Source organism: Lytechinus variegatus, chromosome 3 (assembly GCF_018143015.1).
Source record: "Lytechinus variegatus isolate NC3 chromosome 3, Lvar_3.0, whole genome shotgun sequence".
NCBI lineage: Eukaryota > Metazoa > Echinodermata > Echinoidea > Temnopleuroida > Toxopneustidae > Lytechinus > Lytechinus variegatus.
Window position 1 is genome coordinate 73696592 of NC_054742.1, and position 56555 is coordinate 73753146.

At 36.7% G+C, this 56555-nt stretch overlaps 3 protein-coding genes across 3 annotated transcripts; 2 read left to right on the plus strand and 1 right to left on the minus strand.

Moving 5' to 3' along the window:
- Positions 1-1199: 1199 nt before the first annotated feature.
- Positions 1200-13410, minus strand: LOC121411902 (meiosis-specific nuclear structural protein 1-like). Its single transcript, XM_041604790.1, has 8 exons — positions 12988-13410; positions 11654-11875; positions 10507-10737; positions 9386-9615; positions 7798-8014; positions 6488-6718; positions 5023-5283; positions 1200-3893 (listed from the first exon to the last, which is right to left on the minus strand). The coding sequence occupies exons 1-8, from the start codon at positions 12988-12990 to the stop codon at positions 3789-3791; spliced, it is 1500 nt and encodes a 499-aa protein (XP_041460724.1). The 5' UTR covers positions 12991-13410; the 3' UTR covers positions 1200-3788.
- A 5476-nt stretch (positions 13411-18886) lies between these two features.
- LOC121411903 (proteasome subunit beta type-4-like) lies at positions 18887-31013 on the plus strand. The gene is made up of 7 exons (XM_041604791.1): positions 18887-19054; positions 21535-21741; positions 24187-24333; positions 24797-24878; positions 26219-26335; positions 27146-27234; positions 29282-31013. The coding sequence occupies exons 1-7, from the start codon at positions 18936-18938 to the stop codon at positions 29292-29294; spliced, it is 774 nt and encodes a 257-aa protein (XP_041460725.1). The 5' UTR covers positions 18887-18935; the 3' UTR covers positions 29295-31013.
- A 19059-nt stretch (positions 31014-50072) lies between these two features.
- LOC121412294 lies at positions 50073-55540 on the plus strand. The gene is made up of 4 exons (XM_041605189.1): positions 50073-50257; positions 52513-52673; positions 54263-54595; positions 55186-55540. Exons 1-4 carry the CDS (start codon positions 50212-50214, stop codon positions 55426-55428), a joined length of 783 nt encoding a protein of 260 aa, XP_041461123.1. The 5' UTR covers positions 50073-50211; the 3' UTR covers positions 55429-55540.
- The last annotated feature ends 1015 nt before the right edge of the window (positions 55541-56555 follow it).

Here is a 56555-nt window from a genome sequence, read left to right on the forward strand (position 1 = left end):
AAAGTGTGACCTAACTTCGCGCACCAAAGCTTTTGTGGAGATTTAAACAAAGAATCAAGTTCAAAAAGTGAAATATTTATATCAGATTGATGGCAAAATGCTATGGAATCGGTTAGTACCACATTTAACTCACATTTTTTATGATTTCTGCTTGTGAAATGGTGATATCGTGATGCTTGTTGCTTTCTTCAAAACGGGCGCTAACGGTGACAAGTTTGCCGATCTTTTGCCAATATTTTCATGAATACTGGACTAATCCTAAAGAAACTTTCAGCGAAGGGTAATTTTAGGTCGCTTTTCACATTGATGATGTCAGATTTTAAGGATATTGGCTAGTTTTGGAGATAATGACCGTCCGCGAAGTTTGGACACGCGCGAAGTTTGGACTCACTGCCATACTGACTCTATTATAGAAAGAGGAGAGGAGATATGATAATGGTCCACCAGATTATGCATGGATTGGTCAACATTTCTCCAGACCATTTCTTCTCCAAGTCTGGTAGTAACTCTACAAGAGGTCACTCCATGAAATTATTGAAATCCCATAGCAAACTGGATGTGAGAAATAAGTCTTTCAGTAGAAGAGTAATCAATGACTTGAATAGTCTTCCTAAAAACCTAATACAAATGCCAACAACAGACAAATTTAAAAGAAAGGAAATATGTATTGATATATTTTGGCAAAAAAAGCACTTTGAGCTTCCATGACTCCTCACGCAAGCTCATGAAGTAGTAGTTTTCAGTGACCAATCCTACAAGAAGCGACCGGGAGTTACAGGCTTGCGCCTTCATCCCATACCAGATGGTGATGATGAAGATGGATCCAATCAACTTTAGCTATATGGAAATCCATCTATACCATTTGCACAATGTCCTTTGTAAACAAAGAGAAGCACACTGAATTTTTAAGAAAACAACGAATGTATGAATATACATCATAGTTAGAAAAATATTTGAACGAACATGCATAATATATGATGATGATAGATTTTGACTGTGCTGGCTTTCCATAGTTGTGGTTGATTGGATCAATCGCAACTCTTTGTCAGACGGGACTCAGAGCTAAACCAGACTTCAGAATCCAGGCCCAAGAGTTTCTTTGGGACAGAATTTATGATTGCTTTCTTGACAAAAATAAACAGAGGACTGTAAATCATTTTCATGAAGAAAAAAATGAGAACAAAAGAAACTGAGGAATATACTTTATATCTTTTTCTTTAATGACATAAATTTACATAATGTACTTACTGCAATATTATTTACATATTTTTTCAAATTATTTGTATGCTTATTATAAGCATTAGAATATTCTTACACTAACATTTCACCAACAGTTGGACATACATGTACTGGTTTAATTTTCAGATACATGTGACTTCATCTGTCACTATTCCTTCATCATGATTAATGATTTATATTTTTCTAATATGTCTATAACTAGATATTTTGATAAGATTGTGTTAGCTCCAGGCTTTTCATGGCCTGAACATTCATTTAAGAATAATAAGCACAATGTTGAAGAGACACCAAAAATATTGCTGTTTACTATAATGGTAATTTGTACAGGGTTATAATTTTCACAGATTTCGCAAGTCAAACCTTGCAAATAATAACTTCAATCATATGTATATCTAATAATAAGAGAAGGCTGGGTTCGCCACTCCCCCTTATGATTTTTCTCAAAACAAGCAAAGGAAACACGATGAGATATAAGACTGCATCAGACCCCCCCCCCCTAAAAAAAATACTCGGAGCTACCCATGAATAAAAATAGAACATACATATCAGAAATTGCTAGATTTTTAAACTTTCATAAATTCCCCATCTATTACAAAATCATGGAAACATATAATATGTATGTAAAACATATAGCTCATAACGTATATTACACAGAATTATGAGCATGAAGTTTTTATAAGTAGTGTGGATTTGGATGATTAACGGCAGCTTAACTGGTTCAGAACTTTTTTCATCTTGTTTGCTCTGGTGACAATTGCTCAGCTGTCAAGTCCAAAAATTTATGGAATGACCAACATCACCCCTGGATTTAACACTTTTCCCTGGCCTTAACCTAACCAAAAACCTTTAAAATAAAACCATCTTGCAACCATAATCCTATATCTTAGACACAAATAAAGCCTGGAGAAATTGTCAACGTAGCAAATAACCTATTGTGCAACAATAATTTAGACATAAACATGCGAAGTGAAGAGTTAGTCAAAAAAAATTTCAAGATTTTGGTGTCTAGCCCAAACAGATTTAACTTAGTGCTAGCATTTACCATATGCCGACTACTGCAACACAAAGCTTAGCAATGATTGCAGAAGAAATTTTGATGATAGATTGCATTGACTACAATGCAATATCAATCATGAAAATCGAGCATATGATCAATTGCTAATCTTTGTGTTATGAGACCCTGAATAGGTACGCCCATTCCTTTCAGGCAGTTGGCAACTATTATCAAACATAAAGAAATATTTATTCAAGTCAAAGAAATTAATCCTTTTCAGATATCTTATTCAAATCAATCTGACGAAAACAAGATCCCTTTCTCTTATACTCAGAAACTATACGGGAATGTTGAGTATACATCAACACTACAAAGTTATAAAGAAAATGTAATACCACTTAATTTGAAAGTAATAAAGTCTTGATACAAAGATATACATACATATATTAACAAAATCCACAATCAATTAACCAATATCAAAATCTCATTCCCTTTCCAATACCATACAATATGTACATAACTATCTATATATTTGAGACTATATTATTGTTGAAAAATTAAACACATAAAAGGCACAAGACACCAGTGTTTTCTGGAGGGTAGAGTTTTTTATATATTCAAGGTAACCCCATTTCAGGCAATACGACGCATGAGCCATATATCCGTAGACTAGAAGTTCACCTCACTACTGGAAAATAAGCTCATTTAAGTATGGTGTCCTTACACCATCTTGATTTTTCAGTCCCAGCAAAATGGGGTTAGCAGTGACATATATGCCATGCAAACTGAAAAGTTGTTCAATCCACCATGAATTGACCCATGTCCCATCATAAATTTTTCGAGCATGTACCCTGCTATGGAAATCAAGTGGAGCGTGACTTTGACTTTTATCCAAAGCATCACTTTGAATCACTTATATTTTCATATTTGCTAGTGTTACCTCAAGCATTACTTATATGGAACTCAAGTGGTGCGCAACATATAACTTTTGTCTGTCATACCCCATGGACTATTCATATCATGTTCACATCTGCTCTTTTGAAATCGGCATGTGAGGGATTAATTCAGCTTACTTTGAATGTACTCAAAAGACAAACAAAGCCTCCCTATAAGTAAAAAAATCGGATGGAAAGAGCGTCCAAGATTGTACTTAAAGCATTCTCAGAATTAAGAAGTAGTCCTAATGTCAAGATATTAGAATGAGTTTGATATTTACGTTATTTCCATACCTGCTTAATTTTTTTAAACCTCTGCATGTGAGTGATTGATTCAACTCCCTTTCAATATATTCAAAAGACAAACAAAACTTTCCAAAGTTAACCAAGTTGGACGGAATGGGCGTCCATGATCGGACTGTTCCCAAATTAAATGCACCAACGTCGAGACGTAATATTGATTTTCTTTTATCACAGCTTGTCTGTTTCTGTTCTAATCACTGTTGACCACAAGGTGGAACATCGATCGTTCCATCCATCTAGGAGATTAGCAAAAGAAGTTTTAATCTCAAGTTCATTCATTTTTTTTTAGTACTCATTAACGTAAACTGATGTTTTATTTATTCCCAGCCATCTGCACTGTACATGTCCCTCTGTCGGCCACTGTAATTCCTCTTGAAATCGTCGTCAAACAGCTCCAAGTCATGCTCGTCTCTGATAACTCCCTAAAGGAAAACAGAGAAAAGACGTAGAACAATTACTTTCAAGGGTCAACAACTTTTTTTTTCGTCCCAAAACACAAAGTATTCCAAGATTTATTGGTATACGAATATAGGCATACAAAGAAATTATATAGGAAATATTATAATAAATATAAAAAACAAATAGAAAAATATACATAGACAAAATGAATAAATGTGTTTGAATTTGGATCTTTAATGGGAAAAGCCTGATTTCTCTGATTGTGCCCTTGTAGATTGCCCCCAAGCTTCTCTCATAATTGCGGTTGACTAGTAGCCACAAAATACCCCCCCCCTAGTAAAATGCATATGAAAGTTCAGAACCAGTCCAATTGTCTATGTTCCTATTCAATTTAGTCTTTTGACAATGCCTTGTATTAAAATGGAATTTATAATCCACATCGAGCAATCGCTGCTACCATGATAGTAGCCCTAATGGCAACTGTACCATAGCTGCAAATCTTGATTGAAACAGGCCCCAGTTGTAAATAATTTTCACAATATTATTGGAAATCATTTTTAACAAAGCTCTGTTGTAAATCCATTCTGAGGCCCCATCAACATCAAGACCTGGGCCCAATTCACACAAGATTTACAATTGTATCTTTGCCATGAATGTATCTACCATTGGAAACCTTGATTGTGATTGGCTGTTGAGCACTGTTACCATGGTAGTTGCTGTAATGACTAAGTTACAAGTCGTAACTCTTTATGAAACTAGCGCCTGAGCATCAGTTTGTTTTAAAAAAGGCAATGACGTACTCCTGGATAGTGTTTTATCCACATTTGTTGTATTTGATTTTTATTGGCTAAGAGGCACTATTATTATGGTAAATGCAAGACAAAACAGGACCTGTCAGAGAAAACTACTGACGAATCCTTTTTTATGAATAGCTCTCCAGGGTTTGTTTTACAAAGAGTTAAGTACGACTCAGAGTCATGTTTATACGCCAATGCACACATCATAAGTCAACATGTAGTATGATTGATGGATACGCGATAATGTGAATCCCATGTGTCATGTCCCATGTGACTTTCAAGTCACACTTGGATCTCTGTGAAACACCCCCTGGATGACATTGATGACTCCCTCAACATACAAGGTGGAGCTTACCTTTGGCAAGAATCCCAGGAGCTTGGATGCATGCTCCTTCAGGAGCCTCTGTCTCTCCTCCTCGATGATCTCCATGCGGAGCTTCTCCAGGTTCTCCGCCTCTTCGCGCTCCGCCCTCTCACGCTCCTTGTCTGCCGCAAACTGAGCACGGCGGTCTCTGAGGAGCTCTTCCACCCGGCGCTTGTGCTCCTGCTGTTTCATGCGACGACGCTGAGCGTTCATCTGCTCGATGCGGTCATCTTCCTCAAACTTAGCCAGCATCTGAACAAAAAACATAGTTTATAAGGTGTGATAGGTACAAAGAGATGCAGGATGTCAATGTTATTTCAACTTATACTTATCTTCTGTGAAAGCAATAGAGTAAACATTATTGTCTTGATTAATAGATTTAATAAATGATTGTGTACAGATGACAACATGGATTAATTGTCTAAAATGGAATCCTTTAGAATGAGAATTTGACAAATAACTGGCAAAAATTTGAAGTCTGTGGCATGTATTTTTCTGGTGGTGAACAAAAGCATAGACAATGAATGATACGAAATAAATAATGTTATTATCAAGTTATCTATAATTGAATACCACCGATTATGAAACATCACCAGGGCATGCATTGCATGACATTACGCCTGGGAATAAACTCGAACAAAGGATCCTTTAGATCAGTTTACCAACAATTGGCAACTGAATACTACTTTTTACACAAATCAAACGTTTACCAGATTTTGATTACCGACTTGAGGCATTCAATTATCAAGAAGTACATAGCTCTATAATCTTTGATATTCATGCAGAAATCTAATGAGTCCCAAACATTGTAACTCTTTCAAGATACGACAATGGTGGCCGCACTAGCGACTGTGCATTTTCCAACTGCGCTAATAATGCCATAGTCACTTCCAGGGCTTTATTTCAATGGGATTTGCCGATAGCATGAACTGTCATGCAGCTCAGTTTTACATTTTCAAAAACTCAAGCGGAAGATGGTACTTGGAGTCATGCCATGATTTATTGAAAGAAATAAAAGAATATAAAAATGCATATTCAATTTCTATTTCAAGTCAATAGTTTGAAAAGTTTCCAAAAACTCAAAGAGAGAGAAGGCATACAAACTCATGCCAACATTCACCATCCCCCCAACCAAAAATTAATACATGTATATGCTTGGTGATGACTTTTTTTTACCAATTGCTAGAAAAAGCATGAATGATCGAAAGCAAGCAAGCAACCAGAGGACCAAAGGCTTAAGATCTTCTCCGATCAACCTGGTAATGAGGATAATTGGCTTACTTAAATGGCTAATCAAGTGGGAGTCATTCCCAGGTCCATTGAATCAAGGTCCCTGATATACCAACTGAGCTATTACCACCGAGTTATACACGCCTCTGTGTATTCAAGAACATGGATGTTTGAAAACTTGATGCTAAGAAACTTGAATCGCGCAAGAGAGTAACTTTGACATTACCTGTCGCTTGAACTCCTCCTCCTCTTCCAGCTCGGCCTGCCTCCGCATCCTCTTGAGCCGGAGCTGTTCCTGGTAGGTCTTCTGGAGCTCCAGCCTCTGGCGGATCTGCCTCTCGATCTCCGCCAGCTCCTTCTGACGCACTGCTTCCTCCTGCTCCTCGTGGTAGAGCTCATCCCGGACCCGCTGCATCTCCTCCTCCATGGCACGCTTCCTGGCAATCTCCTCGCTCAACTGCATGACGGAAGGAGAAGATCAATGTGAAATACATGACAAATGGTCATTGTGTGACATCTTTGGCCCCCTCAGTTGCCTATATCACTGTACTGTGCATATAACATTTGTGATAAAATATGTGAAATGCCACATACTTTCTTATTCTACAGCAGACTTTGATAAAATTGAGTGCTATGCCTACATGTATGCAATTTATCTTTTAAACAATAGCAACATTTTGCTGAGATGGACAGACTTTACCTTGAAACATTAATTCAATGCCACCCAATATTGCACACCACTAAAAGGAGCTGATAAAACTTAAACCAGTTCATACATTGGCCCATATTCTATATTGATGTTTCAAATGAACCCTGGCTTAAAGTTGAGGTTTAAATATAGATAGCCAACTGGGGCACAAATCCCTAACAGTACACATCCAATTTATTAATTTATTTGACACTAAAATTTTTAATAATTGTCTGGGATAACTGAAAGTATTTTTAAATATTTTTCTTTGTTATGAAGGCAAAAACAAACAAAACAGTAAACATAAGAAATATACAATATAAACAGTATTTTAGCACATGACACTGGCACTGGTCCGATGGTCCTAGATCAGTAAAAATTGCTGTCGGGCCAGTAACTTTTCAGAAATAGCCAGATTTACTGGTCCGACATGACCAGTGAAAAATATATCAAACTGATACAAATGATATTTTCTCCTCTTTTGTGAATAAAAAAAATAGCTCTGTTATCTTAAAGAATGGCTCTCCAAAATTGAGAAATGGCGCTTGTGAAATATATTGTGTGAGTGTACTATTTTTTGCATGTTTTATTTATTTATTTTTTTTTTTTGGGGGGGACTATACAATTAAGACAGCAAAATGAACTCAAAGTCTTTTTTATGTTTTTCTTTCTCTTGGGGGCCAGTATATTTTAGGTTTGGACCAGTAAAAATGGAAAAACTGGGTATCTACTGGTCCGACATGAACTGGTTGGACCAGTAGAAAAAAAGGGTTAGTGTGGAGCCTTGCTTACAAACAGCTTTATGAAATGCCCCCCCCCCCCAGGTGTTAATGGATGAACAGACTTACATTCTTTTGAACGGATGCCTTGGCCTCCTCCTGCAATCTCTTGTTCTCCATTCTGTCCTCTTCCCTTTGCTGCTGGAGTGTGGCAAACGCCAGGATCTCCATGTTCTCTCGCTCCATCTTCTGCTTCTCTATGTCCTTCCACTTCTGTCGGGCGACGGCATCCTCCTCGATGTAGCGCTTGGTGGCATGCTGCTTCTCAAGGTAGATTTCCCTCTCTCTGTATCGGTTAAGGTTAGCAGAATGTCAGTGCTCATACGCCCCATAGCTCGTAAATATGGAACCAGGGGTCCGTAACACAAATCTTAGCAATGATCGTAGAACATGTTTCTACGATTGATTCCATTGACTACACTGTACAATCAATCGTGAAAATCAAGCGTACGATCAATCGCTAACTTTTGTGTTACGGAACCCAGGTGGGTGTTTCATAAAACTGTTTGTAACTTACGAGCGACGTTACAAACGACTGGTGACCCTTTCGTAGAAATTTAAAACAACATGAAGGAAAATCTGGTGGACATCATCAAACACAAGAAAGGATCGCCGGTCAGTCATAAAGTCAATCGTAAGTAACAAACACATTTATGAAACCCATATCAGGGGAATGAAGAGGAAGGCACTCTCTGTAGGGGGTCTGGTAATGTGGACTAATGAATAAATCATGAAGTCTACGGTTTCCAAAACCATGACAGTGCTGAAACAAAAAGGATCTGACTCCTCCTTGATTAGAAATTTGAACTGGTTCAGCCCATCCCCCCCTTAAAAAAATAGCACAAATAAATAAATTAATCTTCGGCGAGAATCATGAAAAGGCTAGTAGGAGATAGCTATAGGTACGTGTCCCCTGTAATGAAAGTTACATTATTATTCACATTTTCCTTGTTTACTCATTACATCTGCCATTCCAAAAAAAAGTAGATTAATGCCAGCATCAGAAATACACAAGGGCTATGGGCAAATTCACCTCAAAAAAATAAAACAGTCCTTATTGCCCTTAAAATTCCCCAAATCGCATACTCTTCAGAAATACCCCCTAAATCTGTCCCAAACAATATTAAGGAATATTAAAAACATTAGTATTCTACAAAAGGCAAAATAGTGGCTTGCCTTCTTTTTTTATTACTCTTAACTGTTAAATCTTCAACTTTTTAAGGAGAAAGTTTTTTGTTTATGTGTATTCTGACTCTAATACACACTTGAACTCAATAACGAGGCATGTCTGCTTGGCTTGGAGTTACATTCACAACTGACTTTATTCTCTATACTAAACTACAATATATAGTTCAATGTACATAGTTACATAATATTCGGAGGAAGGCATATTGATAAGGAAAGTATAAACAGATGGAGTTGAACAAGGGGTTGTTCATGGTGGGGGTAATACAGCATGGTCAATATTTACACAACTGGTCTGGGGGATGGAAATATGATGAAGGTGAGCTTGTGAACGGAGATGGAAACAGTAGTTGAGATAATGAGGCATGAATGCATGAATAAATAATAATGATACTAGTAGAATGACAGAATGAAAGGATGGCTTGATGAAGAATGAAATGTGTGTATGAACACAATAAAAGTGAACAAGTACCTTTCATCCTCCTCGTGGATCTTCCTGACGATCTCATCTATCATGAGCTTCTCCTTTAAGAACTCCTCATAGGCCTCCTGTTTCTTCTTCTCCTGCTCCTCCAGCTGTTTCTCCAGCTCCTGCTGGTAACGCACGCTCTCCTGGTACTTCTCCACCAGCTTGCGTTGATCCTCGGCCTCGGCACGGGCTGACTCCTCCTTCATCAGACGAGCGATGTCCGCGTCTCTTGCCTAGTGATTTAAAAGGTAAAGTGATAACATATGTACAGATTAACGATATCGGAGTTCTGCAACGATTGTACATTTGAATCTGATGACAAAGTGTAGTGATATATCTGAAGAGGGCTAATAGAGACACACTTCCAGTCTGTATAAAGCACTATGTAAAAGCATTAATATACAGTTTAGCAATAAGGTGTTGCAATCATTGACAACTTGCGCCTTCCGAATCTCATGGGGAGGTAATAATAAAGAATACCTGTGGAGTGCTTACAGACATCATTGTAATATATCAAGCGCAACACGATACAATCATCACTGATCATAACAAACAATTTGAACTTACAGGGTAAATCGGCACGTAATTGTAAGTTCCTAATCAATGACAAGTTCTTTGCACAGATCTGTATGTCAGATTCTCCCTGTATACATAATAGGGGAGACCGGGGTTAGTTGGAACATGGGGTAAGTTGAAACATTGTAATTTTCTTTAAAGCCTGTGAAATAAATTAATGCAATACTGCCCTCAATTTATTGCTATTAATAATACAACAGTGTTGAATCATTATTGCAATAAATTGAGGGCAGTATTGCATAAATTTATTTTACAGGCATTAAAGAAAAGTACAATATTTCAACTTACCCCATGTTCCAACTAACCCTGGTCTCCCCTAGTGTGTATTTTTGTTAAACAGACCATACATGTACCATATGGGAGATTATGAGGAAAGCATTCTAATTATTCATTTCCCGAGCTGTACATGTACCACAATCAGTTTGGCTATTCAATGAAATTCAATGAAATTTTGAACCACTATTACACACATTTCAAATTAATTTTATAATGCACTCTATTAGCTGCTCAAAGTTTACAGCCAGACACACCTATTAGATTTTACTCACCGTCTTGTCATATTTGCTTGCCTCCTTCTCCGCAATCTGTGCTGCCCTTTCCCGGTTCATGTAACCTGCCCTCAGCTTCTGCTCCAGCTCCCTGATCTCCAGACTGTTCTCCCTGATCTGCTGGCGAACCTTCTCCTTGCGTTGGCTGTCCACCTTCAGCTGCTGGAGCTTGTTGGCTAAACGCTCCTCCTGCTCCATCTGTTGCTCCCTCTGGATCCTCTCTTGCTGAGACTGAGAGGGGAAGATAAGAACTTGATTTACAGGTTTATTGCTATCAGGGTTCTAGGGTAAATCATTAAGCCCTTCAACAAGATACATGTACGTCACAGGAGATTTGGTATGGTATCATATTTCACAAAGTGCCTTTGCCTTGGTTGATGTTAATGCAAAACTACTCAATGAGTGATTTCAAGTTCAGTGTTGACCTTTTGGTGTTGGTGCTAGGTCAATTCTAACACAAGCATAACACCAAACATAAAATGAAGATGGTCCTGAAAAGTCACTTACTAGTTGTTGAGATGTCAAAAGTGTGATCTGGATCAGTTTTACAAACTCAGAATAGGTTTTGGAGCAAGGGGTAGCAATCCAAAGTCCAAAACCAACACCAACACCAGACTTGAAATCATCCACTGTGTTGGACTACTTACCCTTAATACCAAATTTCTCTGATATCTTTCAGATTATACATTTTTAAAAATATTGCTAGCAAATCTTCTTCAAACTTGATCATCATAGAAAATCCTTAGATCTTGTGCCTCTTTATCTGCTAGACTGATACTTATACTATAAGAATTTTTTTTGAGTAATCACAGACAATCAATAGAAAGAGTTGTTAATTTTAAATTGTCTTTATCTCTCTAATGATTTTTATATACAACTTGTATACCCTAACTATATTTTTCTCCCTACCCCTAGCCTATTGTCATCTCACCATGAAACCAGTTTTCAGTTTTTAAGCTCCAAATAATGAAATTTTGAGCATTAGATCTAGGTCCTGTTTCACAAAGACTTGATATAATTATAAGTACACAATACCAAATTTACTATCAACCAATCAGATTAAAGATTTCAGTAGCTTTTGTCTGTTATTGTAAATTTGTTATCATAACGAGTTTTATGAAATGGACCCCTAGATGTTCGTTCTTACCTTTTGAATAGATTCTGCCATGTTCCTTTCCATGTCTTCCTGTTGGAGCCTCCTGATATATCTCTTGTTCTCCACCTTCTCCTCACTGGCCATGTTTGCTTCTAATATTTTTTCTTTGGCTAGTCTTTTCAGGTGGTCCTCCCTGGCATCTTCCTTCTGTCTGGCCTGCACCATCATGCGCTCTTGAGTTGCATGCGTCAAATTCTGTCTCCTGACAGTCGTCTGCAGAGGTGAACATGGGAATTAGTGCATTAAAGTAGACTAGGTCTAGTTCCTATCAAATTGTTTCAGGGGTTTATTAATTTTCTTTTGTTAATATTCTAATACTACTAGAATCTAGGCCTAGATCTTGAAATTTTTTGTTTTTTTAGATTGTCTCCCGAGCTTTCTTCTCTTCTTCTCATCTCCCTTTCTCTTTTGCTTTTTCATTTAATTTTCATCAGTCTAATAATTTATCAAATTAAAGGACAAGTCCACCCCAACTAAAAGTTTATGTAGATAAAAAGAGAAAAATTCACCAAACGTAACACTGAAAACTTCATCAAAATCGAATGTGTTATTCACAAATTGTGTATTCACATCCTTGTCAGTAAGCAAATGAGGAGACTGATGACATCACTCACTCAGTACTTCTTTTGTATTTTATTACATGAAATATTCAAATTTTCTCCGTTGTCCTGTGAATCAACGATTAATTCCTCCCTGACAATGTAGAATTAGAATGGTTTAATACTATATGGTTCAATCATGTTAGTCCTTATCATCAAATCTGTAAAAAATATTGTACAATTCAAACAATAGAAAAAAAAGAAAAAGTGAGTGAGGTCCATCATCAACTGACTCGTTTGCATGTCACTGAGTTGTGCATATCACTGTTTTGTGAAAAATAAACGAAACTTTTAAATGTCATAATTTTTTTTTTACATCCGACTTTTAATGAAATTTTCGGTGTTGTTATGCTTGTTTCATTTTTCTCTATTTATTCAAATCAACATTTTTCTGGGGTTGACTTGACTTTTCAACAAAGGGCTGTAAGTTAGACTCCCCGTACACAATTCACATGGGAGTCCCATACACCTTGCCGCTGATTCTCCAGCCCCCCTATGTTAATCACCCAATTTCACATTTTGAAGAATATTCCATGAACCAAAACAATTTTTGTCTTTCTCTTCTGGCTGCTCTCCCACCTAAACTAAGTGCACATGGGTTTTCACTAATCAAATGTCCAGACGTCAGTCCCCCAGAATGAACCCCCTGTTTATGTTCACTGGCACTGCCATGGGTCCACAAGTCAGTAGACCTAGACCTAAAAAATTAACCTTAGCGAGTCTCACCATGTTGACGACCTCTTGACTGTCTTCTGTAAGTGTAAGTCTAAGTGTTAGGAGTAAATTAGATTGTTAGCTGTCCTGGCTTGAGGCTTGGATCTTGGTAGAGTTTTTACCGGGTTTTCCTTTCCTGATGACTGACGACACTGTCAGTGTCACTGACACTGTTGACAAATGAGAGTCTGGTCTGGAGTCACACAAATTTCACAATCCTTCTTCAAATTAATTCAAACCTTTCTTCTTATCTTTCTTTTGCTGCTTCCAGTCATCAGTTTTTTTTTTCAATTTGGATAGGTCTTGTCTTGTGATGTTACAGATATCTCTTGCACCTCCAATAAGAATAAAAGAGTTCATTTCTTTCTGGAAATTGGCTGCAAAAACTGATCAGCATGAACAACACAAGCACAGTCTCCTCTCATGTCATTGCCATTGGAGTTTGAATGCGAATTACGAATGCATTGAAATTGCACGTACAGCTCAGCTAGCTAGCTCGCGCTCGCGATCGCGAAAAACCTGTTGTGTGTCGTCAAGACAGCGGCTGATCTCGCGAACGCCGAGATACTAAACTGTCAGTGAAAATTTGAAGTCCAGCGCCATCTCGTGTTAATAGCGAGCACAGGTTTTCTGTCGGAAGTCCTTGGCATCGAAGTTTCGCCTGACCTAATTCTCGCCTGTTAACTCAATATCTTATCGTCGCAGAAGCAGCAGAAGAAGAAGAAGAAAGAGAAGGAGAAGGGACCCCGGAAAGGGACCAACCTTAATGGAACATCTGATCAGTTTATTTATTGCTATAATCATCGGAGATTTGTTATCACCGAACTTGACCAAAGCAAGAAAAAATTAACATTTGATATAAACTGAGAATAATGAAAATTGCTCACTTCTTTATCTACTGCCATATAATATATATATATATATGATCAAGTATTTTAAAGCGGTCCTATGGCTGTACAAAAAAATAAAGGACAAATAAAAATTAAAAATGTAAGAATTAAACTGGCCACTCTACATGAGTATCATCAGTCATATTCAGAGGCGATTACTATAAATGTACATGACAGGGAAGGGCGTGTACCCTATTCTGTGATACCCTGACACACTCAAAATATACTGTCCACTGTGTTGGGTAATGTATGTTGGGAAAATTCTGGGCAATTATTATCCAATTGAGCAAATTTATTACCCAATTATCAGTTTTTATTACCCAAATTAGACAGATTTTAACCAATATTTGTGGACAGTATGTTGCCCAGGGTTGGTTAACGTAAGTTGGGCATTTTTTACCCAACTGTTTAAAGAGTTTACTTTTATAGCAGGATAAGCAATAACCTTGTGTATATTGTAAGGGAAAGTGGTAGTGAGAAAAAAACAGACCCGAACACGGCATCATAAATTTTGAATTGTACTGTTTTTATCGTTATCTAAAAAATATTGGGTGAAAGAGCTCCATGAGGGTAATAATGCCTATTGTATTGATATCATACCCGGTATGAGTTCAGATCATTCTGCAATTATACTTATTATCGAATTTTCACAAAAGAAACGACCTTTGTCAATCAACTGGAAATTTAATAATAGTCTTTTAGATGATGAACAGTTTCGTGTAAAAATGTCTGAAAATATAGACAATTGGATAACCGAATCAGTTCAATTTGAAGACATACGTATGAGATGGGAATTTCTGAAATATAACATCCGTTTATTCTCTAGGAAATATAGTATGAATAGAGCTAAAATTTTAAGAGAGCAGAAAAGGGAGTTAGAAGTGAAATTAAAACATCTTCAGATTTTGGTGGATAAAGATGGTGAAAAATATGTTGACGAATATGAAAAGGCTAAGCTAGATTATGAAGTGCACATGGACCGTATAACTCATGGTATAATAGTCCGGTCCCGCGCAATCTGGGTAGAATATGGAGAAAAAAAACAGCAAATTCTTTTTAAACTTGGAAAAGGCCAACAAGGCAAGTTCAACAATAAAAAGACTAAAAGTAGGGGATGAAATTTTAACCGATACTTTGAAAGTGAATACTCACATTAAGAATTTCTATGCAAACTTATATAAAACAGAAGACCCCAAATTGTTTAATAACTGTAAGTTTTTGGAGTCAAATTGTATACCCAAGTTATCGCCAAACCAGCGTGACTTATGCGAGAAAGAATTAACTCTTTCGGAATGTACTTAATTCTTTTTTATTTGCCATGGCTAAGAACAAATCACCCGGTAACGACGGAATAACCGTCGAATTTTTTTGTCATTTTTGGAGCAAACTTGGACCGTTGGTCGTAGATACTCTTAATTACAGTTTTGAACGAGGAATGATGTCTACGTCACAGAGGCAAGGCATAATTACACTTAAAACACATAAATGTTTATTGAAAATTATAGGCCCATAACTCTCTTAAATGTTGATATCAAGATCGGCTCCAAAGCCTTAGCACAGAGACTGAAAAATATTTTACCATCTATCATTCATCCTGATCAAGTAGCTTTTGTTAAAAATAGATACATAGGTGAAGCCGTGAGAACAGTACTTGAGACAATGTTCTATACTAGGCTTAAGCGTTTGGGCGGTATTTTATTAAGCCTCGATTTTAAAAAAGCATTTGACTCATTGGACCACCAATTTTTGATAGAAGTTTTGAATTGTTTTAACTTTGGAAATAATTTTTGCAATTTTGTCAATGTTCTTTACAAAAATATTGAAAGCTGTGTGATGAACAATAACGTCTCAACTGGATATTTTACGGTAGGAAAAGGAATACGACAGGGGGATCCTTTATCTCCATATCTTTTTATATTAGCTATAGAAACGCTAGCCATAAACATAAGAAAAAATGAAAACATTCAAGGAATAAGATTAAAAAATACTCATGAAATTAAGTTGTCTCTGTACGCCGATGACATAACGGTTTATTTGTCAAACTTTGAGTCGTATCATCACCTCACGGAAGCTCTAAATGATTTTCAATTATGTTCATCACTCTCACTGAATTACGATAAGACGAAAGCAATGTTTATAGGACAATTCAGTTTGCAAAAGCCATCTATACCAATAGATATAAAGTTTTTTAACGTTTTGACAATTCTTGGAATCGACATCTCTTACTCTTTTGAGGATAGAATGGCGCAATTACAAAGAATTTTATCCAACATTAAATCTCAACTAAATTTATGGAAAGCCAGGAATTTATCATTATACGGGAAAATCCAAATTGTAAAAACTTTTGCTACCTCTCAGCTGCATGCAGCCAGCATATTATCTATACCTTATTCATTTATTCATAAGGTGAACACATTGCTGTATGAATTCATTTGGGGTGGTCCTGATAGAGTAAAACGTGAAGTTTTGGTTAAAGAATACGATGAAGGGGGGGGGGGGGTTAAAGATGACTTGCCTCAAATCGATTATTCAAGCTCAGAAAATGAAATGGGTTTCGAGACTTTTCTCTTCAACTTCGAAGGGCTGGAAAGGTATATGTTTAGAATTGTTGTCACCTGTCGGTGGAGAATACATTTTTTATTGTAATTTTGATATGAAATATTTGAATATTGAAGTGTCAAATTGGTTGATGGACATTTTACAAACATGGTGTTTATTGGAAAGGAAAATAGATATTACCAATGAGTTTATATGGAACAATCAATATATCACATTTAAAGGAAAATCTATCTATAGACCAAACATAAAAGAAAAGGGATTCACCAAAATTACTGATATGTTAGATGAATTTGGACGCCCACTACGCTGGAGGGAAGCGAAGGAAAGGGGGTTAAAGTTTACTGAGTATTTTGAATTGTTAGATTGCTATAAAATAATGCCAGGGAAATGGAAAGTTTTCTTTTTACAAGACTACCATCATCTTGTAAAAGAACCTGAGGATTTCCCTTCTCTTTTCTGTGAATCTGCATTTAGACAAATTCAGAATATATCGACAAAGCAATTTTATCGCACTTTTTTAAACATTAATAACTCTGAAACCTCCAAGGTGTTTACTCACTTTAATCAACTTTACAACATCGATAGGCAACAGACTTCCAAATTGTTCACTCTTCCATTACGAATCGCTATTGAGACCAGACTTCGAATCACACACTATAAAATTTTAAATAACTTAATACCTACAAATGAATGGCTCACAAAAATAGGAAAGAAAACCAATGCATTATGTTCTTTTTGTAATGCGACACCCGAGACATTGGATCATTTGTTTTTTGTATGCCCTAAAATAGCATCCTTTTGGAATGCGTTGCGTACGAGAGTGACTGACTTTAGTCCTATTTTCCTTTCACGAGAAACTGTTTTATTTGGATTACTAGAACCACTTACTCCGTCCACCTTAGCATTTAATTTTCTAATTTTACTTGGTAAACGATTCATTTTGCGATGTAAATACCAAGAGACTCTCCCTAGTTTAAAACAATTTAATCATTATCTTTTATCTTATAAAGTTACCGAAGAAATTATTGCAAAAAAGAAAACAAACTCAATAAACACAATGTAAAATGGCAAAACATAAACAAGTATTTTATATTGCATAAATTGTAACCACTGTAGATTCATATTTTGTGTTATCCTTTTTTGTGACTTTGTTTTATCTTCTGTTCATGTTGTAGTGGTGCTTCCAGTCATGTTAATACATGAAAATGTCATAATTTTTTTTTTTTTGGTTGCGCTATACCCCGGCGATGCCGCCAGGTCGACTCTGGACCGTTAGGTATGGCCGTACCCTCCTTTTTTTCGATTAATGGATCGTCCTGTCGGCAGCGCTGGGGTACAATTTTCTTGTAAATTAAGATTATGTTGTATGTAATTATACAATGTTCTCTTTTTATTGAAGTGCAACGATATGTTTTGTATATTTTGATTATTTTTTTATGACGAATAAAAACTGCAAAGATAAAAAAAAAATAATGCCTATTGTGTCTAACTACTATTGGGCATTTCTTTGGCATTTTTATTTATTCATTGTGATGAAAATTTTGCCCATTCTAAAGTAATTGATGCTTATTTCTAAGTTCTAACCATACTGGACAATATGCTTCCCGCATACAAATTGTTTGGACACAACTGAAATACCCTCGTGCATGGTGTTAATTTTTTTTTACCCAAGTCAAGGCGGAATACTAATACTAGTCATCATAAAAAAATTACTCTTTAAGTACTTGATTACCAAGTAGCCAGATGATAGGTCTTTTTATTTATATATCTATTTGGGGGGGAGTGACTATTATTATTTTGAACTGTGTGATTTGATTAACCTCATAAGTTTTTAACGCCAGACGCATTATCACTGATTCACAATTTAGAACCCCTATGATGTTTAAATATGAATAGTCTAATATTGTTAAAACAATTGCTAGCTGTACCGACTATTTTGTAGCCTTTTCTCCTTTTTTCTTTTCCCCTTTTTTTTTTGTAATTTCCCCGGTGAAATCAGCCAGGGGCAGCTTTCCATCCCCTGCCCCCCCCCCGCCTATTAAGCCACTGGATATTCCGGGAAGTTTTTACTGTTTTCCAAGATCATTTTGGGAACTGAGAAATTCCGGGAAGTTTTCCAGGAAGTCATCATTTCTAGGAATGATATTATTTTCTGAATATTTATGTCAAAATCTATCTCAAAATTGGATCTATGTAATGAAAATGTAAAAAAAAAATTGCTCGCTCGCAACTCTTCTACACAATGTTTGGTTCATTACGGCACTGGGCCCTATATTTCATCTATTTTGTGTATAGAAGAGAAGTATAAAATCTTATGAAAGACAGATAATTCCGAGATATTTTGTAAAATTCCAGGAACTTTCAGAGTAAATTCCAGGTTTCGTTTTGAAAAGTGGAAGCACTGACTGAGTAACGTTGGGTGGGTAGAACCACGGCTATTGTCTCTTTTTGTCTTTTCGCTTCAAAGACACCACCATCGTATTTTCTTGTTGAAATCAAGCAGGAGCAAAAATGGACATTTCCAACGAAAATCAAACGAGTTTTTGGACCCATGGGCCTCGACCAGGGGCTTTCTATGACCCTCCCGGTGGCATGAAAACCACAAGTAGTATTCCGGCTAAGCACACTTTGTAAGTATTTAAGAAAAACTTGGATATTGTGTATTTTTATCTCTTTATATAGTGTTACGACCCCAGTGGTCGTCATTCCATTTTGATTTGATGAGATGACTGTGCAAATGTGTGTACCGGTATCATGTGTATGTAGCATAGGGTTGGATGGGGGGGGCCACTTCCATTCACGAGTGGATACCATGCGCGACCATGGGGTCTCGAAAAGCACCCTAAACACGTAATTTCCATATTCTGAAAATGCACCCCTTAACAAGTATTGGCTTGTGAAATCCTACCCTTAACAAGTATTGGAAACAAAACGATACTCTTGGCAAATATTCCCTGAAATGAACCCCTTAACAAGTACAGGAATGTTTTATTGTTACGGTTCCTTCGGTCGTTGGCTTTACCTTATTTTGTTTAGTGCGACCCCACCTTCTACACCTCGCGCAAATAGGACTCTAAACACGTAGTGTTGGGGCAAAAAGGACATCCTTTATAAAACATTTTAATTTTGTTTTATCATCCCCGCAAATTCGACCCTAAATACGTAATTTTCCTAGCGAAATCGATACCCTTTTTTCATTATTTTTGTGTTTTTGACACCCTTATCACGTTACGTACGTAACGTGCCCTATCGTGAAAAGGACATCCTTTTTACGTGTTTTTTTGGTCGCGCATGGTATCCACTCGTCAATGTAAGTGGCCCCCCCGGGTTGGGGGGTCGGGTGTCCGGACCCTTTATCTTTTTGAAGCCTTCTTTTTTGTCTGTGGATTACACTAAAAATGTGAATTCATTGCTTGTAATTATTAGCTATTTTTTGTTCTTTATATTATTTCCTAACATTTTGTACTAAAAATTGATGAAACTTCGCTTGTAAATTTTTCCAAATGACATTCTAAAATTGATCGTCCGGACACACAACCCGTCCGGATACACAACAACTGGGTATACGTGAGTCGCAGTACGCGAGAAATCCACTGCCAAACGCGGTTCTTTGTGCGAGGTTTTTACTAATACTAACCTTTCACTAGTGTGAGTAGGGGTGACCATAATTTGCAAATATTTTAAAAATGATCATGAAGTTAATTTTCAATAAAAAAATTCAAAATCATTAAATACCGGTACTACTAGCCTGGAGTGGAGGCGTCTGGGGAGTAAAAAACATTTACTTCTTAGGCTTACTCCCCAATGACGCCTAGAATTGGATCCCAATACCATAAGACTCCATGCAGGAACTAGGAATGAGATTCCCACGATCCAAGTCAGGCTAAATCAACACTTATCCATTAGGTTTGGAGCCCAAATTTCCCTTTAAATGGGCCCAAACCATATCAACCCCTGTTTAAGTAAATAGTACTAAATTTGAAAAAAAACATAAGAGCCCGAGCGTAACTTACCCAGTCTGTTTATGTCGCCATTTTAGAATCTTTTGTTATCGATACCAAGATACCACAGACGTGTAGAGCTGCCAACTTAGATTTTTTTTAAATACTTGAATCGGCCGATAAATATGAATCGTAAAATGCTTTTTTCGGTTAAAAAATATCATAACATGTGGTCAATGATATTTTTTGACTGAAACAAATATTTTACGATTCGTAATATTTATTAGCAGATGCAAGTATTTTTTAAATCTTAGACTGCAGCTCTACACGCGTGTGGTATCTTGGTATCGATAACAAAAGATTCTAAAATGGCGACGTAAACAGACTGGGTAAGTTACGCTCGTGCTCTTATGTTTTTTTCAAATTTAGTACTATTTATTTAATAAACAATCAAATTTAGTATTAACGGGGGGTTAATATGGTTTGGGCCCATTTACGTGAATTTGGGCTCCAAACCTAACGGATAAGTGTTGATTTAGCCTGACTTGGATCATGGGAATCTCATTCCTACACAGAGTCTTATGGGATCCAATTCCAGGCGTCACTGGGGAGTAAGCCCACAAAGTAAATGTTTTTTACTCCCCAGACGCCTCCAGGCTAGGTACCACTACCAGATAAATATGGAAGGCAGACAAAATCATGTTGACGGAATTATATAGTATGTCAAAGGTCTCGCTGGTATCGCAATCTCAAGAAATAGTGAGTGAGGGACATCAACAATCCTCTCATTTGCATGTGACTAAATTGTGCATATAAATATTTTGTGAAAAATAAGCAAAACTTTGAAATATCATAACTTTTTTATTTTACATCTGATATTCATGAAATTTTCAGCATTATGCTTGTCTGATTTTTCTCTATTTATTTAAATCAACATTTTTCTGAGGTGGTTTTGACCTCTTATATGGAAATATTACCATTATTTATGGCAACAACCATTTTAATATGGCTCATGAGCTAATCACAATCAAGGATTCCAGGGAATGTCCGATTATTGCAAAGTTACAATAGTTGACAGTCTTTATGAAACAGCCCCAGATGATTTGCAATATAAAATGGAATGTTAGTCGATATGTTTATTAATACTGGATTATTTTTTTTTAATGTAGAAACCCTATGGTCACTGGAACCTCTACACTAGGTCTCAAGTTCAATGGTGGTGTCATACTCGCAGCAGACATGTTGGGTTCATATGGATCCCTTGCTAGGTTCAGGAACATATCCCGTGTGTCAAAGGTCAACGACAGCACGGTGCTGACAGGAGCAGGAGATTACGCAGACTTCCAGTTTGTCAAAGAAGTACTTGAGCAGAAAATGTAAGTATTAATGAAGGGCTGGGAACGCTTTAGAGACAGTGGCCCTTACTGGTGATATAGAAGGAAAGAGGCGTCAGTGTTTAATATTCCTCTTTTGGCTTAGTGAAGTTACTGGCATGCAGTCCTTTGACATCATACGTCAGTGCCAAGAAAGAGGACACATTTTGATGGGCAACGTCAGATTCTGACATGCCACTTTAATAGATGGATGGGAATTGGCCTTGTATTTTGATCAATGATTCAAATCAATTTAAGCTATGGGAAGTTCGTCATGTCAGAATATGTCATTTAGAATGCCTTAAATTTATTTGACTTTAAAGAATCTGAGCTGCGAGGTCCAACTTTTCACAAGTGTCTGTGATGAAAATGAAGCCCAGAAAAATTGCATCCGATAATCAAAAATTTAATGCTTGATAAAAATATGGAAGTGTGAATTATAAAATGACCAGGTACACCGTACACCATCTTAATAAGCCAGTTCGTAGTTCCTTTCTGCGCATGATCAGAAGAAGGTCATTTGTACTAAAGTGACATGGTGCTTTAAAATCTAATGAGATAAGCACCAACTTTGATGCCTTGATTATTCATATATTCTTTTGAATTGTCGTTTTCATTTACATCCACAAAAAACAACAATGCTTCCACGAACGACTGGTATTTCACAGTTTGTCAAGTACATTGTGCAACATGCTATGATATATGCATTCAAAGTAGGAATGCAACAAATACCTTCATTAAGTGTTCATTGGTGTGCTATTCTAGTCACCTGGGGTCTGTTGCAGAAAGAGTTGCGTTTAAACGCAAGTAAAAAAAACAATCGCAAGTCCCAAATGCGGGCTGTTCATTGGTTGAAATACAAGTTGCGCATGATTTTTAGAGTAGCGATTGATTGCAATGCTTTCTGCAATGGGCCCCAGGTCTATTCAATTTCTTCATCCTGCTATGTAAGGCAAGCTTACGTAATATCTTGCTTTGAAATCTGCCTATCATGATGAAAGAAATGAAAGATCATTTGACCAAAATTGCCCATGAAGTAACTACGAACTGGTCTATTCTATCACATACACTATATGTGTCTATTAAAGACTCAAAGATACAACAAAATTGTAGAATGATGCTTTGCATTCTCAATAATGGTTATCAGGGGCTTTTATTTATAGTTCTAGCACGTACTCATTCACATTTTTCATCTTGGTTTGAGAATTAAATTTGTTTTCGTTGCTGTTCGCAAAGCTAGCCAATGGCTGCCTTTGATATTGGATGAAGTGGATAAAGTGATATTACATGATGATGACGGGGATACTAATCAAATTATAGGTTGCTTGTGAATACATAACCAGGCATTTAATTTGCTTGAAATACTAAATTGGTTTTCACCAGTGATGAGTGGTCATAACTCATAAGTAAAGTATAAAGACTGATCATGGTTTTTGAGATGAGGATGATTCATCAAGTAAACAGGGATATACTTTTTCATAGGTGGACTATATTTGTACTATAGCTTGAAATACCTTCCTCTCTAATAGTCTGAAGGAAAACACAATTTGCTTCACTCCCTTGCTCATTGATTCTGAACATTTGAATGCTCCCTTTGGCATGAGCTTATCTCAAATCAAGGAGTGGCTGGTTAAAAACAAAGGGTTTCACAAGGTCTAGTATGATTTCTCTGAATTTCAGCTATTACATTTAATAATAATAGGACCATGTTACTTGTAGGTTTTGTGAAACATGCAACATTTTGAAGGGGTTTGCTATCGATGGTTCACACATTCTGTGTACAATCATCAATTATTACCTGAATTTCATTATAGCAACCTAAAATGCCATTTGGCAACCTAAAAATTGGTATAGGTTGCCCGGCTGGCAACCAAAGAAAAAAGTTAAGTGGGAGCCCTGATACATTCATATCATGTATAATACTCTTGGTTTAATAAAGTAATAACTTCACTGGCATGTATGAATTTACGGAGCTAAGTTAGTCCAACTATTAGGTCACTATTAAAGCCATGACTCATCACTCTTGGATATTTTTGTGCCCTTTAAAGAATATTTTCATTTTTATTGAAATCTCCTTTGCCCTAAAAAATATGGAAATAGCAGGCCTTTATTTAAGCTTGTCTTCCAGCATGCCTTGTTGCCCTTGTTGATATCTGCATTTTATTATGACTGTTCCCCTATTCTAACGTTCTCTAAGCATGTGACTGTTAAGTTTTGATTATGATTCAGTGGGGGCTTGAACCCCTTTTTCATAAGGCTGGTAGAATATTTAATGGTTCCCTTCCTCCATATGAAATTCATCATAAATTATCCTTATTTTGAAAGCATATGAATGAAATCCTATCATGATGCATCTATATCTTATTGTTTGCAATAATTAAATTCCTTACAATACAAACAGAAGTGTCCTGACATGCATGACAATTTTATTATTTTTTGTGCTCGCAGTATCAACGATGAATGCCTGAATGATGGACACAGCTTCACACCCAAAGCACTATTCTCCTGGCTAACGAGGATCATGTACAACAGGAGGTCAAAGTTCAACCCTCTTTGGAACGTCATGATCCTCGGTGGATTCCAGAATGGAGAAAGGTAATGAAGGGGCAGGGAAAACTTGGGGAAAATTATTATTTTTTTTTTTTGGGGGGAGGGGGCTATTTTTGAACTTGCCAGCCAAATTTGCTACATTGTAAATTGTATTACAGTTGACATTGAACCCAACTTGTATTTCATGCTCTTTTCTTTAGCATTCCAGGTGAGTGTTTCTGGCAGGAATTTAATCTTTGAAACGCTTCCGCGCTGTAAAAGGCTGCGGGACTGAAGCCAGGGTAATAATATCTAAATCCTTTGGAAATGCATAGGGATGTGATATCATAATATGATAAGTGCTGTACAAGAACTGTGTTATTTTTATTATCATTTTGCAATAAAGATTGTTTCATTGTTGTTTTTGGTATGCACCACATTGGATAATTAAATAGGCAACAAGATTATTGGCACCTCATAAATGCATTATTGTTATCATTATTATCATTAACTATTTTTTTCCATGCAGCTTCCTTGGTTATGTAGATAAGATCGGTGTTGCCTATGAGTCTCCTCATGTAGCCTGTGGTTATGGCGCCTACATCGCTCTGGTGAGTGAATTTCCTTATTTGAAAGGGAGAACGATTTGTGTGTGGTCTTTCATTAACTGTGTTTTTAAATAGCTAGTCTTAAAATGTACCTTTCCGAAAACTATTGATAATTCAGTGAATTAATTAGCATATGTATAATTTCATTTGTGCAGAGAAATTGCAATTTTCTCTACAGTAAATTTGTTTGTTTATAGCTTCTTGGTAATATAGTTATTGCATCATGAATGTAATAAGTATTGAATTAGTGTCGTACCATTCAAGTGGGTTTATATTACAAGACTACACTTCTGAGAATGGTGCATTGTGGGTGAGGAACCTGGCCAAATGTGAGTAGCAGAGGACTTGAGATGGCCCCTGGTGGGTGTTTCATAATGTTGTTTTTAAGAGCGACTTTATGAACAACTGTTATCCTTTCTTGTGGTAAGTGGTATGAACCAAAATGTTCATTGACAATGGTTTAGCACTTAAGAAAGGTTCACCAGTTGTTCTTAAAGTCGCTCTTAACTTATGAACAGCTTTATGAAACGGCACCCAGCTTCATGTTTGCTTTATAAGTCAGATGGGAATCAACTTTCATGGGGTGTGGAATGTATTATTTGCCAACCCCAGACTTTGTGAAAGGGGTTAGAAATACCTGTAACAGAGACATCTTGGAGGGAGGGAAGCAAACTCTGTGTATGAGCAAGAAATTCTTCAGTCAAGCCTGCTTTGCCTTGGGGAACTGTCAGGCCATTAAAAAGTGAGACAATGATTTTTGCCATGAGGCGATTTCCTTCAAACTTTATAATGCATCGATTCCTTAAAGATGCAATTAAAATCGCATTGGAGAGCTAAGAGGCTTTTGTCGAAGGTTGGTAGACTGGGACAGCAGATCATCTGAAGATTTGCACCGGACGAACAATCGCAAATATGTTGTTGTCCAGAGTCAAGAGATTCCGATGCTGTCCCGGTCAACCAACTTTTCACAAAAGCCTCTCAGCTCTCCATTGTGATTTGAATTGCATTATCACAGGAATTGGTGCTTTGTAGAGAGTTTATCTGTAGTAAATGCAAAATCTCCCTATTAATCACGCAGAGTTGAACAAGATTTACAACCAGCATGCATTATGTAATGCCACTGGAAATTGCCTCATGACAAAAATCATTGTCTCACTTTTCCCTGGCCTTTTTCCCCGTGGTAAATTCAAAAAGTCTGGAATATCCAAATGGGGGATGGAGGCGGAGGATTGGGGGCATTATTGATACAAGTTTTTTTTTTCTGGTTCAGATGAATTTTCTTGTTGCTGCCGCTACTGGACATGCGCTTTAATTATTGAATTGAACATTTATCTGTTTCTCAGCCAATGATGCGTGATGCTTATGAGAAGAACAGCAACATGACAGAACAGGAAGCCAGAGCTGTTATTGAACGATGTCTCAAGGTTCTCTTCTACAGAGATGCTAGATCATTCAATAAGGTAAGTTCTTACTTTATTAACCCTAACCTCGTTGGGTGTTTTTTTAATGTTAGCTGGTCGGGGGGGGGGGTTGAATCAACCCTGCTTGAGAAATTGGCTGCTGATCGTGCGAGTGCTGCAGCATTTTCCACAAGTGATTTGTGCGAATTTATCATCAAGACTATGATTAATTTTTCTGAAATGAAAGGATTTATTTTTATTTGAATTAATTATGCTAATTTTGGCATGAATCATACGTTTTGTTCAAATTCACTATAAAATAAAGCTTCTAGAGTGCTTATTTTGGGTGAAAATATTCCTTGACTGTGACAATTGTGTTTGAAAGTAAAGTTTGGTTTGAACATCAATTTATTTGTTTAGTTTTATGTATTTGTTATGTATTTCTTTGTTTCTTGACCCTTTGTTTTTCTTGGATTTTTCATGAAATTTATTTCAGAAGCTTTTTGAATCACAATTTTGTTAATATCACTGAAGTTCAGCTGATGAGAGTAAAAATAATCTTAATTTTACGAAAAAGCATAGCAAGTTTATCATAAGCCATATCATTAATGCTGACTCTCATGGTAAATCTACATATATGTATGTATGCTCATGTTGCCTGTCTAGGTTTTAATAGATAACATTCTAATTTCCCCTTAAGCTATATTTTCCCCTCAGTGCTGCATGCTTTGGGTAAAATATAATTCCTTGGGGAAAAATATAACTCTGTTGAGGAAATGAAGTCTTATATTCAGACTCTTGGTAGGCAATATCTGTAATTCTGTATAATATTTCGTTATTGCATACATTTTTTTATTATTTTGTTTTCAGTATGAGATTGCAGTTGTGACAGACAAAGGTGTTACCATTGACCCTCCTGCATCGTCACAAACCAACTGGGATATAGCACCTATGGTAGAGTAAGTATCTTTCATTGACTATCCTTGAGGAGAACATCAAATATATTGCTAGCAAAAGAATCATATTGGCCCGAGTCTTTAGATGAAGGCAATATAGTTTGTGTAAGGGCAATATATTTTGTGTTCCCCGAAAGAAGAGCCAATCAATATTTTTATCATCCAAAGCAGATATCTAGAGCAAAAATTATGAAAATTTAGATATTTCTTTTAAGAATAGATTTCTATTATTTGTGTCATGTATATTTTACAGTCTAGGCTCTGCACGTTACCATTATGACGTACTTGTAAGTGCCCAGATCCAGCATTGTCTTTATTGTGACATATATTGTTGGTGCGCGGATCATTATGAAGCATATCTCTTTAACACGCATCCTCAATTCCCGGATGTGAGACCAGGGAAAATACAAAGGTATATCTTGAGTAGTCTCTGCATGCAAAGTCAATACGCGCATAGAGACCAAGCAAAATACAAACAATATACCTATCCTTCATGATATTCAGAAAATCTAGGGCAGTACAATTCTGTAATGACCAGCTCAGATGTCTGATATTGGTGATACTGACTTTCAATACATCCATGAATATTATGATTCATCCACTAATCTCAAAATATTAGTCAGGTATGAATCTTTTACTAGAAATGGCGAATGCTTAGTCACTTGGAAAGAGATGCCTGGTGTACATTCAGCTGATGTACCGAACGTGGGTTAGTGAAACGTCGCAACCACAGAGAATTGGAAGTTTCTACTCTGAAATTACCACCAATTTTCTCGTAAAAGATTCGTAACTGACCAATATTACTTTTAATGCCTGTAAAACATTTAGTTGTTGACCCCCCCCCCCCGTAGTTCCTGAACCAGTAGTGTTATTACTGGATAGGGATTTAGAGATATAGGCCCGAATTCACAAAGATATATAAATTATGCTTAATTTAGCACGTATCGGGCGCGTGTATCAAAATGTCCAATGCTGATGCGCGCTTTTGTCACATTGCGCCAAATTGATGCCTGTTACCATGGTTAGATACACTATTTTATTCATGAGTCCACTGTTTGAAGAGTGGACTCATGGATAAAAACAATGGACTCATGAATAAAATAGCATGGATAATCACGGCAACAGCCATCAATTGATGCGCGCTAAATTAAGCGTAATTTATATAGGAATTCCGCGTAAACCATGGTCTCAACCGTGGATTTTCAAAACCACCTTTGTGAATTTGGGCCTTAATGTTTTGGGTGATGTACAGGTAATGCAGAGGATTTTATTCCTCAGTGGTCATATATTATCTGAACTTGTAGAAAGTAGGAGGACTTTACTTTAGACGGGGGGAGAGAGATACAATTAAATTCAGTTCATTTATTTTCCACAATTCAAAATAAAATGACATCAAAATTGCACAATAATAATATATATCATTCTGTTAATCTTTTTCAATTCAATTCGATTTGCATTTATTTCATTCTCGATAAAAACAATTATAAAGCAAGGTATGAGAAACAATATATTTAAAAAAAAGAGTAAAAATGAAATGGGGAACTGCATAAATAAAGCCAAGTGGCCTTGTGTAAGCACAGTTCCCAAAACATGTACAGTACCTCATCATTACCTGGTATTATATTTTAATTTTGGAGACAGAATGGTTTGCAAAATTAGTGGCTTATAAGGATTTTGGACATGCTTCTCCTACCTTCTTACTCCAAATAGTTGGTCATGTTTGCGAGTACAGTTGGAATATTCAGGGCTCTGTAAAATGAATTATTTGTCAGTTATAAAGCTGTGTAACATCAAATTCTCTAATATTAAAATGGCTGGGCCAGATATTCATTGTTTTAGCTTAAAGGGAAAAGCTGAAATCATAAATATAATTTTCATGCCCTTTTGCTTATCCAGTCAAATGCTTTTAAAATGTATTATGTAGAATGTTCATGCTGTATGAGAATGATAATTATCTGTTCGTAAAACAACTTATTCTTATACAAATGACTACAGTAACAATGTGTTGAAATGGAAATTATCAAATATCTTTATTTTTTTTCCGTTGCAGGGGATATGAATGACTTCGCTTAAGCAGAGGATCCATCGGATATGTAAATTAAAAAGTCTTTGTTATTATATGATGTACTGTATAATAAACCTTTTGTTGTAGTTTCCTAGTTACTGGTAAGAAAATTTTCTTTACGTTGAACCATTCAGAAGATGTAAATTTCCTAGTCGACATTTCATAAATGCATATGTAAGAGTGAATATGCATGATAAATACACGATTGAATTATTAGCAAGACATTGTAAGTTTCTTTCTGGGTCCCGTCTTACAAAGAGCACTGATTGATCTGATCAACCACAACTATGGACAGCCGGCAACGTCAACATCTTAAATGCAAATTTTTGTTCGAAATATTTTCTAGATTATATGATGCATATTCATCATTATCTTCAAGATTCAGTGCGATTCTCTTTGTTTTCTAAGGAGATTGAGCAAATTGCCTGTAGAAAAAAATTATGGTATGGATGGATTTCCATACAGTTGAGATTGATTGGATTAATTAATTGTAACTCTTTGTGAGACTGGGTCCTGATGTCCCAAATTTAAGTTGTTTGAAAACACACAAGGGTATGAAACAAATAATTTTTGATTAACAATTGGTTCACCTTATTTCTGAGGCATAAATATTTACATTTTCATATATGTGTTTCCGTTGCAGATTCTTGTATATTTGGTACATGAAAGGCATCAAGCATTTCAGAATGATTTCTGTTCTGCTTGCATTCCACCAACGTTCAAATGAAGAAACACATTGGTATCTTTGATTTATTATTTGCAATCAATGGGAGGATGTCAATGGGCCTGCTATCACAAAGCCTTGCAATCAATTTCAGGATGACAATGGGCCTGGTATGACAAAGCTTTGCAACCAATTTCATAAGATTGATTTGGCAATGGGCCTGGTAACAATGCTTTACATTGAATTTCATAATGGCAGTGGGCCCTGTGACACAGTACTTTGCAATCAATTCTAGGTAGCAGTGGGCCTGTGACACAGAGGCCTTTATTCTGAAGTCAGGTTTAACTTAGACCACAGTCTAACTCTGTACTAAAATTATGGGAAGCCAAGAAATTAAAAATTAAGTTTATATTTTATATTACTTATGTGTAGTATTTTGTTTTGTTTTGCTTTCATAATGAAGAAAATACTTCAGTAATCATTCCCAGACAATTATGAACAAATTGGGTGTTATATGAGTTAATAAACTGAATGTTTACTGTTAGGGATTTATGCTCTAATTGGCTTTCCATACTTAAACCACAACTTTAAACCAGAGTTTAATTTAAACCCGACTTCAGAATATGGGCCAAAGCCTTGCAATGAATGAATCTTCACAAGTGTTTAAAGTGTAATACCAAGTATGGTATATATTACAGTAACTTGACGAAGAAGAAGAATATATAATGGGTTTCATGGTATACCATATATCTTTCATAGGAAATTGTTGGTGCTGAAAAGGACAATTCAAACTCGACGTTTGGACAAGTGTGTTCTTGTCGTCCTGAAAGTGACAAGTACACACATGTTGAAACGTTGAGTTTGGATGGTCTTTTGAGGACCAACTATGCCCACAAAAGATACATGGTGTACCATTGAACCCACTTCATATATTAAAGTAATTTTAAGAGCTGAAAAAAATGCACAATTACAAAATACTCAAATACTCGAATTCAAATCTGAAGATGTGTACATGTGGTTTAGTTGTAAGCTAAATGAATAATAAAAATGTTTCATCATAGAAATTTTATGTGTCGATTGTTCATTTCTTTGTCTTTGTGTTAATATATTGAACAAATTTGGCATGGCAATAGCACTATTTTTTAAATAGACTTGTTATTATTTGTTATTGTGTTCAATTCTGCCACGTGTTAGATATTTAATTATGAAGACGGGTGATAAATATTACAGGGGTGTTAGAGTTCTGATTTTTAGCTGATTTCAGATTTTTTTGTTTTAATTTTCAGCTTAATTTCAGCTTATTTTTTGCTTTCCTCTTTACAAAAAGTATGGGAGCTCTTTTTTTTATAGACTTTTTCAGCACTCTTCAGCCTTTTTTTTCAGATCTTTTTTTAAATTTTGTGACCACTCACACCCCTGATATTACATTCAATAAGTTGTTTCTCTGGGCTCGCCGAACATAGTAGCATAAAATAGTGTATTTGTGGTGGGATTCACTGACTATCGAGCACAGCTGTAAAGGGCATGATAACATAATAGTATGTTCTATGGTTTTGAAAACTTGAGTGGGCTTGGCCTTTAAAAACCAAGGGAGCAAGGCAACCAAGCTGAGCTAAACCTTTTTTTTATTGTTAATGTTATTGTTATGTTTAGTAATAATATCATTATTATCTCATCATCATCATTATTGTTATCATTATTATTATTTGCTCTTTGAAATTGAAATCAGATTTTGCTACACACTTCTCATTGATTTCTTCTTTCATTGGACTATTTTAAATAGTATGTTCATAGGATATTTGGGCGAGGGGAGGGGGGGGGGGCAGTTGGTTGAATTCACTTGGTCTGTTAGCAGATGGTCTAATTCTCAGATTATCTACACCATTAGTACCCACTTAGACTATTTTTTTTTTTGCACTTAGTCGATGAAATTTTAGTTCAGTAAACAGTTGCTATAACCGTATAGACTAAGTTTTAATGACCAAGTGCATTTAGGCAAAATGAGCATAGCCAAAAAATGGTACATATGGGCTTAGCGTCAACAAGACCGGAATTGTTAATGAGCAAACTGGTGGGCACCACGCCCACTCGGGGCCCTGGGAAGTATTATAGGGGGTGCTGGTTTTGTCCAAAATTAAGGGGATTTATGGCAAAAAAATTGGACAAGCAAAACAAAAGAAGAAAAAATAGGGGTCAAATCTCGGGATTTTAGCGTGCCAATCGAATTTTCAGGCGGCGCTATCCTTGTAAATAACACAAAGGGGAGCTCACCCTTTCAAAAAGTTTTTTTTTAACTAAACAAAATAAATTCTACCAAAGGCTTTAGAAAATCTATCATAGAATCAAACTTTTTTTAGAATTTCAATTATTTGATTTGTGACGTCATATGCGAGCAGCTTTCTTACATAGCGAATGATAAAAATGAATGAAATGTCATTTTCTCAGAAAATTGAAAATGGTTTTTACTGTACCTTTTGTATATCAATATACAAATCAGTTCACATCCGATCGTGAATAGAAAACAAAAATGTCATCAGGAACCTTAAAAAAAGAGGATTCTTGCATTTCATTAGAAAATCACATAATATTTGGGGCAGCTGCTCGTTTATGACTTCACAAATTCGAATAACCTTCTTAATCTTCAATGGATTCTCCTCAAACCTTCGCCAATATCTTTTAAACCATTTTCCTGCTATTTTTACAACAAACTTTCCTTCAGGGTGAACTCCCCCTTTAATCAGAACCAATTAACGCATAACCATCAATATCTGCCGCTCCACCTGTACTGAATTGACTGTCGAGTACGTGGAAACAATGCTCCGATTTCCCGGGTCCGGTGTTTCATTTTATTTGTCCTTCGTAGTCTCATTCGTTTCGCTCATTAAACTGAGTGCTGAATGAATGGTTGGATGGATATGTCATCTCGTAATTCATTGATTATGTTATAGTAGGATATATCAACCTATCGTCAAGACAACTCCCTCGACAACAAAGATGTCCCCTTTTACACTACTAATATGGTTCAATTGATAGATGAAAAGCTGATGCTTTTATCAGAGATCATGTATTCCAGCTCAGTACTAATAGGATATATTGTGTCCTTGATTTTGAAATAGAGAGCTATTATGCTCTCACATGCGAACGGGTTGTTTTTGTTTAAAGGGGAGGTTCACCCTGAAGAAAAGTTTGTTGTAAAAATAGCAGAAAATATTGATGAAGGTTTGAGGAAAATCCATTAAAGATTAAGGAAGTTATTAGAATTGTAAGCTTTGGATTTGTGACGTCATAAACGTGCAGCTGTCCCATATGTTATGTAATATAAAATGCATAAATTTCAATTTTTTGATGGTTCATGAAGACTTAGTATTTTCATTTTAGGAGTGGGTGTGAAATGATTTGTCTATTGATATACTGAAAGTACAGTAAAAAACATTTTCAATTTTCGTACAAAATATCATTCATTGATTTTTATGACGTATATGACGACACAAATCAAATAATTAAATTTCTAATAACTTTTTTTATTCTATGGATTTTTTCTCAAACCTTCGGCAATGATTTTTTTAATATTATTTTTTTGCTATTTTTTTACACAAATGTTAAAATTACACACTACAGATGGAATTATACACCAAAGATACAAAAGGAAAAACTGACACCAGTTGGGAGTCCACAGAGGACCACATTATAAAGTGTTAAAATTACACCCTACGGATGGAACTAAACAGCAAAGATACAAAACTTACACTAGTTGGAGGACCACACCATGAATGAGTTAAAATTGTACCCTTGAGATGGAACTAAACACTAAAGATAAACTGACACCAGTTGGATTCCACGGAGGACTTCACCATGAAGTGTTGAAATTACACCCTACAGATGGAACTAAACACCAAAGATAAAAAAAACAACATATAATGAAAAGTAATAATGAGAACATCATTCGACATTGTACAGTCTCTCAATGTCATGATTTGCCGGAAATGGGTTGTATTATAATGAGAGAGGAATATTTTATTTCAAGTATGCAAGTTTTAATCTTCTATAAATTCTACTTAAAATCTTGCAGTATATTTTGTTTATATCAAGATGTTTATACGAAACCGAGCGATATTATAATCGTTGGTAATAAACAAAAACAAAAAGTATAGAAACGAAAATGCAGATCTCTCTTATTGGGACACGATTTGAATATGACATTGAAATGCAGGCGTCCAGTCGCTAGGCAACCGGCCATTCGGACATCTTTGTGAAGTGGTGTTCAGTCGAACAGGAGACGAGATCACCTGCCTCAAAACACATAAATAATGGTCAACGAATCGATAGGATAGTTTTATTACAGATATAATACGCATTAAGCCGAAATGGGAATGTTATAAAGCTAGTTAGAATCGTGCCAAAGATGGCCAGAGTAAAACCGAATGCCACACGATTGCTCCGGTAACAGTCGAATGACAACCCGAATGTTGACCCGAATCGGAACAAATAGAGCCGAATGCGCCGAGCTCGGACAGTTACCCCGAATGGATCCGAATCTGCCCAGAATACTGCGAATGTCTCCCTAATCCAACCGAATATCATCCGAATACATCCCGAATGTGGTCCGTCTGAAATTCGTTCGTTCCGCAAACGTTCCCGAATCCCTTACGAATTTTCTCGCATTTGCTGAGGGAGAACAGAATACTATACCGAATCCACCCGAATACGTGTATTCGGATGGATTCGCAGCTGATTCGGTTTTGTTGCAGCCCAGGCTTTAGATATACACACATATCGCACCACTTTTCATTTTATATATTTTTTTCTCAAAATGTTTTTATTTGTTTTGATCAAAAGTAAATTATCAAAAAGTCATTTTTTTATTTTTGGCTTATACATGACTTTTTGTGTCAATTTTCATCTCAATATATGACACATGATCATGAAGGGTTCTGATTGGTAAGAAAAGAGCAGTAAAGAAAAGAAATAAGAGGCTACATATCAACATTTATTTTGCAATTAATGACAAACTCTCTGACATACAAAGAGGATTTAAAAACATTGGCTTTAATTCTATTTTTTTGGTAATTAAAACTGACTTTAATTTCCAATGATTAACATTCTCATAGAAATATATATAAGAATAAGAAGATTTTACAAATTCAGAAAAATTTCTATTTTAAACAATATCACCCTCACAAAATCAAATTAAAATAAATAAGATGAAATGAATTAAAGAATAAACTTTTTTGAGTTCTGAATGATGAAAGTTTATTTCATCTTTAAAACATGACAATTATTACACTAAACATGCTAAATCATACATAATGATCAATGAAAAATTAAAGACTTTCAAATTATGCATGTACGTTTTTCAATCAAAATACACAGAACAATAAATCAGTTATAATACACACTATTGTCAAATTAGATTAGGCCTACATCAGTCAATGAAAATTGTACTCGAATCGAACCGTTTCTCATTTTCTTCTTTCCATACAGTAACATAGGCGGATCCAGCTTTTGGCGAAAGGGGGGGGCGCACTGCCGAGCGGCGCACATATTTTTGCACTTCACCGGCGCCATAAAAGAAAATGTTGAAAAAGAAAAAGGGGTAATGCCTGATCCTGTCAAAACATGCACACGCACACACACACATGCATATATATATATATATATATATATATATATATATATATATATATATATATATATATGACTCATATCATATAGATATATATGACTCATGAGATAGAGACACATATTTCACCGACAAATTAATGCGAGCGCGAAGCGCGAGCTGAAATTTTTAAAGTATACTGACCTGAAAACAGGAAAAAGGTGTCTGTTTAGGACTGTTTGTAGTAACTCATGAGGAGGATACATATCTTACTACACAGATAATGCGAGTGCCGAGGGCGAGCTGAAATTTACTTATATTCTGACCAGAAAGCTTGATATTCTAAGCATTCTTGGTACCAATGATTAAGATGGGTATCTAAAAAAAGATTATATCCAACAAAAGATTATTGCAAATCGAAGCGGGAGTTCTTTTGAGGTTCAGAACTAAAAACGGGACATTCTATTCACCTATTTAATCATGAAAAGTATGGGGTTTTGCTACAGAAATGATGCGAGCGCGAAGCGCGAGCTGAAAATTTTTATGTTCCAATCTGAAAAGCGGATAATTTGAGCACGTTTTTTAATAAAGAACGAGTTGTGTAGCTCAATCTCGTTTGCTGATTTCTGTGTAACATTACCATCTTATTGTTTTTGCACATGCGGAATTGGGGGAGGGCAAAACGATCATTCTTGACCGCGGCGCCGATCTAGATTTGGTTAGCAATAGGCCCTTCTTCATTATTCTACCGGCGCTTATTTATTGAAATCAGGGGACGCTGATCATTCTTGACCGGCGCCGATTTAAATTTAGGTGGCGCCGGTTAAGACAAAGGCAGCGCCGATTTGTCTTGACCGGCGCCGATTTAAACAAGTAGTACTGATTATTTTTACCGACGTTACGTAAGATTCAGGCAGCGGCAATCCATAATCGACTGGCGCCGATCTAGAACCAGGAGGCGCCGATTATTCTTGACTGGCGCCGATTTATAACCAGATGACGCCGATTGTTCTTGTCCAGCGTCGATTTAGATTTAGGTGGCGCTAATTATCCTTGATCGGCGCCGGTTAAGACTCTGGCAGTGCCGATTTTTCTTGACTGGCGCCGATTTATAACTAAATAGCGCTGATTATTCTTGTCCGGCGCCGATTTAGATTAAGGTGGCGCTGATTATTCTTGATTGGCGCCAGTTATATGCAGGCAGCGCACTGCTACCGGCGAAGTTGTTGGGAAAAGGGTAGTTAAAAGAAAAAATAAGGAAGATGATATGATTACGCTTTGCTGGGGATAGTCTTTCCTTTACTGTTGCTAATGTTATATCAGTGTATATTTTTTTAAGCAGCGCCTTTTCCCTTTCTTTCCTTTATTTTTAATTTTTCAAGCGGCGCCTTTTCTTTCTTTTACTTTTTTTATTTTGAGCGGCGCCTTCGGCGCCGCTCAAATATTAGGGGGGGGGGGGGCGCGCGCACCCTGCGCACCCCCCTGGATCCGCCGATGAGTAAGCAGTAAGATATCAAAGTGAATCGAAAGACGAAGTGACGTGTACACGAGAATCCGAATGTAATCGAATAACGTATCTCCCCCATACATCTTTTTTAATGGTGGCGGAGATTGATCGCAACCCCAGACACGGAGCATTTTGTGACTCGAGCAAAATGAAAAAAAAAACTGTCAAGAACTGTTTATTTATACATCTAGGTTTATTCATATTTGTCGCGTTTCTTTGTTTACTTTAAATCCCTTGCGTAGTTTTTCTGTTATTCATATTCTAATCAATTCCTCATTAAGATAAAAAAAATCTTAACCGTGGAATGACAGTTCTAGATATATTACTCGAATTCAAATGTCTAATTATCAAACTGACATTTTGCCAAATTCGACCCGCCAAAAATCTAATGACATACTAAACTAATAGACATTGAACTTACCGTTCTACGACCACAACAATGATCATAATTACCCTAGAAATGGACAAGTGAATCGGGTGAACACAGCGGGATAATAAAAAGAGAAGAAAAGATAATGAGTTTCTGTTACTTTTCCTTTTTTGTGTAACCATCTTGTGTTAATGTGATTTATAGAACCATTTAATAATCCTTCGTAAATTTTGTAATTTATTTGTTATACGACAGAAATAAAAAAAAAGAGAGAGAAGAAAAGAGAATAAGTGATGAAAATAGAATAGGTATAATATGGGGGAGAATAAAGGGGATGTATGGAAAAGAGAAACAGATACAGCGAAGACGAGAGAGAGAGAGGGGGGGGGGGGGAGAAAGAAAAAAAAACACGGGAAAATAAAGGTCAAGTTTCCAGGTTACATACCATACGTGATATGAGAGAAGTTAAAAAATCAATGTCGATTGTCGTACAACAAAGGAGAAGTATGAATGGATCCCTGTATTTCAAATCTATTGCCACCATCGTTTGGTCGCTATGACGCTGAACAAAAAAAAAGGTATTTTATTTTTTCCTGGAGGTCCATCACCATGGAACACGCGATATATTTCAATAAAATCCATTCACTATTCATCTCTTCATTACACATATACTTTATTCACAAACATTTGATAAATAGAAACTATAATCTCAACATAACAAATTGGTAAGGGGGCTGGAACTTTCCCAAGGACCTCCCAGAGTGGTTTTTGATATGTTCCCGAGTTACCGCGGCGGACCATGAAGCCCGTTTTATAAATCAAAGCTTTTGAATTCTAACTCCCTCCGTGACCTCTTATCATGCATGACTGTATATACAACACATTCAACAGTATAATTCAAAGGACATCGTGGAACACAATACTACACCGCTCCATATATTGACTTTTTCTATTAAAATTATTTTTCTGTGTTGGGATGATAAAGCAAGCATGACACACAATTATGTTTAAATACAAAGATCAAATGGTAGAATCGCAGAACACTAGCTCGTAGTACCCCCCAGCAGGCGCGGATCCAGGATTTCGTAGGGAGGGGGGCCCAAATTCGACCTGATTTTGGCGCCCCTGTGTACTTTTCGGAAAAATGGCGGCCCCTCCCTCCCCAGGCAATCATAAGTGCCTTAAATGCATGTTAAATTATCTTATTTCATAGGCACATGAATCAGGGGCGGATCCAGCTTTCGCCAATAAAGGGGCCCAATTTTTTTTTTTCAGCCATATTTTCACCGATCGGCCGCTCGAAGATTTTTTTTGGGTTTGTTTCTTTGAAGGGGGTAGTCTTACAAGTCACATCTTAGCTTTATTCTTTAAATCAACATAAATGTATAATATCATAATCCTTATTTTATAATGCCTGTGCGAAGCGCGAGCAATTTTTTTTTAAATTGCATGAATTTTTTCCTAAAATTTGAACTTTTTGAAAAAAGATGTGCCTGCAATAATTACTGCGAACGCGAAGCGCGAGTAGAAATTTGTGATAAACGTTTTGAACTGATCGGAAAGGTAGGCCTACCAGTCCTGTTAAAGACTGCATACAGTTAGCCACGAAAACGTGATATATTTCAACAATCAAATAATGCGAGCGCGAAACGCGAGCTGAAAATTTTTGACATTTCTACATAAAAAATTTTAATTATTTTTTGTAATCATGAACAGGATAGCTATACAGTATTACTTAACAATTGATGCGAAAGCGAAGTCCGGGCGGAAAAATTCTAGATTTGCGATCTCGAATTCTAGAATGCGAGCGCAAAGCGCGAGCAGAAATATGTTGTATACGTTTTGAACTGATCGAAAGGTGCCTTTTAAGGACTGCTTGCATTTAGCCCTGAAGACATTACATATTTCAACAATCAAATAATGCGAGCGCGAAGCGCGAGCTGAAAATTTTTGACATTTCTACATAAAGAATGGAAAACTTTAATACAATATACTTATTACAGAAAAAGCAATTCGAATCTGTACTGATTCCCAATATTTATCACACACAAATCCATTATCTCATAAACTAAAGACTCTAACAGTATTTGACATAATACACTTCAAAGTTTACTACTTATGTTAAAGTACGTAAATAACATGCTCCCACCTTCAATTTCACAATTTTTATACTCTTAATACATCTATTCATTCATACCCTACCCGTTACACTTCAAATTTCCATTTAATCAACCCCAAACTGCTTATTGCGCAGAGATCCAGACACCATGGTCCAGATATGTGGAACTCTCTACCAGCAGAGTCTGTAAAACAATCTTCGTCTCTTCACTCATTTAAGGCTAACGTTAAATCTATGTTATTATCAGAATATTTGAAGTAAAATTTCTGTGTCGTATCCTTTTTATCGTGAATTTATTCCTCCTTCGATTTAGTCATCACCAATATCTTCATCATGACCACCATCATCTCCATGGCCTTCATTATCATCATCATCATCATCATAATCATCATCATCATCAACAACAACAACATCATCATATCACCGTCACCCTCAGCTTTATCATCTTCATCTTCACACTATGATATTGCATGAATTCATGTTTCGTATTTGAAAATATATGCCCATTCTGCTTTATAAATGTATTAATTCAATTAGTATAAGTTTGGGATTGTCATTTTTTCAAGCAATCTGCTTATGATGACAATCCTTCTGCAAATTGTGAATATCATATAGTTAATAATTTTGTCTGGAATTATTTTTTTAGTACTCTTTATTTATGATTCATGCCAAAAATGCTAATATTATGTTTATTATGTTATGAAAAATGTATTATACGAATGTTATGGATGCAGAAGAAAACAATAAATCAAATCAAATCAATTGATGCGAGCGCGAAGTGCGAGCGGAAAAATTCTAGATTTGTTTCCTAAATCATGAAAAAGATGAATAAAATGGAATCTTCCTATATTAATAATGCGAGCGCAAAGTGCGAGCGTAAAAAAAAATCGTGATTTCGACCTTGAACGGGATACTCTATTCATGTTTAAATCATGAAAGGGATGAGAAAGGGGATCTTCCTACATTAATAATTCGAGCACAAAGGGCGAGCGGAATTTTTTATATTGTGATCTAAAACTGGATAAGTGAATGAAAATGCGCGCGCGTGTTTCAGATTTAGACCTATAATCTAGGCATTCTACATAATCTTTTATCATGAAAATAAAAGCGAGCGCGAAGCGAGCTTAAAATATTTGATATTCCGATCTGATATTTCAAACACTTTATAGGAAACTTGTAAGGTGGATATAAATCGCACTTGATAAAGAGCGGATATGTTTCATTATTACTTTAATTTTGAGACATAGGACCTTGCCATCCTTAGGACATGTTATCATATGCATATATCTTCCTATTCATCTTGCTAAGCGCGAGATTAAAAAAAGGGACAATTTAATTATTAAATTGATATCTTAGTATACATGCATAATGAGGGCGCGGAATCTGATGATATTATGGCCTAAACACTGTACATTCAAGCACCTTTTTATTATGAATAGGATGCATCATTAATTAGTTGATATATTTTTAACCATAAATGCGAGCGCAAATCGCGAGCCGAAATTTTTGATAAACTGTCATGAAAAGGGGATTTTAGGTAGTTTGTTATACAATCAATATTGAGACATACATAACCCGCCAATCAAAAATGCAAGCATAGCGGCGCTAGCTGATGCGTTTTGATAATCAGACCTGAAAAGGGATATTTTGAAAACTTTATGGAATACATGAAAATAATAGGTACCTGATAAATCAAATTCGCGAACGCACAGCGCAATTGGAAAATGTTAATGGATCCGCCTATGCATGAAGAAGAGGCAAATGAATAATGGATTTATAATGTGTTCATGAATAAATGTAATATCACTTATAAAAATAATCAATGCGAGCGGGAAACTCGAGCGATTTGCATTTTAATCATTTGATGCTTTCAATTTCGTTTAATTTCTCATCAGAGTAGGCCCTGCTAGAATTATGTGAGCGGGAGCCAGGCGCGGATCCAGGATTTCTTAGGGGGCCCTAATTTCAAGTCAAGTAATAATCGTGCCGAAATATTGACTCCCATTGCCGAATGGGTAATGTCTAGTTCAGTTAATTCTAACAGAAACCTCTCTTGCATTGTAGGCATTCTTCGTTCCTGTGGGTACTCCCATTTTTTTTCTACTTTTTGTTTCAGGGTTGAAAATCTTAGGGGGATGACACCCCTGTATCGCCACGTATGAAAACTGGTTGTGCAATAACTAAATTGCATATTCTGCATGAAAGAAAATTAATATTTTATTTTGGGTAAGATATTCTTCAAAAGATATAAATTAACATGCTTTTTATTATATAGTTGAGGTAGACTCCGTAGTCAGCACTCAGCATTTACTAATTGGGAGTGCACTGCCTACTTAGATCTGTGTTTGGATTTATTATATAATCGTTTGTTATTCGCTTGAAATCCATTCAAAACAGTGAGTTGTCTTGTCAATCCTAATCAACAAACATTGGCTCTTCCGCTCTTGCAAAAATCATATAAGTATCAAAAGGTTATGTATCTTATAATCTTGCTCAAATTTTAAATACTCCAAATAGATTTTCAAAAGAAACAGAATGCGTGTAAACGGTGTATATAAATAGAAAATAAGATACTAAAGATAAATATACTGTAAAAATATTCTTTATTATCAGTGTCTTTATAAATATGAAAACAATGCTCTTAAGTTCGCATCATTTTGGACGATAAGTTCTAATCTCTCTCTTTCATACGATACTAGCGAAACATGAATTCCAAGGTCCCATGTATCTTGTATACATCAACTAGTTCAAGATGTAACAATAAATGTAAATGATAGCAATGCAGTTTAGGCCTGAGTAAATACACAACAAAAAGTAAGTCCCCCCTAAATCAAATTGCTGTAACTTTTGAACAGAATTATTTTGAGATATGATATTTCGTAGGTGGTTTTCTACACTCATTAAGCAACTCCTGGTGAAAAATGAGATTGATCGGTTGTGTCATGCATGAGTGATTAAAGATTGAATTGAAAATGACTATTTTTGAAAGTCACAAGAATCGATTTTCAGATTGTGCATATGCAAAGTTGGGCAAAAAATTGTTTTTAGGTGAATTTCATGGTGTTATGCTGTTTTACTATCCATTTAGCCACTCCACACACAATTTTGATATTGTATGTTCATGGTTGAGTGAGCACAGTGTATTGCAGGGGCCGCGGGGGGGGGGGGGTTGCTGGGGGCTTCAGCCCCTCACTTTTTTCCAAAAGCATGTACACAAATGTAAAAATGATCATACGATTGTGATTTTCTGGATGGTCAGCCCCCTTCCCACTTTCAAAACCGTTCCGCGGCCCCTGTATTGTGACGTATCATCATAGGGGTTTATGGTAGTATCCTCTAAAACTTGTTAGATCATGTTAAAATTTGGAAATGTTGATGTCTTCCCCGATTATAGGCCCCTCCCCCATTTCGAAATTCTGGATCCACCACTGACAGACTGATTTGTCCATAAATTAAACTGATCATGAGAAATTGTTAGGGAAGTATGCATTTATGCAGTATAAAGAGTATTCATACCTAAGTTTTCGAATGTGCTCGCTCAACCATGAAAATATTTAAAGTTCGGAACGTGTGTAGTGATAGAAATGATGGATGATAAGACAACAGCAATTAAAGTCACATTTGAAACCGAATTTGCCCCCTAATATTCACTTTATTACCCTTTAAAATGAGTCTTTGACATTGAAAATACAAATTTTCCCACTTTGATGCGTGCTCGCTCATCCATGAATATACAAATCGATTTCATTTTTGCACAGAAAGACTGCCCATAGGTTGATAAACATTACTGCCAAGTGACATTGCTAAAGACAGCCGTGAAAAAAGTTCCACCATATTGAATAAGGGCTTACTTATTCTTAAATATATGCACCTTTAATGTACACAAGTCTATGAGAGAGGAAGTCAAAATTTTAACAAATATGAAATGAGGGTTTGTGTCATGGACGGTTTTTGTTACTTCTGCCAACAAATATTTCATGAAACTTCGCACATGGCTTCAAGGTAACACTATCTAAAAGCCGCGCACACCAAAAGAATCATTCGATACGGCACAGAGTGGGGCTAAGGCCTAGAACTTTCTTCTCATTTGCATAATTTTCGAATATTGTGTGCTCACTGATGCATTAAACATCGGGATTTTCATAAGAATCAAATCAAATGAACTATGCAAGGAGGTTTGTGAAAGATATACAGAGTTACAAATTGCATTTTTCTAATAACGTAAAAACGAGCTGATCACATTCCACATGTTCATTCAAGCGTGAATGTGTAATTAAACGCCTTTGAATCATTGAAGCATGTTAATTGGTCATGAACATAACGAAAATGTTGAGAAAAGATAATTTTCAGTTACCAAAATGAAACAATACATGCCTATGATATTTATAAAATCGTATTTTTGTTTTCAATAAATATTCATTGAACCGTGAAACGATGGTTATTGTTGAAGATGCTCTCCCCCAAAATAACTGTCATCATATTCTATCATTTTTATTGATAGGAATGTGTACAAAATTCAATTATAGTAATTTTGGACTTGTGTTTATTCAACCGTAAAATTTAGTCAGAAAAGTTGTATCATCTTTTAGAAAGTACCTTTTACAAGCCTTCTGACCATTTTTCATGATGAGAATGTGGAATTAGCTCCAATAAAATGGAATCAAAGTAATTGGCTTGTGACTTTTGAAAAGTGACATTTTTGCCTTCTGACGGTGCTCACTAAAGCATGACGTAAAATACGTCCATAACATTTACTCAGAGGAAAGCTTATAAAATTACTTACACGCTCATGTAAAAATATATTAAAAACTCGCATTGGTTCGGAAATTATTGATGTTTGTTTAAGGGGGGACTTACTTTTTTGTTGTGTATAGTTTCAGTGGAATTCGTTAAAAAAATAATAAAACGTGATTTCCCACTGTAGGTTGGAAACGAAAAGGTGTCGTATCATGAACTGTATATAGCTGTCTTTTACGCATTACTACATGAATCAACAATATAGGAACAATAAAAACCATACAGTTATTTCAGTTATTTGAGTATTTGACGATTCGGCAAAAAATAAAACACGCATCCGAAACTTTCACCTTTACAATGAATGTTTCATTTATTCTTTTACATATTGCACACCAAGAAATAAAGGTTCAAAATTGAACCCCGAAAGGTTGATGCAAAATCAGCACCCTATGGGTTAAAAATTTGAACCCCTGATTTGGGGTTCAAAAATTGAACCCTGCGGTTGGGGTTCATTTTTGCACCCTGCGGGTTCAAAACTGCACCCCTAAATTTCAAATTGAAACCCTAGGGGTGCAGTTTTGAACCCGCAGGGTGCAAAAATGAACCCCAACCGCAGGGTTCAATTTTTGAACCCATAGGGTGCTGATTTTGCATCAGCCTTTTGGGGTTCAATTCTAAACCTTTATTTCTTAGTGTGTGCAAGTAAACTTCAAAATTTCTGTAAATAATATCTATCAATATATCCATCAGTGTTGTAGACAAGGCTCAAACCTCCAAGGCCAAGGCTTTAATACCCAAGACCAAGGCTTCCAACTCCCAAGGCGGCCAACCAAGGCCAAGGCAAGGCATGAACCCCAAGGCCTAAAAACCTCAAGGCCAAGGCATTTAAAAACTTTCAATATATGGAACAATGAGCCAACAACAAGGCGGCAGTTCAAATATCAGTACGGCGCGGCGCCCCTACATGTAAGTCGATCATCAATTTGCCCCCCCTCCCCCGTTCGAACATCAATTCGGCCCCCAGTTCGAACATCATTTTGGCATCCCTTCGAACTCAATTTACCTTCCCTAGTTCGAATATCATTTCGCCCCCCCCCCTAGCTCGAGTATCAATTTTGCGCCCCCCCCTAGTTTGAACATCGATTCGGCGCCCCCTAGTTTGAGTATCAATTTGGCGCCCCACTTCGAACATCATTTCGGCGCCCTCCTAGTTCGAATATCAGTTCGGCGCCCCTTCATGAAGGTCGATCATCAATGTGCCCCCCCCCCCCCCTTTCGAACATTAATTCGGCGCCCAGTTCGAACATCATTTTGACATCCCTTCGAACTCAATTTACCTTCCCTAGTTCGAATATCATTTCGCCCCCCTAGCTCGAGTATCAATTTTGCGCCCCCCCTAGTTTGAACATCAATTCGGCGTCCCCTAGTTTGAGTATCAATTTGGCGCCCCCACTTCGAACATCATTTCGGCGTCCCCCTAGTACGAACATCAATTCGGTGCCCCCCTAGTTTGAGTATCAATTGGCGCCCCCCTAGCTCGAACATCGATTCGGCCCCCCTCCCCAGTTCGAGTATTATTTTTGCGCCCCCAGTTCGAACATTATTTTAACATCCCTTCGAACTTTATTTCGGCGCCCTCCTCGTTCGAATATCAATTCGGCGCCCCTACATGTAGGTCGATCATCACTTCGCCCCCCCCCCCCCGTTCGAACATCAATTTGCCATCCCTTCGAACATCATTTCGGCGCCCTCCTAGTTCGAATATCGATTCGGCGCCCCTACATGTAGGTCCAACATCAATTTGGCGCCCTTAGTTCGAATACCATTTCGCCACCCCCCCCCCCAGCTCGAGTATCAATTTGGCGCCCCCTACATCAACTTGGCGCCCCTACGTCGAACATCAATTCGGCCCCCTCCCTAGTTCGAGTATCAATTTGGCGTCCCCACTTCGAACATCATTTCGGCGCCCTCCTAGTTCGAATATCAATTCGGCGCCCCTAAATATAGGTCGATCATCACTTCGGCCCCCCCCCCCCCCGTTCGAACATCAATTTGGCCCCCAGTTCGAACATCATTTTGGCATCCATTCGAACATCATTTTGACGCCCTTCTAGTTCGAATATCGATTCGGCGCCCCTACATGTAGGTCCAACATCAATTTGGCGCCCCTACGTCGAACATCAATTCGCCCCCCCCCCCCGTTCAAACATCAATTCTGCCCCCAGTTCGAACAGCATTTTGACATTTCTTCAACATTATTTCAGCGCCCTTTTGGTTCGAACATCATTTTCTTTCCCCGTCTTCCTCTCCCCTTTTCTTCTCTTCTTTCCCCCTTTCTCTCTTTCTTTTTTCATCCCTCTTTTCTTCCCTCTTCCTCTTTCTTCATTTTTCTCCTTTTCCCCTCTTCCTCTCTCTTCCCCCCCCCCCCTCTTCCTCTTTTTTCTCCCCCTCCCCTCCCTTTTCTTCTCTTCCTTCCCCTCTTCCTCTTTCTTTCCCCTCTTCTTTTTCCCTTTTTTCTTCTTTTATTTCCCCTTTCTTTTTTTTTTTTCCTCCCTCTTCCCCTTTCTCCTTTTCTTTCCCCTCTTCCTCTTTTTTCTTCCCCCTCTCCCCCTCCCTTTTCTTCTCTTTCTTTCCCCTTTTCTTCTCTTCCTTTCCCCTTTTCTTCTCTTCCTTTCCCCCTTTTTCCCCTTCTCTCTCTTTTTTCCTCTTTTTTCTTCCCTCTTCCTCTCTTTCCTTTTTTCTCCTTTTCCTTTTCCCCTCTTCCTCTCTCTTTCCCCCTCTTCCTCTTTTTTCTTCTCCCTCCCCTCCCTTTTTCTTCTCTTCCTTCCCCCTCTTCCTCTTTTTTCTCTCTTCTTTCCCCTCTTCTTCTCCTTTTTTCTTTCCCTTCTTCTTTTCCCTCTCTTTTTTCTTCTCTTCTTTCCTCCTCTCCCTTTCTTTTCTTCTCTTCCTCCTTTTCTTTCCTCTTTTTCCTCTCTCTTTTTTTTCTCCTTTTCCTTTCCCTCTCTTTTTCCTTCTCTTTCTTTCCCCTTTTTCTCTCCTTCCCTTCCTTCCCCCTCTTTCCTTTTTCTTCCCCCTTTCCTCTCTCTTTTTTTCCCTCTTCCTCCTTCCCCTCTTCCTCTCTCTTTTCCCCTCTTCTTTTCCCCTCTCCTCTCTCTCCTTTCTTCTTTTCTTTCCCCCCCTTTCCTCTCTTTTTCTCTTTCTTTCCTTCTCTCTTTTTTTTAGCCGAAGGGGGGGGGGCCGAGGCCCCCTCGGCCCCCCATGGATCCGCGCCTGCCCCCCAGTACCCCCCCTTTCAGGGTTATACAATATTTACAGTAAAACTCGATGTTTTATTTACTATAGCCCATCGATCGATGTTTGTCTGTCTGCCATTCTGTCTGTGATTCTGTCTTTCAGTCAGTTTGTCAGTCATTCTGTCTATCAGACATTATTTAAGTCATTATGTCTGTCGGTCTGTCCGTCGATGATATCGATGATGACGACACAGATCATGTTGTTGAAAACGTCGATCATGTCGATTACGAAGTCGATGTTGCCGAAGACGACATCGATGATGCTGAAGACGTCGATGTGTGTCTTTCAATCAGTCTGTCTGCTAGTCTGTCAGTCCGCCATTTTGTCTGTCATTCAATCTGTAAGACAGTTTGTCTGTAAATTAGTTTGTCTGGAAGTCAGACATCTTTTGGGGAAAGCAAACTCGTGGAGCGTTGTGGCCCAGTGGATTAGTCTTCGGACTTTGAAACAGAGGGTCGTGGGTTCGAATCCCAGCCATGGCGTAATTTCCTTCAGCAAGAAACTGATGCACAATGTGCTGCACTCAACCCAGGTGAGGTAAATGGGTACCGGTAGGAAGTAATTCCTTAAAAAGCTGTGTGCGCTATGAACGCCTATATAGCTTAGCCGGGTAATATAGGAGCGCCTTGAGCACCTAACAAGGTGGATATGTGCGCAATATAAATACCCTGGTCCTATAATATTATTATTATTATTATGTCCATGGTGTCGAAGCGAGAAATCCTTCTGCCTCCTGTGTAGCTTTGAGAAACTATAATATCAGGATGTCAATTGCACAAAATCAGTCCGAGCAGTGTGTGTGTGTGGGGGGGGGGGGTAGGGGGTGATAGCAATATTTTGACCTGAAAAATCGGGGACGCCCCCACACCAAAGGCTATAACCGTGTACCAAATTTTACCATCTTTCAGATAAAGGATGGCGATTTTTTATATACCTACACATGTATTGTATACTTGTTAATATCAATATGCGAGCGAGCAAATTTTCAGCGGTTGGAAGGCAAAATGGTGTCCAAAAACCTCTCCCAAATGCTGTGCCATTATCACATTACGGGCGATATATATACATGTATACTGTTGATGTGTTCATAATGCTACCACCTTCCGGTAAAAGGTATATCACAATTTCTTTCGAATTCTTGGGATGTAAAGTAATAAATAAATGCACCTTGGGCACTCTGCAGAGTAGATTTGGCGCACTACAAATCTCGTCTATTATTATTATTATGAAATTACAGTAAATATCAATATATGAGCTAGCGAAGCGAGCAAACATATTATTTTCAATAGTTGGAAGACATAATAATGACCCAAATCGTCTTTCAAGTGTATGTACATGTAATTATTAAAGAAATGCAGCTATAGTGAGCGCAGTGAACAAGTCTTGAAAATTTTCCTTTAGTCGTTTAAAATGATATGTTTTTGATATGATTAGTATAGAGGATAAGGGTAAATTATCAATAACTTAAAATTTAGAAGAAATCAATTTCATTTAGAATGAATAATGAATTTGATTATGCGTTCAGGAAGATGTGCCACATACCATTCATATGTATCTGTGACAAGTATTCATGCTCTTAATCGCTTAAAGGTCAAGTTCACCCCCAAAATACTGATTTGCATTAATAAAGAACAATAAAAAAAACCTAAAAGCTGAAAATTTCATCAAAATAGGATGTAAAACAAAAAAGTTATGACGTTTTAGATTTTCGCTTATTTTCACAAAACAGTTATATGCACAACTCAGTGACATGCATAAATTATGAGAGAGTCGATGATGTCCATCACTCCTTATTTCTTTTGTTTTTTATTGTTTGAAATATACAATATTTTTTACAGATTTGACATTAAGGAACAACTTTAATGATTCATAAGATGTTATAACAAATATAAAATCACATGACCGTTCATGGACGAATAAAACATTTTTTAATAGGAAATGAAGGAGAAAATTATATAATGAAATACAAAAAAATTGTGAGTTTTATTTTGCATATACCGACCAGGATGCGCTTATAACTGTTTTGTGAAATTAAACGAATCTTTAAAATGTCGTAACTTTCTTATTTTATATCCAATTTTGATGAAATTTTTAGTGTTATGCTTTTATTGGATTATTCTGGGTTTTTTTTTTCAAATCAACTTTATGTTGGGTTGGACTTGTCCTTTAAGCCTAAGTATTAACCAGTTGGTAATTATGAATTACATGACCTTGGCGAATTGTGAGAGCTACATAATTTGATACGCTAATTATACTTTTTTTCTAAAATATTTCTGTGGTATTCATACAAAAAAATCGATGCTCATAATAAAATTATCATATAGTCGCGCTCTCGCGCAACAAACTGAAGGTCACAAAAGGATAGATATAGTCGTACACAATCAACGTTTAGTTTCATCGTTGTCCAATGTTTGGTTGTTAAGGACGCTGGAAAATTTGGCGGAGGATATCACTATGGTAGTGTGGTCACGTGGTAACCCAATTATATGAGAACAGTATTCTCGTACTAGTATATTCTTTTACTTCGTATGCAACATTTCAGCAAGTAAGACCTACGATAAGGGCTCCTCGCTCACTTCAATAAAATACAATCTGAAAAAAAAATCGGAAACTGAAAATAGGACGATGGATTCAAGTATTAAGATGTACCTCTTCGCTCTCGTGGCGCTAGGTAAGGCATTGTCTAGATATAGTCAATAAAAATATATCTTCTCTATTATTTGGCAATAGGTATTTTTCTCATACAGAATTGATTTTTGTTTAATAATTCGTTTAATAAAGGATTTGAAATTTATAAGCAAGAGTCAAAAATCTTCTTAATCTAAGCAAATTATTTCAGCCCGAGATATATTCACGGCGCCTTAGAATTATTTCACTCACTTAAAGATTACATTTGCAGAATTTGGAGATTACACCTTAAATCATTCGAAAACGTCAAAAACACTTTTCTGGAACAAATTTAACACGTTTTGCCGAATATCAAATTAGAAACTTCCGAAAGTTAAAAAATAATCGAAATCATTATACTTATAAACTCTATATCCGCTCAGTTAGAACTTTTTTAAAGAAATTGTTTCATACAAACACAAAAATGTGAGCACATTAATTTCATGTTTTTCATCTCAAATTTTCATTAATCATAAAACAAAATCATTTTTACACTAAAAATATAATAGTTATATTTATAACATGAGTCTAAGTATACCGATTGCCAATTTGCATTCTTGTTTCATTGCGTTGCCTATAATTAAATTTTTTGATGGTTATCTCAAGTAAAACGACTCTTTATTACGAAACGGCAAATACTGTACTGGGAACTTTATATATTTCTTTTTAGTAAGTCTACCGTTTACTCTTTTGATTTGTAAGTATACATTTGATTTGTAATTATACTTAATTCGTAATTACAATTCATTTGTATTTGTGTTCGATTTATATTTGTGATGGAGATGGAATAAATTTCTTGAATCATGAATCTCTTTAATTCTAACCAAAATTGATTTGTAATCGCAAGCATTCAGGATGATAAGCAATGGAAAAATCCAGTAGCGCACGCAGGGGGGGGGGTGCAGGTGTTCAACCCTCTTTAAATTTTTTGATACCCTACCCCCAAAAAAAAATTAAAGACCCCTATTTTTTGCTTGCCATTTTTTTTTGGGGGGGGGGGTACGCAACGACGTAAAATTTGTGGGTGAAGACTTTTTTTGCTTGTCAACATTTCATTCAGCTTGAACCCCCACCCCTTTCAAAAATCCTGCGTACGCTACTGGCAAAATCGTCTCCTACAAGAGAAATGGTAGGGGCCTATACCTCTATTATTGTTAAGAATAAAAAGATGATAATTTTCGTTAATTTAACTAGAAACTGATAAATGATCACAGGAAGTCTATCAAACCTTTGAGAAAGTATCTATTACAATTCAATAAGAGTGTTTTAGGGTTTATTTGTTAAAGATGCCATTCAACCCAGGACCCCGGGAACGATTTTTTTTTTTAAACAGAGGGTGCTGGTTGAAATTCGAAAAGAAAAAAAGGGGGGCGTTGTCACTACAAAAGGAAGGTCAATTTTGTTACATTTCGGCTATTTATCATATCTACCAAATTTTCAGGGGGTGCTCCCTATAGGGGATAACACATGCAGCACTTCCGACCTCCGCCGTAAGGCCACCGCACGGCCTTACGATTGAAATGCGACCTTATCTTGGAATAAACGTAGTCGAATTTGATGAAAATATCTCACTGTGCAATGTTCTAAATCATCATACTTACTACCTATGTTCAAATATGCCACTATGCTATCATCCTTATTAGAATACAAGTGAATTTAATATCTAGTCGTAGTGACTTTGTATATCATACGATTGGCTACGATTTGAAAATAATTTGGCCTTTACTCCAAAATAAAGGCTTTCAGTTAATTTCATTTTTCCAACAAATCAGAAAAATACATTTTGTCAAAATAGTTAACAAATTATGTATCACTTGAAATAACTAAATAGCATTATATCAATTACAATCATGAAGTATAACAATGAAATAAATATTCATATTTTTTTCCCACTGAAAAGAAATGGGTTGTATTTTTTAGGCCCTTCTTAATTAGAATCTCAGGTCAAAATATACTTTTCATTCAAATGGTTTTTATACTTTCAGTACCATAATCAACAGACAAATGATTTCACTTCCACTCCTGAAAGATGTTTTTAATTCATACTGAACCATTATAAAATTGAAATTTCTGCCTTTTATATCACGTAACACATGGGGTAGCTGCTCGCAAGATATGACGTCATAAATCAATTTCAATTCTTAATATAATTTTCTTGCTTTTGCTCAAACCAGGGTGAACAACTTCTTTAACCAATGAACAATTTATCTTTAATACCCTACTCCCCCTTGTCTTTCTTTCTTTCTTTCTTTTTTGCAGGTTCGCTTTCGGTGGCCACAGCAGTGGTGGAATGTTATAGTTGTTCTTATACATATAATGCCGACGATGACGTGCCCGATCCTCAGAACTGCGTCAATCCGTCAACCACGACCACTCCCCCGACCAACACCATAACTTGCGCAGATACACAGAGGTGCTCTGTAAGTCACCAACAATATGTTTGTGTGTTAAAGCTCGAGCCCACCCAACACAAAGTTGATTCGATTGATTAGATAAAAATCAAGTTTCGTATTGAAATTTTAGTGGCAGCGATCCTGGGAGGGGGGGGGGGGAGCGGGAGCACAGTGCCACCACTATTTTAAGTACTGAAAAAGTGCCTTTTTTACCCAAGGAGAGTGCCCTTTTTATGCAAGAAAAATGGGCCCACACGAACGTATACTGTGCCCTTTCTCCGGAGGAGGACCTGTTTTATGTGTTACCATGTACCCTTTCTCGTATAAGTGCCATTTTTTTAAACAAAAAATGCCCCCTCTCGAACATGTTCTGTACCTCTTATAGACCCATTTTATGTGTTGCCAAATGCCATTTCTCATATTAGTGCAAATTTTTACCCCAAATCCCCCCTACGAACGTGTACTGTGACCCCTTTACCTGAGAAAGACCCGTTTTATGTGTTAGCAACTGCCCCTTCACTCTTAAAAATATTGGGTAAAAATGCTCCATGATGGTAATTATGTATCCAACCAACATTGGGCATTTCTTTTGGGCATTATTATTTATCCAGTGTGATGAAATTTTGCTCATTCTTAAGTAATTTCTGCTTATTTTTTAACCTTACTGGACAATATGCTTCCCGCATTGGGTAAAATACCGCCCAAAATTGGTTGGATACATAACTACCCTCGTGCTGGTTAAAATTTTGCCCAATATTTTTTACAGTGTTGCCTTCTTGTTAGTGCCCCCTTTTTACCCAAGAAAAGTGCCCCTCACGAATGTTTTCTGTGCCCTTTCACCTAAGAAGAACCCATGCTATATTTCCTCAACAATATTCTCATTTTTTTATTACTGTACATGTAGCTATGAAGAAAAAAAAGTTGTAAAAATAATCCTACGTGCCTTAAGTTTCTTGAGTCATGTGAGTGGGGTAGATAAGCAGTTGCGTAGAGATGGGTGGGGGCTTGGGGCTCTTGCCCCCCCCCAAAAAAAAAATCAAGACCAAGAAAAGGGAGAAAAGGAAAGAGAGAAGGAGAAATATGATATTATTTTCTGAATAAGTTATGTCAAAATCTATCACAAAATTGGACTTTCGTTATTAAACTCTCAAAAATTTTACGAAGTTGTAAATTTTACGTGATACGACAAATCCAGCCCCTTCAAAATTGTTGGCTAATTACGCCACTGTAGATAAGTAGGCCGACAAGTCTTTTTTATATAATGCCCTTTTCCCTGTGCCCCCCCCCCCCCCCCCGCTTTCAACTTCACTCCACCGCCCATGTTAAATTTCATCAAACTTAGATATTTAGGATTATAAATTTTAAAATTATTGTTGCATATCAAATTTTGCACGAAACAGTTATAATATTACGCACCCGGCCTGCCTGGTCAGTAGCCTGTCTAGCAATTGAGTCTTAAAACTTTTGTTGGAATGCTATGTTCCCCAGGGAGTGGAGAAGGTATACGTACACTAACCCGCTTTTGCAGAGGGTAGGGCTGCATGATTCCATTTTTACTAACACATTTAAAGGTAATCCATGAAATAATCCCATGATATTCATCCTATCCATCCCAGGTACGAAGTACTTTTAATACGATTTCGGGAACACCGAGTTCGGATTATATCACGTACACGCGTGGATGTGATGATATAACATCAGTCTGCGACACAACAGAAGAGGACTGCCGTAAAAACCCGAGAAGTTGCACTAACTGCTGCACTGGTGAAAGGTGCAACACAGCCAATCTACGCTCGCACCTCAGCGCAAACTCCTTGAGTAACACCTGTTACAAATGCGAGCATACCGATTACCCCGGAAAAGAAGGGATCGATGCCGGCTGCCAACAAGATGCCTTTCAAGCGACCAGCCAGCAAGTTACCAAAATTGAATGTCAAGGACTGTGCTTTGTGAGTACCAAAGTGGTGCTTAATTGACAAATCTATTTGGGGGGAGGGGTAAATCATTCTCATTTTCTCAAAGAAAATGAAACTTAAAAAAAAACATAACACGCGACGTATATGGAGGAGCTACTTTCTTGTGACGTCACAGAATGAAACATTAAAATGTCATTAATTCGTTATTCATTGACAAATTTTCATCAAACCTTCACCGATTTCCATCATTATTTTGTTTCTTTATGATGAACTTCCCCTTAAACAGTATGATATAATTGGGTTTTAAAGCAATTGGATTTGAATAGTTGGTCTTTGCATCCTTTATCATGTTTTATACCCTCAAATATTCAAAAGCCCTGTACGTTTCACGATGTTCACAATCATACCCTACATTAATGAATCTCTCCTCTAAACGAACCAATTTCAAGAAGAATAAAAAAAACCTCACAACTGCGGGGAAACTTCGGCCAATTGTTACCTAAAACTTCAGTTCCGACACTAGTCTAGTGATACTGCTGATGGAAAGACGATTTTTTTTCTTTCTGGAACAATAATTCATTTTTGTTTCTATGTTTTCCTGTTTTACTTGTCTCCACCTAAAGAGCGCCGTAGCCCTATTTGAACCGAGTGTTGCAAAGAAGATTATCCGAGGTTGCTTACCTGATGGAGCTGACTGCAACAAGAGGGACACCGATAACGGCAACATCTTGAATGCTAATGATGGCCATCGGTACGAGGTGGCTTGCTGCAAAGGTAGCGATTGTAACGCTGCTACCGCCCTCTCTGTCGGAATTGCGACAGTCTTTCTGTCGTTCATGTTGGCTCTGATTGCTGTCCGCATGTAATTTGGTCGCATGAAATGAACTTCTGGTCTATATAAAGTTTTGGTTTAATTACTAAGCAAAAATTGTGGTGTTAACCGGTGTCCATAGAGGACCACACCAATTATACTATTCTGGTGTTAGTTTAACACCTATAGGTGTTTTTAAAACACCTTTGGTTGTTACATTTACACTCTTTGCCTTTGGTGTTATGGTGTAATTTTAACACCTCAGGTTGTAGTCCTCTGTTCACACCAACTGGTGTCAGTTTTAACACCACAGTTTTTACCGTGTATGGATAGCCAAATATTACACAATCTGTAGCTTATTTTGCACTCAAATCATTGATAACTGTGTGAGAATAATGATTTACTAACATGAATTTTCTTTACTATATGGGGGAAGAATGCAAAAATAAAGAACTAAGAAGGATCTAATGTGAACAAAATATTGACACTTTTGGGTTTTTAGAATTTTAACACTGACTTAGGCCAATGGTTTTAAGCTATATAAACTGGTAAGTGTTTCATCAACATTTTTGTCCGACAAGTTACCTGATGTGACAAATTTCCTTGATTTTGATTGGCTGAGAGGCACAGTCCACTTCACAAAATTTGAGAAGAGTGTGGAATCATAAAGAATAATATTTCAGGGCTGAGTTTAAAGTCTTTGAAACCTGTTTCGAGAATACATAATTGCTTGAAAATCATTTCATTATATGAGAACTATTCAAAGTGAAAACAATTGTTAAAAATACATATTCAATTTAGGTCATTTGTATTAACGACGTACATTTTCGTGAAAATCTTGCTTTAACTAAAAAAAGACCAAGCAAAGTCAAGGTATCGCAATGATTCTCATGGAGCGTTGTGGCCCAGTGGATTAGTCTTCGGACTTTGAAACAGAGGGTCGTGGGTTCGAATCCCAGCCATGGCGTAATTTCCTTCAGCAAGAAATTGATCCACAATGTGCTGCACTCCACCCAGGTGAGGTAAATGGGTACCGGAAGGAAGTAATTCCTTAAAAAGCCGTGTGCGCTATGAACGCCTAACTTAGCCGGGTAATATAGGAGCGCCTTGAGCACCTAACAAGGTGGATATGTGCGCAATATAAATTCCCTATATTATTATTATTATTATATTTTTTTTCGT

Bases quoted from the DNA above. Each gene is read 5' to 3' on its own strand.
- LOC121411902 (XM_041604790.1), bottom strand. The intron at 10,738-11,653 runs GTAAGAACGAAC...TTCCCCTCTCAG, and splicing joins TGGCAGAATCTATTCAAAAG to TCTCAGCAAGAGAGGATCCA. The intron at 3,894-5,022 runs GTAAGCTCCACC...GTTTTCCTTTAG, and splicing joins TCCTGGGATTCTTGCCAAAG to GGAGTTATCAGAGACGAGCA.
- LOC121411903 (XM_041604791.1), top strand. From the start codon at position 18,936: ATGGACATTTCCAACGAAAATCAAACGAGTTTTTGGACCCATGGGCCT. The intron at 19,055-21,534 runs GTAAGTATTTAA...TTTTTAATGTAG, and splicing joins ATTCCGGCTAAGCACACTTT to AAACCCTATGGTCACTGGAA. The intron at 24,879-26,218 runs GTGAGTGAATTT...TCTGTTTCTCAG, and splicing joins ATGGCGCCTACATCGCTCTG to CCAATGATGCGTGATGCTTA.
- LOC121412294 (XM_041605189.1), top strand. From the start codon at position 50,212: ATGGATTCAAGTATTAAGATGTACCTCTTCGCTCTCGTGGCGCTAG. The intron at 50,258-52,512 runs GTAAGGCATTGT...TCTTTTTTGCAG, and splicing joins CTTCGCTCTCGTGGCGCTAG to GTTCGCTTTCGGTGGCCACA. The intron at 52,674-54,262 runs GTAAGTCACCAA...TATCCATCCCAG, and splicing joins CAGATACACAGAGGTGCTCT to GTACGAAGTACTTTTAATAC.